Source organism: Solanum stenotomum, chromosome 6 (genome assembly GCF_019186545.1).
Source record: "Solanum stenotomum isolate F172 chromosome 6, ASM1918654v1, whole genome shotgun sequence".
Taxonomy (NCBI): domain Eukaryota; kingdom Viridiplantae; phylum Streptophyta; class Magnoliopsida; order Solanales; family Solanaceae; genus Solanum; species Solanum stenotomum.
Window position 1 is genome coordinate 54,469,663 of NC_064287.1, and position 70,302 is coordinate 54,539,964.

General features: G+C 34.0%; 9 protein-coding genes across 11 annotated transcripts; 4 read left to right on the forward strand and 5 right to left on the reverse strand.

The window, feature by feature from the left end:
• The first annotated feature begins 2,371 nt into the window (after window positions 1–2,371).
• LOC125868226 (uncharacterized) lies at window positions 2,372–5,100 on the forward strand. Of its 2 annotated transcripts, XM_049548859.1 has the most exons (5): window positions 2,372–2,482; window positions 2,876–2,951; window positions 3,698–3,749; window positions 3,922–3,991; window positions 4,296–4,382. In XM_049548859.1, exons 1-5 carry the CDS (start codon window positions 2,375–2,377, stop codon window positions 4,380–4,382), a joined length of 393 nt encoding a protein of 130 aa, XP_049404816.1. In that variant the 5' UTR covers window positions 2,372–2,374. The 2 variants fall into 2 exon arrangements, 1 of the variants encoding a protein (XP_049404816.1); XR_007446718.1 differs by lacking the exons at window positions 2,876–2,951; window positions 3,698–3,749; window positions 3,922–3,991; window positions 4,296–4,382 and adding an exon at window positions 5,024–5,100 and having other exon boundaries at window positions 2,382–2,482.
• A 3,587-nt stretch (window positions 5,101–8,687) lies between these two features.
• On the forward strand, window positions 8,688–10,644 carry LOC125868225 (uncharacterized). The gene is made up of 5 exons (XM_049548858.1): window positions 8,688–8,806; window positions 9,176–9,251; window positions 9,971–10,022; window positions 10,190–10,259; window positions 10,558–10,644. Exons 1-5 carry the CDS (start codon window positions 8,699–8,701, stop codon window positions 10,642–10,644), a joined length of 393 nt encoding a protein of 130 aa, XP_049404815.1. The 5' UTR covers window positions 8,688–8,698.
• Window positions 10,645–12,005: 1,361 nt separating this feature from the next.
• Window positions 12,006–15,800, reverse strand: LOC125868227 (14-3-3-like protein GF14 iota). Its single transcript, XM_049548860.1, is given in 9 exon segments — window positions 12,006–12,039; window positions 12,134–12,240; window positions 13,139–13,287; window positions 13,422–13,531; window positions 13,639–13,726; window positions 14,418–14,724; window positions 15,496–15,610; window positions 15,613–15,666; window positions 15,669–15,800. Coding segments are annotated over 9 exon segments (1,086 nt in total). The 3' UTR covers window positions 12,006–12,015.
• A 9,539-nt stretch (window positions 15,801–25,339) lies between these two features.
• LOC125869094 (cytochrome c oxidase assembly protein COX11, mitochondrial) lies at window positions 25,340–30,770 on the reverse strand. The gene is made up of 8 exons (XM_049549653.1): window positions 30,570–30,770; window positions 28,747–28,852; window positions 28,257–28,623; window positions 28,126–28,178; window positions 27,337–27,409; window positions 27,118–27,222; window positions 25,838–25,918; window positions 25,340–25,746 (listed from the first exon to the last, which is right to left on the reverse strand). Exons 2-8 carry the CDS (start codon window positions 28,827–28,829, stop codon window positions 25,645–25,647), a joined length of 864 nt encoding a protein of 287 aa, XP_049405610.1. The 5' UTR covers window positions 28,830–28,852; window positions 30,570–30,770; the 3' UTR covers window positions 25,340–25,644.
• A 1,100-nt stretch (window positions 30,771–31,870) lies between these two features.
• LOC125867378 (probable methyltransferase PMT5) lies at window positions 31,871–37,071 on the reverse strand. Of its 2 annotated transcripts, none has more exons than XM_049547859.1 (9): window positions 36,837–37,071; window positions 35,656–36,615; window positions 35,355–35,490; window positions 34,929–35,169; window positions 34,053–34,278; window positions 33,563–33,711; window positions 33,121–33,424; window positions 32,512–32,644; window positions 31,871–32,408 (listed from the first exon to the last, which is right to left on the reverse strand). In XM_049547859.1, the coding sequence occupies exons 2-9, from the start codon at window positions 36,165–36,167 to the stop codon at window positions 32,259–32,261; spliced, it is 1,851 nt and encodes a 616-aa protein (XP_049403816.1). In that variant the 5' UTR covers window positions 36,168–36,615; window positions 36,837–37,071; the 3' UTR covers window positions 31,871–32,258. The 2 variants fall into 2 exon arrangements, with proteins under 2 accessions (XP_049403816.1, XP_049403815.1); XM_049547858.1 differs by having other exon boundaries at window positions 33,563–33,714.
• A 3,514-nt stretch (window positions 37,072–40,585) lies between these two features.
• Window positions 40,586–44,240, reverse strand: LOC125869157 (uncharacterized). Its single transcript, XM_049549720.1, has 9 exons — window positions 44,074–44,240; window positions 43,756–43,973; window positions 43,059–43,173; window positions 42,643–42,732; window positions 42,281–42,454; window positions 42,071–42,190; window positions 41,626–41,736; window positions 40,787–40,868; window positions 40,586–40,716 (listed from the first exon to the last, which is right to left on the reverse strand). Exons 1-9 carry the CDS (start codon window positions 44,212–44,214, stop codon window positions 40,652–40,654), a joined length of 1,116 nt encoding a protein of 371 aa, XP_049405677.1. The 5' UTR covers window positions 44,215–44,240; the 3' UTR covers window positions 40,586–40,651.
• A 1,224-nt stretch (window positions 44,241–45,464) lies between these two features.
• On the forward strand, window positions 45,465–47,750 carry LOC125868927 (cytochrome P450 86A1-like). The gene is made up of 4 exons (XM_049549492.1): window positions 45,465–45,542; window positions 46,040–46,178; window positions 46,389–47,083; window positions 47,193–47,750. The coding sequence occupies exons 1-4, from the start codon at window positions 45,465–45,467 to the stop codon at window positions 47,748–47,750; spliced, it is 1,470 nt and encodes a 489-aa protein (XP_049405449.1).
• Window positions 47,751–51,760: 4,010 nt separating this feature from the next.
• Window positions 51,761–57,577, reverse strand: LOC125866995 (probable mitochondrial-processing peptidase subunit beta, mitochondrial). The gene is made up of 9 exons (XM_049547399.1): window positions 56,850–57,577; window positions 54,861–55,025; window positions 54,321–54,458; window positions 54,078–54,229; window positions 53,696–53,804; window positions 53,240–53,338; window positions 53,027–53,092; window positions 52,284–52,391; window positions 51,761–52,105 (listed from the first exon to the last, which is right to left on the reverse strand). The coding sequence occupies exons 1-9, from the start codon at window positions 57,525–57,527 to the stop codon at window positions 52,019–52,021; spliced, it is 1,602 nt and encodes a 533-aa protein (XP_049403356.1). The 5' UTR covers window positions 57,528–57,577; the 3' UTR covers window positions 51,761–52,018.
• Window positions 57,578–66,420: 8,843 nt separating this feature from the next.
• Window positions 66,421–68,685, forward strand: LOC125867871 (uncharacterized). Its single transcript, XM_049548460.1, has one exon. The coding sequence runs from the start codon at window positions 66,751–66,753 to the stop codon at window positions 68,362–68,364; it is 1,614 nt and encodes a 537-aa protein (XP_049404417.1). The 5' UTR covers window positions 66,421–66,750; the 3' UTR covers window positions 68,365–68,685.
• The last annotated feature ends 1,617 nt before the right edge of the window (window positions 68,686–70,302 follow it).

Below are 70,302 nucleotides of genomic sequence, written 5' to 3' on the forward strand. Positions count from 1 at the left end.
CAAAATTCATAGACTATATCAAACGTAAAATAGTAAATTTGGTCATTTCTGCTCTGGACATCGTTCGAACTTAAAAATACGGACGTTTGCCCCTTAGAACAAACTCACGCCGTTAGTAACGTCTTACCAGCTAAAAACCCGATGGGATCACGTGTCACCCAAAATCCATGAATTATAGGACATGTAAAACGGTAAATTTGGTCATTCCCACTCTGGGCCTCTTCGAGATCACGTATCATCTAAAATCTATGAAGTATAACACACGTAAAATTGTAAATTTGGTCATTTATGCTCTAGGCCTTGTTTGAACTTGAAAATGCGAACGTTTCTCCTCGGGACCAACATACGCCATTAATAAGGTCTTAACGGATGTCCACAAAAAAATTTGGCCAAAACCCGTCGAGATCACGTATCACTTAAAATTCATAGATAGCACACGTAAAACAGTAAATTTGATCATTCCTGCTTTGGGCCTTGGTTAAACTTGAAATGCAGATGTTTTGCTCCTCGGGACCAACTAATGCCACCAATAAAATGTTTTAGTGGCAACAAAAGTCGCCAATAATAATATGTTTTATTGGCAACAATAGTCGCCGCCAATACCTAAAATAGTTGCCACTAATAATATGTTTTAGTGGCAACAATGCCGTCAATAATTAAAATAGTCACCACTAATAATAGGTTTTAGTCGCAACAATAGTCACCACTAAAACCTATAAAAGTCGCCACTAATAATATGTTTTAGTGGCAACAATAGTCGCCGCTAATGCCAATAAAAGTCGCTACTAATAAATATGTTTTAGTGGTAACAATAGTTGCTGGCAATACTTAAAATAGTTGCCATTAATAATAGGTTTTAGTGGCACTAATAGTCGCCGCTAAAACCTATTAAAGTCGCCACTAATAATATCTTTTAGTGGCAAAAGTAGTCGTCGCCAATACTTAAAGTAATCGCCACTAATAATACGTTTTAGTCGCAACAATAGTCGCCACTAAAACCTAAAAAAGTTGCCACTAATAATATGTTTTAGTGGCAGCAATAGTCCCTGCTAATGCCTATAAAAGTCGCTACTAATAATATGTTTTAGTGGCAACAATAGTCGCCGCCAATACTAAAATAGTCGCCACTAATTATAGGTTTTAGTGGCAATAATAGTTGCCGCCAATATTTAAAATAGTCGCCACTAATAATAGGTTTTTGTGGCAATAATAGTCGCCGCTAAAACCTATTAAAGTCGCCACTAAAAATAGGTTTTAGTGGCAACAATAGTAGCCGCTAATGCTTATAAAAGTCGCCGCTATAATATGTTTTAGTGGCAACAATAGTCGCCGCCAATACTTAAAATAGTCGCCATTTATTATAGGTTTTCGTGGCAATAATAGTCGGCGCTAAAACTTATTAAAGTCGCCACTAATAATATGTTTTGGCAACAATAGTCGCTGTCAATACTTAAAATAGTCGCCACTAAAAACCCATAAAAGTCGCCACTAATAACATGTTTTAGTGGCAACAATAGTTGCTGCCAATACATATAATAGTCGCCACTAATAATTTTAGTGGCAACAATAGTTGCTGCCAATGCATATAATAGTCGCCACTAATAAGTTTAGTGGCAACAATAGTCGCCGCCAAAATCCATAAAAGTCGCCACTAATAATATGTTTTAGTGGCTATAATATTTTTTAGTGGCAACATTAGTTGCCGCCAAAACTTATAAAAGTTGCCACTAATAATATGTTTTAGTGGCAACAATAATCGCCGCCAAAACCTATAAAAATCACCACTAATAATATGCTTTTGTGGTAACAATAGTCGCCGCCAAAACCGATAAAAGTATTCGCCGCCAATTCCAACAAAAGTCTAATGTTAGAAGAGTCATAAGTTGTATATTAAGTTATGCAACTCACTACAGGTTCAATAGATTTTGGTTCATTAGCCTTCACATTCTCTTCAATATTATTCCACAATTTTTGCATATCCTTGTGATTGTATCCGTAGATACAGACGGTAGAGTGATACAACGAAATTGATCGAACACATACAAATCTATCTTTACTAAATGCAACGCAACTATATGCAACATACATCGAATTTGAGCTAACAATAGTTATGAAGTGTGATTAGAAAACTATAAAGGCATATAAATGAAAATTATACTCATATTTATGAAATTCCCATTTATATCCTCTTACACATTATCAAAATATGTTTAACTTAAAAATATTTGATATTAAATTTTAAAGCCCAAAAATAATCCAATTCAAAAACCCCTAAAAACCAGCCCACTAGAATCTTGATTTTTACATCAAACAAAAAACCTAATTTTTATCAATAAATTGAATCAAAGCCACCTTTCAAGAACCAAAAAAGCAAATGGGGAAGAACACTAGTGCAAAAGGCAAAGAAAAGAAGGAAGCAGAACATAATGAACAAGATGGATTTTCTGTTCTATCTCCTTGTAAACCTGCCTCTTCTCATAAGGTACCATTTTTTTTCTTAATTAAGAAAAAATTAGGTTACCCTTTTCTATCATTGATTCATATATATGTGTTTCCATCATATCAAAACAAATCTCGTTCGTCGAAAAATTGTACTATCAGAATTAAATTTTTAGGTATATATATATAGTAGATGTTCCCTGAGTTACCTATTGGTACCTGTTGCTGGTGGGAGGTGGTAGATATCCTCTTGAATTAGTCAAGATGCATGAAAGTTGATAAGGACACCGTGTTTATGAAAAAAAATGTAGAATCCCTTTGATTTCTGTATATTTTGAATCCCTCGATAAAAATTGTGGCTTTGCTATTGATTATATGCTTGTTGATGTGTTTGATTATAGAATTTATTGATACTTCTGTTTCATTTCTTCTATAGGAGGAACAATCGCAGGTCGAATTGGAGATAAGATTGTTGGAGGCACTTGAAATCTACCCCCTTGCCAAATTGAGAGGTAAAAATTGTATAAGTTTTATGTGTCATTACTCTTTTTGTATGTTTCCTCTTTAAGTTTTGTTGTGTTTTTTGTTATATAAGCTGGAAAGGTGGTAGCTTATCATAGTTTGTCTAGTTCATAAGTAGAAATTCACAGTAAAATGTGGCGGATAGAAACTCGTGGTGTAATCTGGAACTTGTTGGTAAATTGAAGTGCTTTGATTACTAGGGTTTGAAGAATTTAATGCAGTGCACACCTTAGTATACACATTACCTTTCTAATTAGATGGACGGCGTGTAACTGTAAGGAGTTGTTTGGTTCATGTACTAGTTATGCATGAATTATAGTGGGGGGATTGTTTATGCAATAAATAATAATGTAAGGTTTGCGAGCTATTGCACAGACACATGGTTTTCCCTGTGCTACACTCAAAGTGTAGCGGGTTGCGTGTTCCCTTGTCATAAAACATTACTGCCTTATACCTAGGATGTAATAGAATTAGTCGTTTTCATGCTATTTAGCGTAGAGGGGTACCTTGCATAGCTAAGTAGGAAAGTTGTAGAATCTACGTTTTGATCGAGGAAAAAACAATAAAGTAGCTATGATCTTGAGAATATTTTTGGAATTTTATTAACTCTTGATGAGTAATCTTTTTTTTTTCTGAAGGCAAAAGAATAAAAAGGGGAGATTAGTTTGCATTAACTTTTGCTTTCTGCTGTGGGAGTGAGATGCGTTTAACATGTTCATCGTGATTCTTATTGCAGGCATCCATCGTCATTTTGTCCTTTTCGGCTTAACAGAGAATCTGCGTAGAAGGTTACTAGACTACTTTTGTCCTTTTCGTTTATTAACGCTTCATTTTGTGAATGAGCTTAGCTCATACCACCACACTCTCAGAGAAGAAATAAGAAATCCGAGGCATTTGGTTAGAACTTAATGTGATTTTATCGTTTATGTTTCACTCACCACTGATAATTTATTGTCACAGCTTGAGTAGGCAATTTACTCCTGATGATGTTTTGAAGCTGCTGGATCGCTTTTACGACTTAAATATGGTGGTATGTCTTGTTGGTTTACTTTTTATTTAACTTCAATCTTCACAACTTTTCTGTTATTCGGTATTTGACTTTGAAAGGCTACTTGTTTGAGCAGAGGAATTTACTTATGTAAAGCCATTCTTCCTGTTCCATGCTTATCAGAATCACTATATTCGGCATTTTATTTTTCATAGAATCTTCAACTTATACGCTTTTAGCTGTTCTGTTTCATATACACTAGAATCTTGGTTTTACGGGGAATTTTTTTTTTTGGAGTTACGTGGGATGAGTGTTCTTACTTTGGTGTTCTTTTAACTAATTTCAGAAACCAGATGATGCGGATGCTAAAATCTTTAATAAGGAAGAAGTGTTTTGCCTACCACACAGTTATTTCTTGATGGAGGAGCCTTGAGCTAGTTTGGAATCGATATGGATATTGAACTTTCACAGAGAATCCTCCTCCCCACCTCCCTCTTTCTGTATTTGGAGCCATTGTGAAGTATCAACACCCCTTGTGCTTAGAGATGTTGTCTGCATCACGCTCATTGGGTATAGTCCTTTCCCAGACTTTGTGTGAACGCAAGATGTTTTGTGCATCGGGCTGCTCTTTTTAATTTAGTCACTTTGTTGTTTTGTTGTATAATGCAAAATGTACAATGGCTAGAGTTTATTTGTACTAAATGCTGTGGTTGTTCAGCCATTATCCTTTTATCTAACATGGTTAATTAAATAGCTTCATGGCATATTTCTTTCATGTGACACAAATTTACAAATGCCCCAAAGGGATGACTTAGCGGTCAATGAGCATAGAGAGTTACAAGAAACCAAAAGATATCTCAGTTCACTGTAGCAGGAACTTTACTAACCTTCTCGGTCAATTAGTCTAACCATGGGAGGTGATAGGTATCATGTTGAATTTGTCAAGGTGCACGAAAGCTGATTAGGACACTATGGTTTTGGGGAAAAAAAAGATGTTGAATCCCCTCCATAAAAGTTGTGGCTTTGGTATTGATTATAGAATTTATTGATTCTTTTGTTTCTTTTCTTCTATAGGAGGAACAATCGCAGGTCGAATTGGAGATAAGATTGTTGGAGGCTCTTGAAATCTACCCCCTTGCCAAATTGAGAGGTAGAATTTGTACAAGTTTTGTGTGTCATTATTCATTTTATATGTTTCCTCTTTAAGTTTTGTTGTGGTTTTTGTTATTAAAGCTGAAAAGGTGGTAACTTTATCATAGTTTGTCTAGTTCATAAGTAGAAATTCACAGTAAAATGTGGCGGATAGAAACTAGTGGTGTAATCTGGAACTTGTTAAAATTTTGTGGTAAATACAAGTGCTTTGATTACTAGGGTTTGAAGAATTTAATACAGTGCACACCTTAGCGCACACGTTACCTTTCTATTTAATGGACGGCGTGCAACTGTAAGGAGTCAGCTCATAGTTATGCATGAATGATAATGTAGGGATTGTTTATGCAATAAATAATGATGTAAGGTTTGCGAGCTATTGCACAAGGCACATGGTTTATTCTGTGTGTACTCAAAGTGTAGTAGTTGCCCTTGTCATAAAGCATTACTGCCTTATACCTAGGCGGTAATAGAATTAGTCGCTTTCACGCTATTTAGCGTAGAGGGGTACCTTGTATAGCTAAGTAGAAGAGTTGTAGAATGTACGTTGTGATCGAGGAAAAAACAATAACTCTTGATGAGTAATTTTTTTTTCTGTAGGCAAAAGAAATGAAAACCACAGATTAGCTTGCATTAACTTTTGCTTTCTGCTGTGGGAGTGAGACGCGTTTAACATGTTCATCGTGATTATTATTGCAGGCATCCATCGTCATTTGGTCCTATACGGCTTAACAGAGAATCTGTGTAGGAGGTTACTAGACTACTTTTGTCCTTTTCGTTTATTTAGCTCTTCATTTTCTGGCTTCATGAATGAGCTTAGCTCTTACCGTACTCTCAGTGAAGAAATAAGAAATCCGAGGCATTTGGTTATAACTTAATGTGATCTTCAACTTATGCTTTTAGCTGTTCTGTTTCATACACTAGAATCTTTGTTTTACGGGCCAATTTTTTTATTTTTTTTTGAGTTACGTGGGACGAGTGTTCTTATTGTGGTGTTCTTGTAACTAATTTCAGAAATCAGAGGACGAGGATGCTGAAATCTTTAATCGAGAGGAAGTGTTTTGCCTACCGTACAGTTATTTCTCAATGGAGGAACCTTGAGCTAGTTTGGACGAGTGTTTTTTGTGAAACCCTCCATCCCCACCCCCGCTTTCTGTATTTGGCTATATTATGAAGCATCGACATTACCTGTGCTAAGAGATGTTATCTACATCACGCTCCTTGGGTGTAGTCCTTCCCCATACATTGTGTGAATGTTGGATGTTTTGTGCATCGGACTACTCTTTTTAATTTGGCCTCTTAGTTGTTGTATTGTATGACTAGAGTTTATTTCTACTAAACACTGGTAGTTCAGCCATTATCCTTTTTTTCGAACATGGCTAAATAGCTTCATGGTAAATTTCTTTCATGTGGCACAAATTTACAAGTGTCCCAAAGGGATGACTTAGTGGTCAATGAGGATAGAGTTAAAAGAAACCAAAAGATCTTTCACTTCACCATAGTAGAAATTTCGCTAAACTTCTCGACAAGTTAGTCTAACCAGGGGATTCCTTCTTGCTTATNTTCTGAAATCTTTAATCGAGAGGAAGTGTTTTGCCTACAGTACAGTTATTTCTCAATGGAGGAACCTTGAGCTAGTTTGGACAGTGTTTTTTGTGAAACCCTCCATTCCCACCCCCGCTTTCTGTATTTGGCTGTATTATGAAGCATCAACATTACCTGTGCTAAGAGATGTTAGCTACATCACGCTCCTTGGGTGTAGTCTTTCCCCAGACATTGTGTGAATGTTGGATGTTTTGTGCACGGACTACTCTTTTTAATTTGGTCTCATAGTTGTTGTATTGTATGACTAGAGTTTATTTCTACTAAACGCTGTGGTAGTTCAGCCATTATCCTTTTTTTCGAACATGGCTAAATAGCTTCATGGTAAATTTCTTTCATGTGGCACAAATTTACAAGTGTCCCAAAGGGATGACTTAGTGGTCAATGAGGATAGAGTTAAAAGAAACCAAAAGATCTTTCACTTCACCATAGTAGAAATTTCGCTAAACTTCTCGACAAGTTAGTCTAACCAGGGGATTCCTTCTTGCTTATCTACCCATTGTAAATGATTACTAATAAACTTAGAATACAAATGAGATTTAAAAGACCATCATTGGGGAAAATGATGCAATAGCTTTGGTTAGAGCAAATCTCAAAACGACATAACCAAATAATTATTTTTCCAATGATGGATTTCGCGCTACAGAATGAATCAAAGGAACTAAGGACATTTCCAATACCGAGATGAAAACTAGGTGCATTTTCCTCTTTTGTCCAAGCTGCTTTGGTTGTTGGAGTTATATGGTGCATATTTCTCATTTGTTTAAGCTTTAGTTGATACAAATGGTTGATCTCGAATATCTGTTTGGCCATGAAAAATATGTGTTTTTAAAAAAATAATTTTTTACCTTATTTGAAAACCAATGTTTGATCATAAAAATTCCAAATCCAACTTGAACAAGTTGTTTTCCAACTCACTTTTCGCTTTTGAAGTTGTATTTGAGTATATTCAAATATGGACATTATTCCATTTTTTACAAAAAAATTATTAATCAAACACAATTTCATCTTCAACTCCAATTCCATAAATTTTTAAAAAAGTGATAAATATTTGGAAGAATGTAACAACAGCTAATAACAAAAACAACATATAGTAACAAAACAATACAATAGTCGAGGTACAAGGAATCAACAGATAGTAACATAAATCGAAGAACAAGAAACTACAAGAGCAATACTACGACTACTAATATGAACTAATGGCAAGGCAATGCATAACTATAAATGATTGAACATAAAAAAAGGAAAGAAGATGCTATTAAGTAATACAAAATGAGCCTGTTGTTTAGATGATAACTCTTCCACAATTAACAACATGAGTAACTCAAAAACAAAAATTCAATGAACAAGTCTCAAACTAGTAAAAAAAAATCAGATAATGAATTGTATGTTCTTCTGACGAGGCCATTGCAAAAGCAGTTTTGTCTAGTAAACCTGAGATTATTTCTTTTTCCTGAATTAATTTGTTGCGCGTATCGACTATTGTTTTGATTTTGATACCAAGAAAATAACTCATTTCAGGTTCAACAGATTTTGCCTCAGCAAATTTTGGTTCATCAGCCTTCACATTCTTCAGTATTATTCCGCAATTTTTGGATATCCTCATGATTTGTATCCGTAGATACAGACTGTTGAGTGATACAACGAAATTGATCGAACACATACAAATCTATCTTTACTATATGCAGCGCGACTATATGCATTGATACATCGAATTTGAACTAACAATAGGTATGAAGTGTAATTAGAAAAACTATAAAAGGCATTTAAATGAAAATTATACTCATATTTATGAAATATCCATTTATATCCTCTTATACTTTATCAAATATGATTAACTTAAAAATATTTGATATTAAATTTTAAAACCCAAAAATAATCCAATTTAAAAACCCCTAGAAACCAGCCCACAAGAAACTTGATTTTTAGATCAAACAAAAAAACCTAGTTTTTATCAATAAATTGAATCAAAGCCACCTTTCAAGAACCAAAAAGCAAATGGGGAAGAACACTAGTGCAAAAGGCAAAGAAAAGAAGGAAGCAGAACATGATGAACAAGATGGATTTTCTGTTCATTCTCCTTGTAATCCTGCCTCTTCTCATAAGGTACCATTTTTTTTTTCTTAATTAAGAAAAAATTTAGGTTACCCTTTTCTATCATTGATTCATATATATGTGTTTTCATCATAGCAGAACAAATCTCCTTTGTCAAAAAATTATACTATCAGAATTAAATATTTAGGTATATATATATAGTAGATGTTCCCTTTTATATAAATAGTGAATTGAGTTACTTGGTGGTATATGTTGCTGGTGGGAGGTGGTAGGTATCATGTTGAATTAGTCAAGGTGCACGAAAGTAGATCAGGACACCATGGTTATGAAAAAAAAAGATGTTGAATCCCTTCCATAAAAGTTGTGGCTTTGCTACTGATTATAGAATTTATTGATTCTTTTGTTGCTTTTCTTCTATAGGAGGAACAATCGCAGGTCGAATTGGAGATAAGATTGTTGGAGGCTCTTGAAATCTACCCCCTTGCCAAATTGAGAGGTAGAATTTGTATAAGTTTTGTGTGTCATTATTCATTTTATATGTTTCCTCTTTAAGTTTTGTTGTGGTTTTTGTTATTAAAGCTGAAAAGGTGGTAACTTTATCATAGTTTGTCTAGTTCATAAGTAGAAATTCACAGTAAAATGTGCTGGATAGAAACTCGTGGTGTAATCTGGAACTTGTTGAGATTTTGTGGTAAATACAAGTGCTTTGATTAGTAGGGTTTGAAGAATTTAATACAGTGCACACCTTAGCGCACACGTTACCTTTCTATTTAATGGATGGCGTGCAACTGTAAGGAGTTGGCTCATTCATGTATTAGTTATGCATGAATTATAATGTTGGGATTGTTTATGCAATAAATAATGATGTAAGGTTTGCGAGATATTGCACAAAGCACGTGGTTTATTCTATGCGCACTCAAAGTATAGCAGTTGCATCTTCCCTTGTCATAAAGCATTACTGCCTTATACCTAGGCTGTAATAGAATTAGTCGCTTTCATGCTATTTAGAGTAGAGGGGTACCTTGCATAGCTAAGTAGAAGAGTTGTAGAATGTACGTTGTGATCGAGGAAAAAACAAATACTCTTGATGAGTAATTTTTTTTTTCTGAAGGCAAAAGAAATGAAAAGCGCAGATTAGCTTGCATTAACTTTAATTTTGCTTTCTGCTGTGGGAGTGAGATGCGTTTAACATGTTCATCGTGATTCTTATTGCAGGCATCCATCGTCATTTTGTCCTTTTCGGCTTAACAGAGTATCTGCGTAGAAGGTTATTAGACTACTTGTCCTTTTCGTTTATTAACTCTTCATTTTGTGAATGAGCTTAGCTCCTACCACACTCTCAGAGAAGAAATAAGAAATCCGAGGCATTTGGTTAGAACTTGATGTGATTTTATCGTTTATGTTTCACTCACCACTGATAATTTATTGTCACAGCTTGAGAAGGCAATTTACTCCTGATGATGTTTTGAAGCTGCTGGATCGCTTCTACGACATAAATATGGTGGTATGTCTTATTGGTTTACCTTTTATTTAACTTCAATCTTCACAACTTTTCCGTTATTCGGTATTTGACTTTGAAAGGCTGCTTGTTTGAGCAGAGGAATTTACATATCTAAAGCCATTCTTCCTGTTCCATGCTTATCAGAATCACTATATTTGGCATTTTATTTTTCATAGAATCTTCAACTTATGCTTTTAGCTGTTCTGTTTCATAAACTAGAATTTTGGATTTACGGGGATTTTTTTTTTGGAGTTACATGGGATGAGTGTTCTTACTGTGGTGTTCTTTTAACTAATTTCAGAAACCAGATGACGGGGATGCTAAAATCTTTAATAAGGAAGAAGTGTTTTGCCTACCGCACAGTTATTTCTTGATGGAGGAGCCTTGAGCTAGTTTGGAATCGATATGGATATTGAACTTTCATAGAGAATCCTCCTCCCCACCCCACTCCCCCACCTCTTTATGTATTTGGATCCATTGTGAAGTATCAACATCCCTTGTGCTTAGAGATGTTGTTTACATCACGCTCTTTGGGTATAGTCCTTTCCCATACTTTGTGTGAACGCAAGATGTTTTGTGCATTGGACTGCTCTTTTTAATTTCGTCACTTTGTTGTATAATGCAAAATGTACAATGGCAAGAGTTTATTTGTACTAAATGCTGTGGTTGTTCAAGCCATTATCCTTTTATCTAACATGGTTAATTAAATAGCTTCATGGTATATTTCTTTCATGTGACACAAATTTACAAATGCCCCAAAGGGATGACTTAGCGGTCAATGAGCATAGAGTTACAAGAAACCAAAAGATCTTTCACTTCACTATAGCAGCTAACCTTCTTTGTCAGTTAGTCTAACCATAGGGGATTCCTTCTTGCTTATCCACCCATCGAAAATGATTACGATGGATTTCGTGCTACGGAATGAATCAAGGAACTAAAGATGTTTCCAATACTGAGGTTTGAATTCCAGATGACAACTAGGTGCATTTTCCTCTTTTGTCCAAGCCTCTTTGGTTGATGGAGGTATATGCATGCATGTTTCTCATTTGTTTAAGCTTTAGTTCATACAAATGGTTGATCTCGAATATCTGTTTGGCTATGAAAAGTATGTCTTTTTAAGAAAATCATCTTTTACCTTATTTGAAAATCAATGTTTGATCATGAAAATTCCAAATTCAACTTGAATAAGTTGTTTTCCAACTCACTTTTCGCTTTTGAAGTTGTATTTGAGTATATTCAAATATGGACATTATTCCATTTTTTGCAAAAAAATTAATCAAACACAATTTCATCTTCAACTCAAATTCCATAAATTTAAAAAAAAGTGAAAAATATTTGGAAGAAGGTAACAACATATAATAACAAAAACAACATATAGTAGCAAAACTATAACAAAACTATACAATAGTCGAAGTACAAGGAATCGACAGCTAGCAACATAAATCAAAGAACAAGAAAACTACAAGAGTAATACTACTACGACTAATATGAACGAACAACAAGACAATGCATGACTATAAATGATTGAACATAAGAAAAGAAAGAAGATACTATTAAGTAATACAAAATGTGCCTGTTGTTTAGATGATAACTCTTCCACAATAAACAACATGAGTAAATTAAAAACAAAAAAATCAATGAATAAGTCTCAAACTAGTAAACTATCAGATGATCATTCAATAAATTGCATCTGCAGTTGTGTCTTGTAAAACTGAGAAAACAAAATATAAATCCTCTAGTAATTTGTTGCGCGTATCGACTATTGTTTATCTTTTGATGCCTCCTATGATGATGCCAATAAAATAAAAATTTGATATTAGAAGAGTCATAAGCTGTAAACTTCAAAAAATGTATGTATGTTAAGTTATGCAACTTACTTCAGGTTCAACAGATTTTGCCTCCGTAGATTTTGCTTCAGCAGATTTTGCATCAGCAGATTTTGGTTCAACAGCTTTTGGTTCATCAGTCTTCACATTCTCTTCACCTGTACAAAAACTTTATCTTCAGTACTATTGCTTCGAAAAGATTTCTTTCTTGCATGAGTTTAAGTTCTATGCACTGACGAGTTACTTTTTTTGGACCCAATCAAGTCATTTATAAGGTGGTTGCGACTAAATCTTTCGATAAGCATTAATTTGTAACTTGATGACTATGGTATATATGGTACCTGACCTATTATATGAGAAGTTTGGTTCAGAGGGAGAAGAAAAGTCAAAAATTGGAAAAGGAAAATTATTTGATACGTCGATCCTCCAAAAAAGAAATAAGCAAAGTTCAGTCGTTGAGTGACAAAAAATTATGGAAAGTTACAATCCCCTTAATGGAATAGAGCACCTACATGCCTTCATCGACGTTGTTTTTTGACTGGAGGTCTGAGAGCTAACTATCGAGATTTTGGACTATTAGGACCCATACTTTGTGAAATGGTTCATGCATGTTTGTTGCCAGGAGAAACAAGGTCAAGTTGGTAAGGTAACAACACTTCATTTCTATTTTCTCTATGGTTGATGATATCGTAGAAGCCTCTTTACAATTTTCTATAAATAAGCAATTCTATTTGTACAAATAGGGATGAGGGGTGTGTTTACACTGTCTGTGCATATAACTTTCAAATCTTTACCGCATTTTTATACTTCAGTGGTTAAAGTAGCAAAAGTAGAAATAGTATGTGTATATCATTGCTAAGATAGAAACATTTCTACTATGCGCGTAGTCTGAGGAGGGGTCAGACCACAAGGGTTTATTATATGAAGCCTTACCCTACATTTGAGAGGCTGTTTCCACAGATGATCCCGTGACCTTTAGGTCACATGGTAACAATTTTACTAGTTACATCATGGATAGCCTTCATCCATTTTATATTAGTTGTTTAGGATAATTACCTCCATCTTCAGGCAAATCAGAAGTCCATAGAGTGAGGTTGTCTCTCAAGAGCTGCATAATTAAGGTACTGTCCTTGTATGATTCCTCACTTAAAGTGTCTAACTCTGCAATTGCCTCATCAAAAGCTTGTTTAGCCAAGTAACATGCCCTGCAAATTGAGTCATTAATATTTAATAATCTTATCTTATCAAATATTTACAAGATTAATCAACATTGGTTCACTTGCAGGATTACACTCGGTACGTTGCTGTTGTATTAATCAAGATTGGTTAAAAATGTTACCTTTCAGGAGAGTTCTTGATCTCATAGTAGAAAACAGAGAAGTTCAAAGCAAGACCAAGCCGAATCGGATGAGTTGAAGAGAGATCAGTGTTTGCAGTGGCAGTAGCAACCTAAAAGGAGCAAAAAGATGCAAAATCAAGTGGCATCCCAAGTAATGTGCATTGATTAATCGACTGATCGTGCATTTTTAGTTAAGATGGAAGAAGAAGTAACTTGCCTCATAGCCCTTCCATGATTGTTCAGAAGCCTCTTTCCTTTCTAAATCAGTCTTGAACTCAGCGAGGTAACGAAAATAGTCACCTTTCCTGAACCAGAATGACAAAGATAAGAAGGTAAATCTATTAGAAATAAATCAAAAACTGAAAGAGTTTGATTTTGGAACATCTGATTCACTGGCACTACTAAAAAGTCTCATGCTTGTGTTAGTGTTGATGATGGTTTCATTATCTTAGACCACAAGGATCACGGTCATGCTTATCGTTTTCATTTCAATCATCATATTAATGACAAAACTCCTTGCGCTCTCCCTCGGTATAGGAGATTGGGAGATTATAGGTGAGCCAGATCTTCACGAACCATATTCAACTTCTTTTTCATTTCTTTTTTTTCAAATTGTAGTGCCCTAGACAACTTGTGTCCACATCGACTAATTCCATGAGGTATTTGCTACCTCGCACGAGCATATGTACCATTTAACTCTATCCACCAAGACTTGGACAAATGACAGGAAATCACACCTAGTGTCTTTTGCCTCCGATTTGAACTTGAGAGACCTCACTATTCTCCCCCTTTTCATTGATGACTAGGCTACACTCTAGGCCGCAAACCATATTCAACTTTAAGACATTTCATTGTACTTTTAACACCCTCATGAAGAGTTACACTTCAATATCATTTCCTCGCCCATTGATCATAACAGAGCAAATGTTGGTATAACAGTGAACATAGGGATGATACTAGGAAGCACAGTTTAAAAAGAAAACTCGATGGACTTACATTTTGTAATAGAAGACAGTAGCTTCACCAGTGCCAGCAGATGGAATGAGATGTTTATCAATAATTTCAAGAATATCAGAGCAAATCTTGGAGAGCTCTTCCTCGACCTTTTGACGATAGCCTTTTATCAGCCTGACATTTTGCTCATTCCCTTTCGACTCTTCTTTCTGTTCAATGGAAGACATAATACGCCATGAAGCTCTTCGAGCTCCAATGACGTTCTTGTAGCCAACAGAAAGCAAGTTCCTTTCCTCCACTGTCAATTCCACATCAAGTTTTGCAACATTCTTCATACTCTCAACCATCTCTGTAAAATTAAGATTTATACATTCCATTTAAGAAGTATACAATATTCATAAACCAAGATTCAACTTTTAACTATTTAGTTATCAATCAACAAAAAATTATCTTCGAGTCAATTTTTCAAATGGTCGCTCAACTAATAGTTATTATATCTTCGAGTTGATTTTTCTTCTTTTTGTCCGAGTCATCACTTGATCATTCAAATCGAAGCAATTGCATGTCCAAATTTGGCCTATATGCCATGACTAGTAATCAATAGATCAACCTTCGTCATATATTCCATACATCACACTAGATCATAAATATCACCCGGGAAAAAACTTTATGTAAAAGACACATGTCATGCATTTATTACTTTAATTTGATGCATATCGCGAGTAATTAACTATTTTTTCATTATTGCACATTCACATTGTACTCATATGCTCCATTTCTCAAATCTTTTACATAGAAATTACTAATACAAAGATGCAAACGAATCTATCATACATAAACAATCTTGGACTACATAAATGTAATAAAAGAAGCTTTTTAAAAAATCTTTAAAATGTAAAAAATTAATACGAATACCTACTACCTCCATATCAAGAATCCGTCTAAGGTACTGTCATACCTCTCTATAATAACATTTCACTATAACGATCAAATTTTCATTTGGAACCAATTTTTCATATTATATAATATGCTCTCTATAACATCATTTCGTTATATGACAAACGACATTGTTATAAAGAGGTTTGACTGTACAAAAGAAGGGAAAATAAATGAAACTAACCATCGTAACGCTCAGCTTGCTCAGCAAGCTTGGCCATGTAAACATGGGTTTCTCTTTCCTTTTGAGAAGCCATCTTCAATGCAAAATGTAGTAAACAAACAAGATAAAATAGGTGAGATGTTCAAATGTCAAAATTAAAATATAGTTTTCTTGTTTACAAATGAGATAGATAGATAGATAGATGTTTTGAAGGAGTTAAAGAAGGAAAGGAAAAGCGTTAGAAAAGGGAAAGTGGATGAATGAGAGAATTGTGGGAGGATTTGACTAAATCTCCATCTTTGGATAATTTTTAGTACATATACCATTCATGTTAATATTTGTATAATAGCATGAAAATAGGTAACAAACTTATTATTAGCTGATTGTAAATAACTGATAAGCTATATGTGCTGAAATTAATTTTATAAATGAGTAGTTATACATATTTAGATAAAATTGCTTAAAGTGCTAATAAGCATTGATGATGTGTTTCATTTTAAAAAAAGAGGCATCATATATAAACAATATATACTTAAACTTAACCTCAATTGGCAAGTTAACACGTTTCCATTGTGTCAGTTGAACACTCCAACTTACAAAATGATCATATAAACACCACCAAAATTTATTTGTGACGTCCCCGTCTCCACTATGTCAGTTGATCAAACACTCCAACATACAAAATGATCATATAAACACCACCAAAATTATCAAAAGTGAGTGTTTTTTAATATCCATCAGACGTTAACAAAATTTTGGTAGCTAGATGTAACGTTGTTAACTTGTATGCCTAATTATTATTTCACTCTTTTTCTTGTTGTATTATTAGGCTTGTATTTAGTTGTTCTATAAAGAAAAAACACTAAAAAAACGATGAAGATTAATTATTGAGATTTGAGAGGACTAAGTAGGTATTTAAAAAAGTCAATCAAAATATGAGGGCGATAATATTTATTGTTTAAAGTTAGAACAAAGTTTGATATCTTTAAAGTTTTTTATATCTGAATTCACAGTCAAAATTTAGAAGTTTGAATCTCGAAATTCCAACATCACAAATGATTATCCTATAAGTATTTGTGTAATAAATCAAAAGCTAGGTACAAGAATGATGTGAAATTAACCCGTAAGGGAGGCTAAATCGGTAGAGTAGGTGGTGGAATGCCAATAATCGATTTTCCTTGCCATCGCCTTTTCAGCCGTTTCCAAAAAAAAATATTTATTATGTGAAGTTTATAAATGATGAAGATATTGAATATTGAATAATGGCAGTAGCTCTTAAATACAAAACGTGATTCAATTTCAAAATTGGAACATATGAGATGACAAGTTCTTTCTATGCTGTAACTACTTCTTTTGCTACATCAAAGTACACCAGATGGAAAATCAAGAAAAAAAAACAACTTTTGCAGCAAAGTTCTTTCTTTATTCTTGAGCTTCCAAAACGTATAGTTTGTTTGCCCCAGCTGACATGCTCATGGAACGATATGAACATCAATATTCTTGTTCTGATTAGTATGCACATCAACGCTTTCCTGGAGAGTATAGTTTGTGGTTGCACTTCAATACCGCCACCCCAGTTGCTACCTTGATATGCTTTTAGAAGACCTTCCACAGAGGAAGCATACCTTTTTCTAATCCCACCAATCAAATCCACAATCCTACTTGCCATAGATCTCAACCAGAGCTTGACAAGTAGGACAATGAACATAAATAATAGGATTAGGAAAAAGTAAGCTCCTCTGTGATAGGTCTTCCGAAGGTATATCTAGGTAACAATTATGCACCTCAACACTTTTTTGGAGTAGTTTGTGGTTGAAAATCAATGCCACCACACTTTATACACCAAGTGCTACCTTGATATGCTTTTAGAAGACCAGCCATAGAGGAAACATACCTTTTTCTAATCCCACCAATAAAATCCAGTCCTACTTGTCATAAATCTCAATCAAAGCTTGACAAGTAGGACAATGAACTTAAATAATAGGATTAGGAAAAAGTAAGCTCCTCTATGACAGATCTTCTGAAGGTATGTCTAGGTAACAATTATGCACCTTAACACTTTTCTGGAGTAGGTTGTGGTTGAAAATTAATGCCACCACACTTTTGCTACCATGATATGCTTTTAGAAGACCAGCCATAGAGGAAACATACATTTTTCTAATCCCACCAATAAAATCCAGTCCTACTTGTCATAAATCTCAATCAAAGCTTGACAAGTAGGACAATGAACTTAAATAATAGGATTAGAAAAAAGTAAGCTCCTCTATGACAAATCTTCTGAAGGTATGTCTAGGTAACAATTATGCACCTTAACACTTTTCTGGAGTAGTTTGTGGTTGAAAATCAACGCCACCACACTTTATACACCAGTTGCTACCATGATATGCTTTTAGAAGACCAGCCATAGAGGAAACATACCTTTTTCTAATCCCACCAATAAAATCCACAGTCCTACTTGTCATAAATCTCAACCAAAGCTTGACAAGTGGGACAATGAACTTAAATAATAGGATTAGGAAAAAGTAAGCTCCTCTATGACAGGTCTTCTGAAGGTATAGCTAGGTAACAATTATGCACCTTAACACTTTTCTAGAGTAGGTTGTGGTTGAAAATTAATGCCACCACACTTTTGCTACCATGATATGCTTTTAGAAGACCAACCATAGAGGAAACATACCTTTTTCTAATCCCACAAATCAAATCAACCGTCCTACTTGCCATAAATCTCAACTAGAGCTTGACAAATAGGACAATGAACTTAAATAATAGGATTAGGAAAAAGTAAGCTCCTATATGACAGGTCTTCCGAAGGTATATCTAGGTAACAATTATGCACCTCAACACTTTTCTAGAGTAATTTGTGGTTGAAAATCAATGCCACCACACTTTATACACCAATTGCTACCATGATATGCTTTTAGAAGACTAACCATAGAGGAAACATGCCTTTTTCTAATCCCACCAATCAAATCAACAGTCCTACTTGCCATAAATCTCAACCAAAGCTTGAAAAGTAGGACAATGAACTTAAGTAATAGGATTAGGAAAAAGTAAGCTCCTCTCTGACAGGTCTTCCGAAGGTATATCTAGGTAACAATTATGCACCTAGTTGTGGCCTTGATATGCGTTTAGAAGACCTAGCATAGAGGTAACCTACCTTTTCTTAATCCACCAATCAAATTCACAGTCATACTTGCCATAAATCTCAATCAGAGCTTGAACAATAGGACAATGAACATAGATTGTAGGATTAAGATCATGTAGGCTCCTCTATGACATGTCTTCTAAAAGTATATCCAGCTAACAACTGGTATAGCGAACTAATAACTACTACTCTTCAAAAAAAGTTTTGATCTGCACAACAACTAGAACAGGAATATTGATATAGTACAACACATTATTTCATAGGCCAATTGACACGAGCCCACGACAACAATAGCGACGAGCAATCACTTCTTAAGTTCGAACTAAAATGATTGCCGAAGAGAACTCTTGATCTTTAGCAGCTGTAAAATGGATGTCAAGTACAAATACCCGGATGAAAGAGACCTTGAAATTGACAATACACAAAGTAAATCAATCTCATGCATGTAAAATTCTGAAAATCTAAGATAAAGAGAGTATAAATCTTATATACATAAACATAGATTTAGTACAAATACATATGCATGTCTGAAAAGATCATTTTCTTTTATTAATTTTGTAAAAGGGAAAGTGATCTTAATTCCTCAAAACTTCTACTAGTATTTCAATTTTTTTCCATCTCATGCATCCACCAAACAAATAGAAACACTTATCTCCCGTGTAACTAACTTGATCCTTACCACAAATCTTAAAATTTAGATTTTTTTTTTTAATTTAACCCTAATCTATATCTATGTCGGATATCCACATCTAAGTCCGACCAACTTAGATTAGGATTTACTCCGACCAATACTTTGACCTTTTAGTATTTCTAAAAAAAAATCATCTCATACCTACACCTAACAAGTGAGAAATTGAATCTATGCAAGTTATAAATTGAATAGAAAAAAATGATTTTTTCAGATCTTGTCGTATGTGTAAAAATGAAGATCTTTTAATGCATAAAACTAAAAAAAATGTAAGTGACTTACAAAATCAATTCTCACTAAACAAATAGAAACACATAACACATTCAACCCAATAAAAGTAGTCATGTTTTCTAAATCTTGAAATAAAACCCTAAATCATGATATCTATCATGTATAGAAAAATTCTTACCTTTTGAGGTTGGCTAACTTCTCCAAAGAGCCCAAATCACCAAATTAAAACTTTGTTTTGGCTAATATAGCCTACACATCTAAGGAGAAACAAAAATCTTTTGAAAATGATGGGGGTTACTCTTTCAAAAATTGAGAGAGAAGGGAGTAGATAGAGTTAGAAGAGCCCTAGTTTCTTCTTGATATTAGGGTTTTCTTTTCCTTTTATCGTGATAGTTTTAATATTAGAGCTGTCAATATGGGCTGATTCAGTTCATAAGAGCTTTAAAATTTTATGGATCGGGCTAGGTTGGGCCTTAAAACAACAAACACAAACTCAACCTATTACTATGTGGACTGCGGATTGCGTTGAGTCTCACTTTTTTTAAAGAGTAACTTTCACATATAGCAAACAAAAAAATCATATTTGTATGCTATAGCAAAGTTTGCATAATTGCGCTCCATAGCAAACATATATATATGTATAATTCGCTATACATATACAATTAAAAGCTGTCTATTTCGCTATACATATATACAAAAAGAGCAATTGTATAATTCGTTGGCTCCTCTTCAGAATTGTATAATTTCATTATACAAACATAAAACTGGGCAGGAGAATATTTTTATTGTATAATTATATGTGTACAGGACGAATATATATGTATTTGCATGTGTATATACAATTTTCTCTCGCTTTATACAAACAGAAACGCAATTTATACACTTCTGTGTATAAAGCGAGAGAGGAGAACACAGAGGGAGTGAGAGAGAGAGGAGAGTGGCGAGCGAGAGTTTGAGGGAGAGAGACGCTGGCAAACAGTTTGCTACAGGACACAATTAAATCAAAGTGTGGTTATACCATTTAATTTGAATTATTAGTTTGCCATTATATACAATTTTCCCTTTTTTAAAAGATATAATTTTATAGTAATCTTTAAAATTTTAATTTTATTTTAAAATACTAATGTACATACATATTTGCAAAATAATGTTACATGTGTTACTACTTTCTGATCAAGTCACAATCTCACAAATAAAATACTCATATTATAAAATATAGTACTTATTAAATTTGATTTTGAGTAATGATGTAGTTGTATTGATAATAACACACAAGTTGTTCATCGATCGATAGAGAAGAATTTGTTATCATATGTCAGTTCTTCCCATTGTTTAATATCTCGTTTGGCAAATACAAAATATATTTGGAGCTTCAACTAAATTCGTACCGTGCACTACAGGGCCCAATCTGGAGTGACGCTTCCAACATAATTTTCTCCATACTCAGACTCGAACCCTATAGTATGATCTTCATCAATCATCATCATTGTGTTAGGGTTTTAGGAATATATACAACTACATTTTATTTTGCCTACATTGCTTCAATATCTAGTAGCTCCATTATCTCTTTAATTTCTTTTCATATTATATCTATATATCACTAAAACAAAGTTTTAAGATACGAAGTATAATTATCCAATTATCAACTATAAATGTTTAGTTTCTTTTCATATCATATCCATAGCTCCTTTGTCATTCTAAAAAGGAAATGTTTCAGTAAAATGAAACATTTATTTGATACAAGGATCAAGTAATATGAAACAAAAAAAGTATGTATTGAAGGATCGTGGTAGTGCTTTAGGATTTCAATATACTACGTATAATTAAGATCACATTACAACAAAAACAGCTTTTAACAGCAAAAATATGTTTTTAGCGACAGTTAAACTACTGTCGTTAATGAATCGTTGCTAAAGATCATTTTTTATGTAGTGTCAGAACGAGCTTGTCGGAGGAAAATAAGATCAAATAGATCTGTTAGCTGGAAGGATCAAATATGAGTTGTAGAAATTTATGAATGTAACCTTAGTGAAGAGTCAAAGTTTAAAGGATTGCATCAATTTTGTTTTATTAGAGGAATATAAGTAACATAATTAAAGTAAATAACTTCATGAGGAAGATTTTTTCCATTTAATTTGTGAAATGCAAACTTTGTTGTTCGTTTTCTTTTTTCCTTCGTAACTTTATAAAGGCTTTTACGGTAACAAAGAGGGAGTTGCTCAGATGGTAAGCATCCTCCACATTCGTTCTCGAGATCTCTGGTTCGAATCGTTAAGGGAGCAAAAAGGTGAAAGCTCTCCTTTTTTGCTCTGTTGGTGACTCGAGCCTATAATTTTGAGGTTGGAGTTGAAAGATTATTATCATCTGAGCAACCTCTTTTGTCAGCTCCGAAGAAACCTTTATGGAGTTGTGAAGGAAAAGAACAAAAAAATGGGCATTTTCCAAAAGGAAAAAATATTCTCCATGAAGTCTTTTCTGGTAATTAGTTCAAGTTTTATATTACACTTGAACCAAATTAAGTTTAATTTCCAATTCGATTAGACTAATTAATACAATTTTTCAAGTGCAATATATAATATATTATGCAAACATTCTGTTTTGCTTTTTTCTTTATACAATTATACAAGTGCAATAAAAAAATTTGAATAATCCGTAATAATCTAGTGAATCATAAACCAACGTCTCTAGAGGATTCACAACACTTTTGTTTTAGCATTTAGGATCACGAAACAGGAATTTAAGATTTTCTCTTTTTCTTTATGTGCTTTAGTCCATAAATTTTTCAAAATATTACTAACCGGCTCTGTATGACCCATTTTTTTTCCGGATCATTCGTAATGACCTAGTGAACAAGAACTTTTACATGATCCACGCCACCTTTTATAGCATTTAGGAGTCACAAAACAGAAATTTATGATTTTTTCAATTTTTTGTGTGTTAATTAATTAGTCAATGAACTTTCGAAAAATTATTGACCGGCTCTTTTTGGTGCAAATATTTTCAGAAACACCTGTAATAGCCAGGTGAACCATACTCATATCCTCTAGAGGATCCACACCACTTGTTTTAGCATTTAGGTGTCACGAAACAGGATTTCTAGATTTTTTCAATTTTTCATATGTATTAGTCCATGAATTTTTCAACATATTACTAGATGGCTTTGTTTGATCCATTTTTTTAGGATCATCCGTAATGACCTAGTGAACAAGAACTTCTACATGATCCACGCCACCTTTTATAGCATTTAGGAGTCCCAAAATAGAAATTTAGGATTATCTCAGTTTTTCGTGTGTTAATTAGTCCATGAACTTCTCGAAATATTATTGACCGGTTCTTTTTGGTGCAAATATTTTCAGAATCATCTGTAATAACCTGGTGAACCATATACTCATAGCCTCTAGAGGATTCACGCCACTTGTTTTAGCATTTAAGAGTCACAAAACATGAATTCTAGATTTTCTCAATTTTTCGTGTCCATGAATTTTTGAATATATTACTAGCTGGCTCAGTTTTATCCATTCTTTTTTAGGATCATTCGTAATGACCTGATGAAGCATACTCATAACCTCTACATAATATACACAACTTTTTATAGCATTTAGTGTCATAAAACATGAATCTACGCCACTTGATCAGTCAAGTTGCTTGAAGGAGAGATACCAAAACAACTCACTTCTCTTATAATTCTTGAAATGTTGAATCTCTCTTACAATCTTCTCACAGGATGTATATTTCAAGGACCTCGATTTCATACCTTTTTGAGAAAACTTCATTCGCATTCCAAGTTAATGATGGATTACGTGGATTCCCAGTTACTATGTATAATTAAGATCAGAACGAGCTCGTCGGAGGACACTAAGATCAAATAGATCTGTAAGCTGGAAGGATCAAATATGAGTTGTAGAAATTTATGAATGTAACCGTAGTAAAGAGTCAAAGTTTAAAGTTTTGCATAAATTTTGTTTTGTTAGAGGAATATAAGTAACATAATTAAAGTAAATAACTTCACGAGGAAGATTTTTTCCATTTGTGAAATGCAAACTTTGTTGCTCGTTTTCTCTGTTCCTTTATAACTTTATAAAGGCATTTACGATAACAAAGAGGGAGTTGCTCAGATGGTAAGCATTCTCCACATTCATTCTCGAGATCTCTTCGATTCGTCAAGGGAGCAAAAAAGTGAAAGCTCCCCCCTTTTTGCACTGTTAATGACTCGAGCCTATAATTTTGAGGCTGGAGGTGAAAGATTATTACCATTTGAGCAACCTCTTTAATCAGCTCCGAAAAAACTTTTATGGAGTTGTGAAGGAAAAGAGCAAAAAATGGGCATTTTCCAAAAGGAAAAAATATCCCCCGTGAAGTCTTTTCTGGTAATTAGTTCAAATTTTACACACTTGAACCAAATTAAGTTTAATTCCAAATTTGACTAGACTCGATACAATTATACAAGTGCAACAATTACTTGGGAATATTATGCAAACATGCTGTTTTGCTTTTTTTCTTTATACAATTATACAAATGCAATAAAAAAAATTTAGAATCATCCGTAATAATCTAGTGAATCACAACCCAAAGTCTCTAGAGAATTCACATCATTTTTTATTACCAAAATTTAGGAATCACAAAATAGGAATTCAAGAGTTCTCAATTTTTAGTTTGTGTTAGTTCATGAATTTTCGAAAATATAACTAATCGACTTTGTTTAACGCAAAGTTTTTTAGGATCATATGTAATGACCTGGTGAAACATGATTCATGCCACTTAGCATCTAGGAGTCACAAAATAAAAATTCAGGATTTTCTCAGTTTTTCATATGTATTAGTCCATGAATACTTTTGGAACTATTATTGACCCGCTCTTTTTGGTCCAAATATTTTCAGAATCATCTGTAATAACCTTTGAACCATACGCATAGCCTCTAGAGGATCCACACCACTTGTTTTAACATTTTGGGGTCACAGAACATGAATTCTAGATTTTTTCAATTTTTCACGTGTGTGTTAGTTCATGAATTTTTGAACATATGACTGGTTGACTCTATTTGATCCAATTTTTTTAGGATCATTCGTAATGACCTGATGAACCATACTCATAGCCTCTACATGATCCATACCACTTTTTATAGCATTTAGGGCTTAGGGGTCACAAAACAGGAATTCGGGATTTTCTCAATTTTTCGTTTGTATTAGTTCATGAATTTTTGAAAATATTACTAACCGGCTCATTTGGACTGAATTTTTTTTAAGGATCATCCGTAATGACCTAGTGAACCATATCCATCGTAGCTTCTACATGATTCACACCATTTCTTATAACATTTAGAGGTCCATAAAATATGAATTCTGATTATGTTTTTCAATTTTTCGTGTGTAAGCCATAAACTTTTGGGAATATTACCAGCTTCAATTGGTCAATATTTTTTTAGAATCCTCCGTAATGACCTAGTGAACCATATCCATCGCCTTTAGAGGATCCACATCACCCTTCTAAATATTGAAGGACTGAAATTAAAATTCAGAATTTTCTTAGTTTTCGTGTGTGTTACTAAGTCAACTTGAATTGAAGGTTTTATATGATAGTATGAATCTGTCCTACAATCTTCTCACGCTATGCATACCTGAAGGACCTTTCTAAGAAGTGTTTAAAATTAAGTTCTATGTTGATCTTTAGTTTATTGCAACTATTGAGGATTTATCAGAAACAATCGCTCTATCTCTATAAGAAGGAGTAGGTCGTACACTTTACCTTCTTCAAATCCCACTTATGAGATTACACTGAATATGTTGTTGTCGACATCTAAGATTTCATACAAGTATACAATACATAACAATGGAAGTGTTTAACATCTATCAACCAACACAACAGAAAGACAAAATATGGCTAAAGAAAAGGCTTCAATTGTTGTAGCCATTCATATTTTTATGTTCTCTTTTAAAATTATTGTAGTAGGATGATAAATGATTTTTTTGGTCCAGTAATAACACAAACTACAGGTGAAACAATGTTTTCACTGTTCATTCTCTTGTCAACCACATAAATCAAGTTATTGCTGCAGTAAATTACATATCTGGTGGTGACAACACCCAGGTGCGGGAGCAATGCAGCTTCTTTATTTGTCCGAGACCTTAAAGAATGTGTATGATAGGATCAAATTGTTTATGCCATCCATTTTGGGGTCGGTTTCAAACTCGGGATCAATGTAAAAGAAAACCTACAAATGCAAGTTGATTGATGTGTCATTGGAATGAAAGGAGGGATAGATGCAATAATCTTCAGGTAAAGAAAGTTGAGGAGCTACTTACAGGCATGTCAATCTGCTCCCCGGGAAGCAATCGCTGTTCCTCAAAGCAAAAACATTGTATTTTATTGAAATACACAGCAGCCTGATAAGACAAACATGAAGGATCAGCATTAAGCCCGAAGTTGTTTACCCTAATTATTAATGAGCTAACTAACACAATACAAAATAGAGGTCATATTGTGTTAATCGACCAAACAATGAGGATGTCAACCAAAAGATGGAACTGTGGAGAATCATTCAACTATGAAAGGGATTTAAGGAAAGCAAAAGACCAAATGCACTACGAGCTTAGTCAAAATAAGAAGAGTGAAATTGATGTGAGATTAGACGGGGTTGTGGTGCTTGAGTACTGTTTACAGATAGCTAGGTGAGATGCTCTTCGAAAATGGTATGGTTGAAATGGAAAAGGGTTATCAAGGTTTTATATGATAGTATGATTCCTACTAAACGAAAAGGTAAGTTTTATGGAACAACTACAAGCCTAGCAGTGTTATATGAGAGTGAACATTATGCCACTATTGTCCAACACAACCACTAAGTTAAATGGCGCAGAAATGCTTATGCCATGAATTAAGATGGATGTTCGATCAGAATATAAAAGATGAAAAATAACCAAATTCGCTAGAGGGTGCAAGTTGCACATAGTTATGACTGTTTTTGAAATGTGTGAATTTGACAACTAAGTGTGGGTCTACTAGGGTGACTATGCTATGAAATGGAAGGCATGTCACCATTATGGTAGTCAATTATACTAATCTGTTCAGAACAATATATTTTGAGAAAACAACTGGACTACAAAATATATAACCGTCAGTAGTAGATACATGATCTATGCACATTCTCAAAGAGCATAGTGACATGAGGTCTCATCCTTCACTTCCTTTTTTTTAGAGAGAACGGTTAAGTTATGTATCGCATAGTTGAAACCCTCATGTCGATGACGCTCTTGAACAGAGGGTGTGGCACCATATTGGTGCCAACATCAATGAAAGTTAACTTTATTTTTAAAAGAAAAGAATCCTTTATTTATGACCTATAATATGTTTGGAATAGACTCGGAAATAGAAGACTTGTCTAATAGAAATAACATCACAATTATGAGGAGTATCTACAGTTTTGAGATGTTCAGTAGAGGAAAACATTGAAATATGACAATAGGTGGAGGGACTAGGGAGTTCTGTCTTCAAGTCACATAAGCTGCCTAAAGGTTGTATGGGATGATCGAGAACAACAAGGGGAGGTGGACAAACTACACTTACACCTAATTTTATAAGCAAATACCTTCATGGGGGTCACATTGTATGTTGATACACCTGTAATAGGAGTCGAACTTCGATTTTCAGCAGTGTAAAACGCAAGAGCGCTCTCTCCTGGTTTTACTCTTACCTGAATCACGAGATAAGGAGAATACATCAAGTGGAACATAGGAAGCATGCTAAACCATTAGTACGTTGACTAACTATTAATGAACATAACACATGCCTATAACGGAAAAGGCACCTCACGCTGTGTTGGAGTAAACTTCCAAGGCATCCCGTCTGCTACATCAGCATTGAATTGTACTGCAATCTCCCTAATGCAATACAAGAGTTCCATAAATAAATTGTGAAAAAGGCTTCACTTAAAAACATACCATATTAGAAATTTCTTCCAGAAATAATGTTTTTCTTTTGATAATTGAGAAATCTCCAAGGGCCAGTGGAACGGTTAGAAATTAGGTGGATTTATACAAGTTATCTGTATTATTTGCTTCAAGAAACACCACTGTATTTCTTATTTACTATCTTTTAGGAAAGTAGACAGAAAGAACTAAAGAGAAACAGTGTTTCTTATAAGCGAAAAGCACAAAAAAAACGACAAGGTCCATGAAGCTTGAAATAAAAGTGAGAAGTAAAGCTCGTTCTTTTTTGACGTGAAGTGCACCATTCACAAGAAAAATCCCATTGCATTTAGTACTACATCAAACTGCAATAAAAATTGCTTATTTCAGCATCTAATAAGACATTATGCCAATATTAATGCAACTCCTTAACATTGAGATTTAAAGAATTGACCCGTTCTTCTTTGTATCAGTATGGCTTCATAGTTTGGAGAGCACACTTCTATAGAGCAAATGCCTCCACCCATGCAGAGATGTCCCCTAGTTTTGCATCACTTCATCTCTTTAAGTGACGAAGCAATGATTTTTAATAACATGAGTGAACAAAAAACTTTTAAATGTACCCATAAACAAAATATAGTTGCAAGTTACAATAAAAAAGATCTTCAAGCGAGTAACATATGAAGTACCTAGAAGTAACTCTTCCATCTTTCTCATGTCGGGCAATCTTTTCTTCAACACTCTGTAAGGTGGTAAATTTCATTAATTTCAGAGGACTCTGAAAGCCTATCTATAACCAGTTCAATGAAGAATAACTGACCTCCCGACGTTGAATTGTACCTCCATATCCCGTGGCTTGGCAGAATCTCCTGTACAGAGGAACTGCAGCATAGCTAGCCCCTACCATAGCAAAAACTAAACCCACCAAATAAAAGAGCATCTTCCTTGATTTATTCTCTGTTGCAGTAGCCTGAGTTGCATAATGATGACGAAGATTCAACACTGGCCAAGACCTAACTGTACTCTGCCCTCTCAAAAAGGAGGACCCTTTGCAGTTGTGAAGAGTAGATTTGTTAAGCTCACATCTTGATGTGAAACCTCGATATCCCAAACCAAAGATTTGTCCATATTTATTGTTGATTGCCCCAAGATTTATATCTTTTGACGCTACAATTTCAAGACATTCCCTGAATCAATGAAGAATAGGTTGAGCAATATGGGACACACTCAACTACCATTACCTCATGGCAATGCAGATATGCCAGAAGGGAAAAAGAACTAAGAGAAAAGCAAAATAGCTAATCAATCACCTGGATGTGGAAAGTGGATAATGATGAGTCCTGTTTAAAGAAAGTAAAGGATTGACTCTTCTAGAGAGCCTGAAAAGTGACATCTTCCACGAAACTGGAAGCAACCCTGTAATCAACACATCCAAGATTGTCATTTTTTTTGGAGATACACATCCTCTATTATCTTTAAGAAGAAGATATTTCACTCCAATTAATAGTCCAGCACTATTCTGTTGCTTTACTGCTGAAGACTTCTGATGAAATAAAGGTCTTTGAAAAGCCAAAGCATAGTATTGGAACACATATTACTCGTAAAATGATGTATGCGCCGGAAGCACCCGTGACATTGAAGGCTTTCAACTTGACATCGAGTTATAAGTGCTTTAAGAGGATGTGGAAACCAAAAAATCAAGTCAAGGAAACGGGAAAAATCTTTTTTATTTTGGATATTTTTGCAGTTTCGGCCTATTCAATTTTGAAGGCGTTAGCTGAGGGAAAATTTGGGTATTGAAACCTTAATTAGAACCTGAAAATAGTCTCTTCCTTTTCCCTTTTAGGGGGTTAGCTTTTGGATGATAAGAGGAGTATACTCCTTCTGGTGAGTATTTAGGGATTATCCCTAGTATCTCCCTATTGAACCTCTTTTGGTTTCTTCCTTGTATGAGTTCATTTCCTTCTTCCAAGGATAAAGTCTAATGAAATAATTGTTAGATTTATCCATTCTTTCTTCTAAGCTCTGTCCTCCCCAATCTAATTTCTACTTCTATCCATGTGTTCTATCTGTTTCTTATTTATTTGTTTGATTTCCTAGTTATTGCATTATAATCAACATCATTTGATATCAGATGTTAGCTTTTTTTCACACAGTTTCTAGTTTATAGCTCCTTTATGTTAAACAAATCATTAAAAAGATCAATCAAGGTTAGTTTTTATTACAAATTCACTTGCTTGAGATTTGGGTACTTTTTCAGCAGCTTTGGTGAGCCTTACCTATACTCAGTGATGGCTAGTTTACTCTCTTTCGTTCTTTTGCTCAGGGATATGTCCTGATGATACCTAGATTTTATTTTTATTTTTTTTTGAGAAAGTTAACTGGTAGATTTTATTTATTTTTGGTAATAAAGATGAGACCATGAAATGCATTATCCCAGTTCAGACCAAGCTACAGGAACAGGACTAAGGGAAACAACAACAACATACTGTCTGGACACGGTAGGATGTACGCAGTCCTTACCCCTACCTCTCTGGAGAGGCGGTTTCGATAGACCCTCAGCTCAAAAGAAGTGAAATCTAAGGAGGACTAAGGAAAACTGATATAAAAATACTACCAGTATAAAAGTGCACTGCAAGCTAATAAAATAATCAAACAAGCCTATGAACCAACTGTAATTTACGAAAGCCAGAAATAAACCTGAGAGCCAAAATCAATTGATAAGATAGACTCCATAGACTCAAATACCTCTCTCTCTCCCTCTCTCTAACAAATAGAGAATCAAAAAATTTGTGACAGCCTAAGATTGGGCACATATTAAAAAATTGAATCACAACACATTAATAGTCAAACACTTTGTTTGGATGGTTGTTACATATAGTTTCATAATGCATCATATCGTCACACATTAGCAATTTGAAAGACAAACCTTTGCGAAAAGATATGACAAATGATAAAATAGGTTATTAGATGATAAACAAAGACAAAATGAGAAGAAAAAACAAGGTAACTACGCTATCACACTGATTAATGATACGATACAATAAAATTAAATTAAAGTAATAATCATAACAAAAATATAGAAGCATCCAAACAAGCTGCAAGCAGTAAATGGAGTAGATTTGAGGTGTACCGAGATATCTCTCCAAAGCTTAAGCTCCAAACTATACAAATTTGTTCCCAAAATAGCAAAAATCAAGAGGCTCAGCTATGGAATCTAGTCGGAATTCGAACCTAACTGAAACAAAAATCGTAATTTTTACTCAGGTCTTCCCGGTGGAGGAAGGTGGCCGCCGGTGGAGTGGGAAAATGGTTCACGGCGAGGAAGATGAAAACTTGAGGAAAATACAATTGAGGCCCAATTAAAACAAATTTGATGAAATTGGGTCCATTAGAAACTAGAAGGCCCAAACATGGTTGTCTAATTACATTTGGATCCTAATTAGATGAAACATTTGCACTATATAAAGCGCAGAGGCAGATTCAAGATTTGATAGTGTCGGGCATCACTATCTTTAATGTATATTAGCGTTATTCAAAATTGAATCAAACTGAAAAAAAAAAATATGTTTGTTTATCGATGATGAGTTATTGGTTTAGAGATTTCGGTAACAGCTTAAATATTTTTACTATTATCAGGCTATTGGTTCTTAATGGTTTGAGGTATTTTCTTAATAGGTTAACCGATACCCGATAGAAAATTAAATAATTATATTAATACTATTTGATATATAAAGTCCTTAACATAGAGTTTAGTTTCATACTTTTATTTTTGACTATCTCAAACTCTCGATTGTTCTACAATGTGAGCATGTTTGCTTTTGAGCAAAATGCAGTCTGTCAACTCATGTGCATAGTTCATTTGGTTTGTCACATTTACAAAGTGATTTTCAATGATTTCTTTTTCAAATCTTCACGATTTAAACGATAACGATCATTAACCGATAAACCAATAACTAGTCCACAAAATATCCACCATGCACCCCACAATCCATATCATTGTTTGTTTGATAGAAATATTTGAGCTTTACTACAACATGACAATTAAAAAATGAGTTAGTGCACACTACGAACTATCTAAGATATTTGAATTATTTTTAAATGGCACCCAAATTTGTACTATACCTGAATTTGTACCGTTAAGTATATATATATATATATATATATATATATATTGTATCAGATAACATACTCGAGTACCACCTCTAAATCAACACTCGTATCGGATACCATACTCGAGTCCAAGCAACTAAGTATGACTCAACCCCACAAGACAAATGATGGAAGGCCAATTCTTGAAGAATTTGGTTAAGTGTTATCTTTATGCTTGATCCAATATAGAACTTTTGTTCTCAGTAAAGGCTAGTTCCTCAGTACAAAACATAATTCTATTACAAAATTCAGAATGAATTTCAAAATTGAAAAAAAATGAGATGAAAGAATTGTTACATAAATATTGAAAAAAAATTAAAATAGAAAAAGGCCAAAAATCTTCTTTTGTGTACTGTTAACTACTTAATGAAACAAAAGCACTCTCTATATTCATCAGCTTCCAAAAATTATAGTTTCAGCTTTGTGAGCACCATATTATGCAAGGACCAAGAGATTCAGACGTCAACGCGCAGCTTGTGGCCATGTAATATCAAATTGTAGTCCACTTCATGAAAGAAAATATATGACAGGAAGCGCGGATTTACAGATTTTCAATTGAACTTCTGCGTTTTCATACTTACTCCTCGTTTACGCGAGAAGTTAAGAACTTACCAGTGTTAAAAAGGACTGGACTATCATTGGATTGGTGAAGTTATGCATTTGCAGAATATCACTTCCTCACAAATGGTTTTTGGCATACAAGTAGTCGCTGGTCACTTCCATTCTGGAGGTCGATCACCCTGGCTTCCCAGCGGATTTGGGCAGCTAACGTACGTGCTTTCTCTATCGTACCCAATGTATCAGAAAGAATAATCCATCCCTGCAACAAGTATATTCTTACAATGAGGGAAACAAGCTAACCTTCGAAGAAAAAGTAAATTAAAAGATCATTAAAGAAATATAGAGAGCAAATGGAATATTACCTCAGGCCTTAAAATACAATCCATCTCTAGAAGTAGTTCAAACATGCTGCATTTTTGTGAAGCAATGTGGGAAAGGAGCCCATTTGCATGGAGCAAATCATATGTTCGGGGATATGTAGGGAAGGGTTCACACCTGGACCAATGTTAGAACAACACTCAGAATCAATAACCAGAATATTTCGAGCATCTAGCAATAAAAACAGTTCAACTCCAATTGCTTTATGAGAATTCAACTGAAAGGACAAAAATTTCAAGAATATGTCCAGGTGATGATATGGTCGAGCTTCTTATGATCTTAAATTCATTCTCACTGACTATATAATGACATGGCTAAGTGGAAGATATTAATTCTGGTGACGGAGAAGATTACAATCACAACCAAAACCTATTCAGGCTGACAGCCAACATTAAATTACGCATGGAAAACAACCGGATCATTCCAGAAAGATGTAATTGCTTCCGCTAACTAATAAGAGACGGAAAATATATAATAAAATTTTACTATCAAGAAACTTAAGAACATGAGAGCATTCTTTCCAACTTTAGCATGTTAACACATCCAAGCTCATGTCTTTGCAAGTCTTTAGAACATTTATAACAATGTCTCACCAGTTATGCAGAACACCGGCAAAACCTCGATCATGTATGAGAGGAAGTGTATTACGCGCCCCAAGAGGAACCACATTCATCACCCATACGGCTTTTCTTGCCTCCATCAATGCAGCACTAAGACCGCCATAATGAGCATTCATGTCCATGACATTACGCACCATATTATATGGAGGTAATGGATCATCATCACCTGGCCTTTTCGGATGGTCAGAGAAAATCAAGGGTGAGAGCAAAGACCAATAATTTCTCAGAGCTAATTTCCAGAAGTTTGAATCCTCGAAGAAATCATCAGGATGGAGCCCTGTCACAAAGCAAAAGATTGGTAAAAAAAATGACTGCTAAAATAGAGGGTCAAAATAACCGGAATTGGAGAACGAATATAAAACTGAAAACGTTGCAACAACCAATCTAGTTTTGGAAAAACAGAAAGAACACTTGCCGTGAATTTCAAGCTCAGTTGAGTTCAGATGATCAGATTTGCTATGGATTGGAACCCACCGGTGACTCGTTGTCCCAGATATACAGCGTGCAAGTGGTTGATAGTACATTTGCATATCATTTCCTTTACAAACTGGTATCTCATCCTGACTGCTACAATTAAACAAAAATTCTTATCATGGAAGTTAAGTGGAAAAGAAAGAAAACTAAAAAGGCAAAACTACAACTTGAAAAAAAAGGCAAAACTACAACTTGAAAACAGATCAAAACACACGAATATTAACACCAGAGCATAAACAGCAACTTTTCCAGTTTTGTAAATGATATAGGGTAATTGGGGGCATAGGCATAGATTAATTTATAAACAAGTGCACAAATGACAACAGTTTCAAACCTATCCATGATCCATTAAAAATGTTTGGATGTGTGTGTGTGCGTGTGCGGTTTGGGAGTAAATTAGCTACACGCATTGCCTTTCTTAGTAGCCTTACCTGGATGTATAACACTGAGAATCAGCTGTCTTCTGCCAAATAAACGTCTCTTCTTGCTGTGCCAAAAGAGACCAACAGAGCTTCTTAGTGAATCCTTCCAGTGAACTAGATGTGATTCCCTTCTTTGTACTGGTAGTACCATCCTGCTGCTGGGTTGTAGGTGAGGTTAAGACAAAGTAACCACCGGGCTTGAGTAAACGGTCAATTTCAATAAGAAATAGCCCATCTGTTTTGTCAAATCATTGCCAGTTCCATGCTATTAAATTTATTTTCAAATTTCAACAAGACTTGAATGGATATTTAAATGTTTAGAAAGCGATATGAGATCTGAAATTGTTTCATCATGATAGCTGACAGATGAAAAGAGCGTGCTTTTGATTTTCTCTACAGGAAATGTGAAAGAACAAAATCAACTATAGACTAGAATGCATCTGTAAATATGAATATGGTGCTGGTTTCTAAATTATAATTACTATTTAGCCCCAGCTAAAGATCAATCATCCGACACACAAGATGGTCTAAGCTTTCAGGCAACTTTCAGCAGCGGTCCAGCTCAGGTGAGACAGAGCAGGATTTTGAATTTAAAAAGAAAATTAATCAGCGGGACACTAGTAAAATCTAGCTAAATAGGCAATATCAAGCAACATTATTCTATTTGGAAACTATGTTAGCCAATGTAGGGGGTCAATCATATAACAGATGGAAAGGAATACGTGTAACGTTTAGGGGTGGATTCGACAATCGACATCATGAAATAAACATGCAAATGAAGTACTTATCATAGTTAATACATGGAAATTACAAATATAATAAGATTAGTCAATCATAAATGCCTGATGAAACCCGTACTTCCTCAGAGCACAACTGTAACAATACCTTTGCTATCCCAAATGATTCCACATTGAGCACAGTGAACCATGTCATAGGACAATGATGGAAATGGAAGCTGTTTTGAAATGAAATTGCCAATGACAGCTGGAAGTCCTCTCTCGAGTGCTAACTGAACTTGGCTACCAGATGGCTCATATGGTGCCACACAAAGAGCCATCAACCTCAGTGAAAGTAGATGGGCACCAAAGCTACCAAATCCACAACCAATATCCAGCACGGACCGCACCTGTTATTCAGAAGAGAAAGACAATATATCTAAGAGTGAAATCTGTTCTGCTTTTAGATGTAGGAATGAAGCCAGTACATCATTCACAGACCAAAATAATTGATTTTAAAAAAAAACACACAAACATACAAACAAGTGACAAATAAGGATATGTCTATTTAATGCAGAACAACCGTTGAACTTACACCGGCTTGAAGAAACTCTGTATCACTTCCCAGCCCAATCATATCCGCAATAAGGTGAGAGTAATCTTTGACACCATCAACAATCATTCCGTCCTCTGAATGGAAAGCAATTTGGTTCTCTTCCAATAACATTAGCCTGGAAAGAAAGTAAACCGATGACCAACTTTAAAGAAGGCATAAAAATGGCCCTTTAGAATATATTACTTAATACAAACCAATCCAGAGGAGGTAAAGACTTAAAACACATGCTCTATCATGTAAATGCACAATTTGAAGATGACCTGAATTTGACCAACTATACCTTTTTGTCATACTTCCAGAAGAAAGGAACTGATCTTTGGTTAGCTTCACATTTCCACTCCATATGACATCCCTACCTGTTGGCCAAGTCAGTGGAATCTTGTACTCCTTTGGAGGACGAACCAAACAATTTTGGTGTTCTTGCGATAACTCACAGTGCCTATCAAATTCTTCCCGATCTTTAAGCCCGGCTAACAGGTTTGCAGATACATTATAGCAAGGCACATAATTCTCTCTTTCCTTCCCACAAAGACCAACATCCTTTATCAGGTTAGCTCCCAGAGAAATGCTCTTTAGCTCTAAATAATCATTTCTTGCTTGCTCCTTTAGCTTTCTATAATTTGTATAGATATCAGGCTTTGCATAGGAAGTCACCGAGTCAAAGGTAGTAGAAGAAAATGGTGATAACAATACTATTAGCACACAGACACTGACCAGACACAAGAGTATACAGTTGAGTGGCGGTCTAGGGCCGAAAATTAATGATAGTTTATTGACCAAAGGGCCTCTCATGGTCAAGTTTCAAGAACCCCTTCGAAAATCGAGTTGAATTAGACCATGAGATGGTAGCTATTACTTCAACCTGAACCTCCAACAACTATGAAAAATGTAATATATCATCAGAGACCATCTCCCATATATATCACCCAAAATCCAAACAATTTCAACTGGCATCTGTTTAAACCACTACCTAAGCTCAACATAAAGAAATTCTCCAATCATACCAAACTAAACAAGATAACAAATCAGGCAAAATTCCAATACCACAAGTCTTCACAATCACCAAGAAAACAAGCAATGGCAGATCAGTGAAAAGCCCCTCCTAAAATTTTATGACACATCAACTATCAATGACTCACAATTCTCTCATACAGCACACAACCAATCCAACACAATGCCAATTCTGAAACAACTCTCCCTATTCCCTTATAAACCAAGCAATCCAAATCCTCAGATCACCCTGCAAAAAGACACCAAATGAAAATTACCAATCACAAATCAAGATTCAAAATTCTCAACCACTCCAATCATCAAACACAAAAAAAATCAAAAACCCAGATCAGATCCACATCCAAAATGCCATTTAAACCAAAAAATCACATCTTTAACCAAAAAGATTCAATCTTTACCACAAATTACAATCAATAATGCATAAAAGATTAGGCTTTTTGTTTATTGTACCTAAAGATTGAGTCTTGATAAATGGGGTGGACATAAAATGTAGGAATGTCTCTCTATTTTCTCAATATTATATATAATGTGACAGTTGCAGAAAGCAATGCAGAGTTGGGATTGGTATTGACATATAAAGAAAGAAACAGAAAATGGAAAAGAAAGAGTTTTTAGGAAAGAGAAGGCCTCAGCTTTCTTTTTTTTCTGTTGGAGAAAATGCAGAGAGTCCTATCAAAGCGTGAGTTTTCTGTATTCAAAATCTCCTTGTTTGCATTGAGAAATGAAAACTCACATAATCTAATAATTGCAGGAGAATAAATTGGTTGAATATCTTTTTCTTTTTTACTTTTTTTTTTGTTAAAGTTTTTAATTTATTTTTTTTTACTTTTTGCCCTTTGTGACTAGGATTATTAGTGGGGCCTACTTTGCTTTTCCTTTAATTTTATTTTTTTTAAAAATCAAAACATAAAGGAGGGTAAAATAGTAAAAAAAATCATAGATATTAGAGTATTTTTTTACAATGAGCAGATAAATACGGTAGATAATTTGAGATAGAAATAGAAGTTCTCTTGTGGAAGTAATTTTTTTTTACTATAGAATTGAATGGAGAACTTAATTACTAATTTGGCGATAAACAAAGCATGAGACGATGTGTTAAATGCTAATATCCTAATATTGATGGCAAGATTATAAAAAATAATTAACGATTTTTGGTTTAGATGGTTGTTACCTAGACGTTGGGGGGCAGACTTAGAATTAAACAGATAACTTAATGTGGCGATAAATAAAGTATGAGAAGATAGGTAATATACTAATATTGATGGTAAGAATATGAAAAATAATTAACGGTGTGTTGGTTTGGATGGTTGTTACCTAGAGGTTGTGGCCAGATTTAGCATCGAGGTATGTTTTAATATAAATGAAGTGATAATTTAGATAGGTACGGAGCCAATAGATAGTTGAGATATAAAACTAGTTTATATATGTTTTTTACTATTAACTTTAATAAATCTACATGATTAGTGGTAACCACCAGATATAAATAACAACTTACCTATAATTAGCTTCTAGAAATTGTACTTTAACTTTACCTTTTCCTTTCTTAATGTGTCTATGCTACATAAATCGTAACTATTTATTCATGTTCAGTATTTATATCAACCAACTTAATTAATCATAATTATATATATATATATAGTAATATATTAATCATTGCTATTTAATTGGTAAAATTTGACTAACAGACACAACGTCATGTTTTTTTGTTGGTTTTTTATTGCAAATATTGGGTAATAATTTCCATGATATAATAATTGATCACTTTATTTATCACTAACAAGTCTTACAAGACACTCCACTATAATATTTTAAAATGTATTTTTTTTTTAAATTACAACTATAATGATAATGTGCAATGAAAGCAAAATGACAATAATTGGGAATAATTCTTTTTCTTGCTGGTATTAGGTATAGCATATTAATTTCAGTATATTAGGACCAATAAATAATTAATAAGTGTTTTTTTATTATGACGTCATGAATTTAAGTTATATATATTAGTAACATAATTTTTTTTAATATTTCAAAGTAAATTAACTTATAAATGTTAATATTTTGTTAATTAATTATTTTAATTATGGCAATGTGAATCTTTTGATAAGAAAAATGTTTTTTGTATTTCCAAAATAACATTTTTATACTATTAAAAATAGGGCCATAAAAGAAAAAAGAAAAAGGCTCTTTTAAGGGGGAAAAAAAGAAAAAGAAAAAGAGAATCCTAGGTTAATTAAAGTTCGGAGTAATACTTATCCTTATCCCACTTTAAGTTTTAAATTCCAATGGTTAATGTAATTGATAAGAAATTGATAAACAGTATGTGTTGATAAGTATTTTTTAAGTGTTGAAATTAATTTTATAAATAAATATAATATGATATTTAATTGTAAGTTTGATTCCATAGCACATGCATCTATGAGTGGAAGAAATATTTAGGTGGAAATGGAATGACAGGAAAGGATTATATTTTATTTTATTAAAAATAAAAAAGTGTAACAAAAAAAAGAGAATCTACCTAATCATGATAGAGTCGTAATCAAATTCTTCTTAATCTATTTTAACTTGTTAATTATTCTTATCATACTCCAATTTTGGTTACACACTTCCTAATTGAATAATTAGGTGAAATGTTTGGTTACATAGACGGTTCACTATCCGCGACTTGAGAAGTCCATTAGGTTCAATTGAATCCAATAATTTTGATTTAAATTTAAGCTAACATTTAAATTCGTATGAAAACTCAACAAAAAAGAAAAGCAATTATAGGTTGCGTTAAGCTCACTTAAGAAAGTGATAGATAACCTATATAAAAAGAAAAACTTAATGATCAAAATATATGAATTATTTTTCAATTCTAACTTTTCACACATATGATACATTCAAGACCATACGATTAAAAATTAAAAGATATTTTGATATAATTAACATATTTTAAATTTATGAGCATATAATTAAAATAAAATCAAACAATCAAATTGAAACGGAAGCAAAATCTCCTACTATATATCCTTTATATGGCCCAACTCCTATTAGTGTAGTATTATGATATTAGCTCAGCGCGCTGTTGTGGACTGTCGGGAGAAATGGCCAACTCATTGATAAAGACAATTTACTATGACACCATAATAAACAACACCTACTCTACCCTTCTTTTTTTTTTTCATTGCTTTATATATTAAATGACATTTATTGTGAAACAAGGGTAAACTTGTGAGGCTTTTAAAGTGTACGGGTTTGATCAATTTGGGCCAAGTAGGTTTGACATGTATGTTTTTATCTGATAAGTTTCTGAAGATAAGATGCATATGATATTTTAGAAGAGTTTTAAATTAGAATGAAAGAGAAAAATCAAGTTATGATACTCTGAAAGAATCGTTTTTTTATGATATGTGTGTTTTTTAAAGTTTGCTAAAATAAATTTGTATAAACCTAAATTTGAGCAAGTATGGTTTTTTTTATGGGACACAATAGTCAATACACTTAGGTGGTACGTTGTTTTCTTGTGCCATACAAGTGTCTTTGGGTACAAGTTCTTAATTTGATATATATTTTAAAGTTTTGATTATGATAGGTAAATAAATATATATATCGTAAATACTATACCATATATAGTGTCAAGTGTACTTTAATTTTGTGCAACCAAAATTGCTCCAACATACACCAATTTTTTTTAAGTCTAACATTACTCTTTCACTTTTATTGAACATGCAATTCTCGACAAGACAATCTAACTTTAGGGTCCACATAAAGTTCTTGTTTTTTGTATTAAAGTATACTTTGAAACTTTCCTCAATGAGGTATGGTAAGACATAATAATCGAAATCAAGATTTAAAGTTTAGTTTAACGGTCATACAATTGCCACATTTCTTACCTCTTAGCTGGTTCAGCCAATGTAGCTTTCAATCAAGAGTCTCTCTTTGAATGACGTTCACGCATGACTTCTACAGGAGGTATAATCGGGATGTCATTCGAACTAGTTACTTGATGTTTTAGTTATCTTCACCCAAATTATATTAATTGACTTTCTCAAACAATTACATCTTTTATTGAAATATTATCAAAGAATATGTGGTCAAATTGACTCTTATAAAGCTCATACAATTGAAATTTTTGTCATGGACAAGGATGATGAAGATAGAGAATTTCTCGTAAACTAAGTTAATCATCGAGATGAAACAAATAGCGATTGATGATGAAGATAAGAGAATTCTTGGTTTAGTTTTCCATCTTAACGATAGAAAATAGGATCTAATCAAATTCTATCGAGTCAATTAGTTCCAACAATACAAGTATGTAATGACTGCAAAAGGATCTCTTCATTCAGAAAGCGACCTGAAAAAGAAAGGCAAGATTAAAGGAAGAATCAGCTGTAAATCAACATCATCGTTTGAAATGTGCTTACCTATAAATACTATTTTGTTCATCTGAATCTCTTCGTTTCTCCATTTACGACTTGGAACAATTTCATATATTTCTCTCACGCCCTGCAAGATGCAGTAGTAAACATGTTAAGACAACGAAAACACAAAGTATAGACACCCAGAGAGCATAGACACAATGACGTTGTGCTTCACTGAATAGGTTTTGGTGCTACTTCACATAACTGGTAAAGTTGCAATACTAAAGATATAGACACACATCTGCATAGCAGACACAGGGAACGGGGAAGACAAGTGGAATCAGGAATGCACTTTAGCAGAAACATTCTCGTATTTGTACATCCTGATTCCTGGCTATTAATAGAAACTGTAAGATTGCTGATTGTTGTGATGGTAGAAGCTGGAAATTTTCAGTTCAGGAGAACTTTTACGGTTGGGAAATTGAAAGAGTCAGATTACTATTATCAGTTGTAGAAGATATTATACTAGATAGCTTGCAGAAAGATTCGAGTTACTGGATGGGAAAGGACGATGTGATATTTTCTGTTAAATCGTGTTATAATCTGTTGATGAAGAAAATGAGCAGAGATGACAGTGACTGGCCATGGAAAATGATTTGGAAGTCCAAGACTCCAAGTAAAGTTGTTTGCTTTGGTATGAGGCTTGTTTTACCGTTTATGCAGGAAAATTTGCAAAGAGGTTTTTTTTTTTTTTTTTCATTTTTGCAGGTGGTGTTATTTCTGAAAGAATAACGAAGAGACAGTGAATCTTTACTACCGCACTGCAAATTTGTTAGGTGAAATATTATTATAAGATTACAGCTTGTGCAGATGAAAGTTATCTTTATCATAGGATTTCTTACCTGTAAAGTGTGGAGTTCATCTGAGTTTCTGACTCTTAAAATTCCCTTGCAACGGTAAACATCCATGCCATACTTCCTATCCCAAAGGAGCTCCTCAAGCCATATACGAACCTATTGCCAACAAGGGAAAATGAGGACTTTAGTGATCCAAGATAGTGAAGAGTCAACCATTGTGTATGAAATTATGGTAAAACCACAACTGGAGCATAAAAAGGATAATAGTTTGTATGGGATACAATAAATGGCTTTGAGGTGCATTGATATTCATAAAACTTTTAGCCTGTACAGGTCCCCCAAAGGACAAGTTTTTTAGAGAGGAAAAAGATATCAGACACCATTGGCAAGCCCCGGTTTGCTTTACAAGGAAAGAATCAAAAAACTCGGAAGTAGCTAGCAAAAATCATAGCCCTGTAAGTACATACCAGCACCCCTTTCAAAAAGTTACCTTATCAAGATCAATCTGCTGTGCGTCACAGATGCACAATGTTCTGACTTCACTGTCATGAAGGCCTTTAGTAGTTAGAGATTTGTTCTCCTTTAACAACGCTTCAAGATGAGCAGCATGCTTTAAAAAATCAGGAAAATGGAAGATTATTTAGCTTTCCGTCTGCTAAGTAACAATAGCTGAATTTCATGTATAAGGATCATTGCTTACAGTAGGATCATATGCCTGACAGTTTAATATCTTTGACAAATCAACGTGGCAACGCACAGAATGAATAATATTAGCAAGGGAATTAACATCACGTATTTCCTTCTCCAGTTCCTCTAATACCGCTCCCGAGTCATCTTGAGAAATTAGATCAACCTTGTTAAGAATGATAACATCCTACACACAACAGTTCACAAATTAAAGTTAGACATGATTTCATCCATAATCCAGACCTACTGTATGAAGTAAAGTCCTAGTTAGCACCTATAAGAATGGGAATACAACCACTAGAAAGATGAAAAAAAGATTGAAAGCCTAATTAGAAACCTGAGATGATTGAATAGAGAAACTAACATATCAATTACCGCAAAAGCTATTTGTAAATAAGCTTCAGGAAATGAAGAGGAGTCAGGATTTGGTTTTAGCTGATACCGAAGGTTCTTTGCATCAACAACCTGTCACAGAAGCAAAACTAATTAAAACTCAAAATTATGCAAAACTGGAAAATAAAATGGCAAGGATTTAAGAAGTGCAACAATGAGAACAACGTATTGCATATGAAGTTAATCATATAAGAGAACAGAATAAGTATGCAAATGAAGATAATAAGAAATTCCTAAGATACACATCTATCCAGCAAAATAACTTTTAATCGCAATATCTAAGAGTAAAACCATAGAACAACAAATTCTAGGCGGCTTCACTTCGCAGATAAAATTATTTTCTCCATGCACAGAATAGTAAAACAAAATAAGGAAAATTCTGAAAACACAAAACTCACAGTGATAATGGAGTCAAGCCTAACATCTGATTCCAGCTGATCATCCAACCAAAGCACAGATGCAAGAGGTGCAGGGTTTGCCAAACCAGTAGTCTCTAGCAATATATGATCAAGTCTGCAAACAAACAAAATAACTGCTCATCATTACATTTGAATAAGGTGAAATACTTAAGCAAATAATTACAGAATTTTGTTGCCTTACTCCAAACTTAACATGTAAGGAATGATTATTCAAAGAACACCCTTGTAAAAACAGACTTGCACTAAGATTATTAAATAATACGAAAGTGCAAGATGAAGGAAAAAAAGATAAGGTGATCAAACTAAATCGGTAGTTACACAAAATGACACTTTTCATCGTCACATACGACAGATTTAACAATACGATACATAAAGTTTAAATAATAATCAAGACAAACATTGTATTTAAAAGGACAATACAATATACCATAGGTTTTGACTTGACACAGAGTTTAAATCTTGTGGTCTTAAACTAAAAACTAAAAACTAAAAGATATGTCAAATATATCAAAATGTGGTCTTAATCATGTCATGCATAAAGTTGAAACTAAATACTTGTAAGAAAAGGAACGAAACATTCTTTTTTAAACGAAGTAAAAAAGCAAAGCAGAATAAACAAATTGAAACGGAGTGAGTAATAATTATCATAAAACATGGAGAAGCAAGATCCTCTAACCTCTCTTTTCTCTGAACAAGCTGCTCCAATGCTTGAACCAAACTATGCTTCACAGTACAGCAAATACATCCATTTGCAAGCTCTACCCATTCCTCCACAAGATTACCTTCTTCCCCTTCATTTATCATTGCTCTCTCAACTCCTAATTCCTCACCAAACTCATTCAGTATCACTGCTATTTTCTTCCCATGTTGCGCTTTCAATATATAATTGATCAACTAACAATAACAACAACAACAAAATCAAATACTACGTGTCAATCCCAAACAAGCTAACCTAACTTATTAACTGAATAAGGAGAGGAGAAATAGAAATTACGGTGGATTTTCCGGAACCGAGATAGCCGGTGATGACGGTGATGCCGACCGGAGGAAGCTCTGAGCTTTCCGTAAGTTGATTAGAGTTAGCGGCGTCGTTGATTTCGACGGCGAGCGGCGGTTCTTCGTCGGAATCCTCCATGCTCAGCCTCTTCAGTCAAAAAAATTTCCAATAGAAGTGTAAATGCATAAACGGGCTCTATATTATTGGGCCAAACGTGAAGGGCCATGATGGGCTTTTTTTAGCTTGAGAATGAAGTGGCCCATTATTTATAATAAGAAGCATTCAAGGCCGAGATCCAGTATCATAAGTAATATCGTTTTTATTTTGTTAACGTCAGTTTCTCAATTTGTACTAACCTTAACAACTTTTTAAAAGTTTTTGTTTTGAAGACAAAAATGGGTTGCACATATAGTAAGTGCTGACCTCCAACCTCAAATTTATGGGATCGAGTTCCCAAGGGAGCATACTTAGTCCAAACAAATTTAGGCCGAGATCCAGTATCATAAGTAATATCGTTTTTATTTTGTTAACGTTAGTTTCTCAATTTGTACTAACCTTAACAACTTTTTAAAGGTTTTTGTTTTGAAGACAAAAATGAGTTGCACATGTAGTAAGCGCTGACCTCCAACCTCAAATTTATGAGATCGAGTTCCCAAGGGAGTATACTTAGTCCAAACAAATTTATGGGATCGAGTTCTCAAGGGAGCATACTTAGTCCAAATAAACCTTAAAGGGCTTTAAGAATGAGAGCTACTAATGATTATGTTGTTGTATATATATACTATATATCGGAAAGGAGCTAAGAATGATTGGCCCCTTTTTTTCACAACTCCATAATCATTCACAACTGTCACCCTTAGAGCCCTCTAGGGTATACTCAGACTAATCCCACCTAGGAGCGCTCCCACCTTTTTTGCTCCTTTGATGACTCGAACCCGCAACTTTGAAGTTGAAGATGAACTATGCTTACCATCTGGGCAATCCCTTCTTGTTGTCGAGTTATGAAAGAAAACGGGAAAAACCAAAAAAGTCTACATTTCCCACAAGGAAAAACATCTTCCTCATGACTTTAATTTATTTATGTTTAATTATATTCCTCTGATATAATAAAACTAAATTGATGCAAGCTTTCAAACTTCCTAATTAATAGAAAAATTTCACATGATCATGAACTAATCAAACTTTAAAACTACCTAATTAGTAGGAAGATAAACCTGTAAAGCAGTCATTATTCCCCTATAATAAAATGCGAATGAGTGAAATAATTTTGAAAGGTGATTTTTATGCCTTTTAAAATATCATGTAAATAAATCCTTATTTTTAGGAAAAATAGTCAAACATATCTCGTAATTTTGTGATTTAGAGTTAATATATTCTTCGTTAAAAAAATGGCACATATATATATCCTTGTTGTTGATGGGGTGGAGGTAGGGATGTGGGGTACTGATGGGGACTACGGGGGTGAGGTGGGGGTAGATGTAATGTGTTAGAGGATGGGAGGATACAATCAATATGCAATACAATTTGTGCATCTTAATTATTTTCCTTATTCCACAAATCAAACGACTCTTATGGTATCTCAAAAGACATTAAATAACTATAATTGAAGTACTCTATTAAAATTTTGGTGTTTATGGTTTGGCACACCTTAGCTATGGTTGGGCACATCTTAGACCTTAATGACATGACTAATTAAGTTGCCAAACTCCATGTATACATTGTATGTATATAAACTCACTCTTTCTTTACAAAATCATTAGAGAAACCATATATATATATATATAATGGAATTAGTTTCAATCATCTTATTGATGACTATAGTAGGTGTTTATTTAGTTTGGTTTTGGTTACTAGTAGGAAAATTGAAAGGTCCAAAAACATGGCCATTAGTGGGTAGTATTCCACAAATGTTGTAAAATATTAGAAGAATTCATGAATGGACTACAGATCAACTTCTTGCTAGTCCAACATTAGGAGTAGAAGCTTTTGCACTGTTACATGTCATCCAAAAAATTTAGAACATATTCTTCATACTAAGTTTCATAATTATCCTAAAGGTCCAACTTGGCAAAACACCTTTGGCGACGTTCTAGGGAATCAAGGTAATAACATCTGATTTTGACTTGACACGCAATTTAAAAAAGTAAAGAAGGTTTTTGAATGTTATGGACATAAGGTGGGGAAATCGACTGGTAGCCAGTCAACCAAATGAATTACTAAGATTATCCCTATTTTTATTTCCTTTTAGCTTTTACATATTTCTACGTGATTCTTATCAAGTGATATCAGAGCGCTAACTTTTGTGTTAACAGGTATATCTTGTGCTAAGGGTGAAGAGTGGATATCGCTAAGGAAAATCGTGGTTCCAGAATTAACAAAATCGAAGCTTGGTCCATCATTACACCGTTGGGTGAACCCATCAATCAAAAATGATTTACTGCCAATTTTAGACAAGGCTTCAAAACACAACATTTCAATTGACTTACAAAAATTGATGATTTGTTTTGGTACTGATAATATTTTTGGAATTGCTCTAGGCAAAAAATTGAAAACTTTATTAAATCCTGAGGATCCAATTGCACTAGCAATGGATACAATTTTTAAATTTGCTTTTAGAAGATTTTTCTATCCCAATTTCTTATGGAAATTTATGAAATTTTTCTCTATTGGATCTGAAGGAAACCTAAAGAAGAGTATTCAAATTTTGAATAATACGATAACTGAGGCACAAGAAGAACGTAACAATAGACATAAAGATGAAACTTTTGATGATGATTTATTGTGGACATTCATGAAGAAAGTGCAAGTTAATGAACACATTTTGCCTAGCTCTGCTATTATGGGCACAATTCTTGATATTCTATTAGCAGGTCGCGACTCTGTTGCTACATCTGCTAGCTGGTTTTTTTGGCTCGTTATGAATAACCCTCGTGTTGAAGAAAAGATCGTCCATGAAATCATAACGGTTTTAAAAAAGACTCGAGGAGAAGACATGGGTGGCTCAAAGGTAAAACCATTTCTTTAGTCTGAGATGAATAAGTAAGAATATTGTTTTGAACCAATGTATTTGGTTCTGTTTTTTTTTAATATATCATGACTTTATAATTTGGTTTTAGGTCACACATTCTATTGAGTCGCCCTGTGGAGAAGAGACACAAGAATGGATGAAAGATCCATTGACATATGAAGAAGTCAATAGTTTGGTCTATCTTCATGCAACGTTGCTAGAAACACTACGTTTATATCCTGCAGTTCCAAAAATTGTGAGGTATGCGATATGTGATGATATCCTTCCGGATGGAACTTATGTACCAGCTGGTTCGGACATCATTTTATTGTTATACTCAGTGGGAAGGATGAAGTCCGTGTGGGGAGAAGATTATTTAAAATTTAAACCGGAAAGATGGCTATCTGCTGATGAAAAAAGAATTGAAAGGCATGAAGATGGATATAAATTTGCAGCATTTAATGGTGGATCAAGAATATGCATAGCTAAATACTTAACTTATCTTGAAATGAAGTCTGTAGCTTCAGCTATATTACTTCGTTATGAGTTATCTCATGCTTTTGATCATCAAGTTACGTCAAAACTCTCTTTCACTATAGCCATGAAGAACGGCCTTAAGGTCAACCTCAAACGTCGTGATCTTAGTGATTTTGATGTAATAAACTGAAAGTTTAAAATCTATATAGTTAAAAGGTATAAATGTCTTTTTTGGAAAAAGAATGGATTACGTTCATCTCTAAGCTCAAGATTGCAGGTTCGAGTCAACAACTGAGTAGAGAAGTGGGAGCACTCTAGAACCTTTTTTTTAAAACTCATTTCCTAGGTACTCACTCCCACTTCCCTACAGAGTTGATGACTCGAACCCGCAATCTTGAGCTTAGAGATAAAGGGTGTTTATCATCTAAACAACCCCTTCATGTGTTCGAAACTCCCTCATCTTAATATAAACCCTCTATGGAATTGTGAAGGGAAAAAGCATAAATAAAAAAAAAAAAAACAGTATTTCTCAAAGGGAAAAATCTTCGCCATAAAGTTATTTTCTTTATGGCATTTGTTTATATTCCTCTGATGCAGTTGTAGTGTAGGGATTTTAAAAGTAACTTTTATGGCCTTTCAGATATCATGCAAATAAATCCTTTTTTTAAAGGAAAAAGTGCAAATATACTTTTCGCGAATTAGAATTGATATACTTTTATATATATATATATATATCATTGTCTAATAAAAAAAGCACATTTATTCTTTTCAATAACATATTCATCTGTACTGAAAGATTTTCTTAATTTCACAAATATCACGTGACTTTAAAATATTACCTTGTCCATTTTTTACTCCTCCAAACCTTAATCATTCTCCTAAGATGAGAAGAAAGTTGAAACTTGAAATAATTATTAATGAAAAAAACTTCACGGGGAAGATTTTTCCTTTTGGTAAATGCACACATCTTTGCTCTTTTCCTTCACTACTCCATAAAGGTATTTTCGGACACGAAGATTTGGTTGCTCAGATGATAAACATCGTCCATCTCTAAGGTCAAGGTTGCACTCTCGAGTCACCAACTTAGTGTAGAAGTGGGAGCTCTTTAGAAACCATTTTTTAACTCATTCCCTAGGGGCTTCCACTTCCTTACCGAGTTGGCGATTCGAACCCACAACTTTGAGGTTAGAGATGAAGGTGTTTTTCATCTGAACAACTGCCTCTTGTGTTCGAAACTCCTCCATCTTAATAGAAAAATTATTTATGAAATTGTGAAGGATAAAAGGAAAAGAGCATAAATATCTACATTTCTCAAAAGGAAAAAATCTTCAACATAAAGTTATTTAATTTTCTTTATGTTAGTTATTTATATTCCTCAAATGTGAATTTTCAAAATGTTGTTCAATTTTGTATTTAGAGTTGATATCTTATTGTCAAAAAAGTCACACATATTTACCTTCATTGTCTAACAAAAACAGTATATTTACTCTTTTCATTAACAAATTCATGTTTATTGAATTAAAAAAATCTTAAAATTATAATCCTTCCTTTTTTTCTCTCTTTAAATCCCTTGTAATTAAATCAGTTACCTTAATTACTACGAAATGACAAGAATAAAGTTGAAACTTGAGCTATATATCAGGAAAAAACTTAATGAGAAGGTATTTTTTTTCTTTTGAAAAATGCAGATTTTTTGCTCTTTTCCTTCACAACTCGGTAAAGGTTTCTCCGGAAATAAGAGGAGGTTGCGCAGATAGTAAGCACCCTCAAGATTACGGGTTCAAGTCATCAAATGAGAAAATACGGTGGAAGCTTTTAGGAAGGGTCGGGGTTAAAAAAGATTTCTTTGGACCAACTCCACTACTACTTAAAAACGTTAGAGGGCTCTAAGGATGAGAGCTCTTAGAGCACCAACCTCAAGTTTGCAAGTTTGAGTGACCAAGGAGACAAATAGATGAAAGCTCTTATAATGGAGTTAGTTCAAAGAAACCATAGAGGGCTCTAAGGATGAGAGCGATAAACGATTATGGAGTTATTTGCTCTTTTTCTTCACAACTTCATAATCGTTCACAACCATCATCGTTAGAGCACTACTCTAGGGTCTATTCGGACTAAACTCCTATCAAGGAACTTTCATCTTTTTGCTCCCTTGATGACTCGAACCCGCAACTTTAAGGTTGGAAATGAAGAGTGCTTACCATCTAAGCAATCCGCTCTTGTTGTCAAGTTGTGAATGAAAAAAGGAAAAGAGCAAAAAAGTTTGCATTTCCAACAAGGAAAAACATTTTCCCCATGACATTAATCTCTTCTTTTTTCTTTTTTTTTAACTATAAACATAAAGTTTTATATCCTCAAAACTACAGATCCTTTATTGCACTTGTATAATTGTAGTGAGACAAATTTAATTTGGAATTAAACTTAATTTGGTTAAAGTATAATAATATATAAAAGATGAAAAGGATAAGTTACTTTAATTACAATTAGAAGACAAGAATAAAATTGAATATTGAACTAATTATATCAGGAAAAAACTTCAGGGGTAGATTGTTTCCTTTTGGAGAATGTACACTTTTTTGCTCTTTCCCATCACAACTCCATAAAGGTATTTTCGGAGACGAGATTTGATTGCTCAGATGGTAAACATCCTTCACTTTCAACCTCAATGTTGTGTGTTTGAGACACCAACTTGGAAGGGAAGCAACCTCAACGTTGTGTGTTCGAGACACCAACTTGGAAGGGAAGTGGGAGTCATAGAGAGCTCCGAAGAAACCATTTTTTCTTTTTAACTTTTTCCCTAGGAGCTCCCACTTTCTTACCAAGTTGGTGAATCAAACTAACAACATTGAGGTAAGAAGTGAAGAGTGTTTACCACGCAAACAACTTTCTCTTGTGTTCGAAACTCCCTCTTGTCTTAAAAATAAAGGTTTATGGAATTGTAAAGAAAAAAAAAAAAAGGAAAAGACCAAAAAAGTCTAGCATTTCTCAAAAGGAAAAAATCTTCACCATAAATTTATTTGAAGCTAACACATATTTTTTATTGTCTAACAAAAATAAATATTTCCTCTTTTCGTTAACATATTCATATTTCCTGAATTAAGAAAAATCCTAAAATTAATGTTTTAATTTCAAAAAAATTGCCTTACTTTAAAGAATTACCCCACCCAGTTTTTACTCTTTTACCCCACCCATTTTTGGAAGTCGATGATAATTTCATTTTAAATATTATCTCAGATATTATCATTTTTGTGTTGTTAACTTTCTCAAATAATAAATTATAATAAATTTTTCTATATTATACTGTTTTGTTTAAATTTATTTGCAGAATTATTGAAAATTTTACTTTTTCTTATTTTCTTGGTAATAAAATGAGAAAAAATTATAATTGACATATTGTTATTTTTCTTACTTTTTCTTATTATAAAATTGAAGATTCATAAGACTTACGCACACCTCGTAGATCCATGAAACTTACCTCTCGTGCTAGGTATAACACCTCACCTTGCATCCCCGCCTCTTAAAACATTGTTCTCAACAGATTTATATGTTCCCTCGGATGATTATTGATAGATACATCACACCCCTTGGAATGTGGCTCTTCCTTGGACCTTTTTAAAGGAAGATGCTTTGTATACCGAACTGTCCTTGATATCAATAGATACATCAACAAGGGTCAGTTGGGATATGGCTAGATTCCTTTTGGTATAAATCAGCAACTAACCTCAAAGATATCAAAGTAATTCACAGAAAATGGTCAGTTGTCCATGATATGTATCATGTAAGATGCTTATTTCAGAAAAAAAAAAAAACAATCATGAATTACATCACAGTAAATGCTTGTCCCAAGTCCCAACTAATGCTAAGTGATTTCTTCGCATCTGCCTAAGCAGAGTTCTTCACATCTGTCAAAGTAGAGTTAACTGCAGGTTTGACTGGTGATAGGTAGCTAATGGAATAGTCGATGATGATGTAAGTTAATCGGAACAAGCTGGTTGAAGACAGCAAACCAGTGAAACTTGAATAACAGAACTAGAGTTCGATAAGTTCTACTTACCATTTTCTATCAAATCAAGCAATTTAACCAACGCAGTTCAAAAATTAAGGTGGAGGGAGAGATAGAGATGTACAAGTATATGTATAAATAACAAGCAAGTACCACAAATGGCATATTTTACCCAAAGAATTCTAATACAGGGAAAATAGTTGATGCAATTTTCAAAATATATTGCACAATAAAGAGAAGCCACTGTATGCTGACTGAATCGACAGCCAAAGGCAGAAGCAAGTAATGTTTTCTCCTTGACATGAACACCATGTACAAAAACAAAAGTGATCAACAAAATTTGTCACTCATTTTATTGACAAAAGTGTTTTGTAGACCATGTGTGGTATAATGCTCAATGTCACGCTTACGACTGGGAAAAGAAGATGAATTTAAGTCATCAGGAAAGAATTAGCAATCTAGTACCGCAGCCAGTATGTCCTGCGTCTGAACCAGTTGTAATCAGGCAAATCTTGAATTGGTCCCCTTGCTGATATTGCAACATCCTACAAAGGGAAAATCATATAAAAAAGATGGTTTAACCCTCTTGCATTTGTAGTGGTTCAGGAAATATAAGATGCAATTCATATAGTTAATATCGCGTGTTAATAAAAATACCAACTTATAGCCTATATAAATAGTTATTGACTGAAACTAGATGTACAGGAGGCCTCAGGGACTTACCCTGTCGAAAATAAAACGATTTGCAACTCGCTTGATTGTTCCAGCATCGACACTGTCAATTCTGGAAAATAACTCAGCATATGGAATTCTGCGGCCATATGTGATTAACTGCAACAAAAAAGAAACTTACAGCTGTAAGTAAATTTAGTGATTTTAAAGGGAGGTGTTAAGTGACTAGAATGCAATCACGGCAATCCATTTGACTGCAAAGCATCCAGCAAACAGAACACGATCTGCTTTACTGAAGAGAGGAAATGTATTAACTATATGCAATGCTCCTACCACTTAGTCATCTAGGTTCCATTTTTATTTTTATTTTTGGTTTCCCATACGGTGTCCGGAGCTCCATTTGGATCTAGGTTCCATTTATTTAAAGGAAAAGTGACAAGGACAAACTTGTGCACCTCGACTATTCCACCAAATACATATTACCTCCTGCTAGGACAGTTACCGGATAACTCTTCCTACCAAAGTTTAGGTAGATGAAAAGAAATTACCTAGCTTCTTTTGCCTCCGCTAAGATTCTTCTTCTTTACTATTGGTTGGCATTGGAGGGACGTATGTTCCCTCTTTTTCCTTCTATAGCAGAGCCTTTATTTGATCTTACTTTATTTTTTTATGATGATAGCAGAGCCTTGTTTGATAAAGTTAGGAACAAGGAGACTAAAATGTCCCAGATCTAAGGAGCCAAAACTTGCTCCTGTAATTGTTTTTGGTTATAAATATATTCTACGTAATTTTACCTGCCGTCCAATGTCTTCAGCAGTAGGGCCTGATCCATCAATGTGGAGCATCAAAGAAGATTTCAGCTGCAGAAGATTAAGTACAGGAAATATAAGTTCTTGATACAGCTAAAAGGACATGCAGTCAACAGTAAAAATCCCTAGAATTAAATGGAGGCAAATAACACTCAGCTATTCCATTTGAAAAAGTAAAGCTGGGTAGTGAACAAATACCTGATTACGTGCGCGAACCACATCAGCATCAGACACTTTGTAACTTAACTTGCATATACCATTCATGATGACATAAGCTAAGTCACTCAAGCAATCAGGCTGTAACAAGTAGAAAACAAGGATGAGTAAAGCCACAGTCCTAATGCAGAGATTGCTTACATTGATTACAGAAATGCATAAATCACTTACCGTATATGATTTCAATCACTAGTTTTTACATTTCAAATTGTTATTTTTCTTTAATACGGCAAAAGTTGGAATTACATTTCAATTTGCCTTCGTATATTTCAGGAATGTCCACTTAGTTGTCAATTCACAAGAGAACAAATGAACCATTATAACAAAAGTTAAGTGACCACAAGACCTTATACAGCAAATCACATCACAATACTAAGTTAATGAAACAGAAATGGTTGAAATTTGGTTAAACAAAGGTAGTGGAAATTTCCTTCTAACCTTAGCTTCAGCATAGACACCAAACAGCCCTGTATCTTTATAGTTGGTGTTAAAAGCCATCACACTTTCAGCTAGCTCATTAATGGCCACCCTCTGGACAAGCTCTGAACTGTTCAAAGATCATATACCCATGAAAGATAGCAAATTCAGTAACTTCCTATTTTGTGGAGAAAAGAACAACTCAACTAAAATCTCCAAACAATACCCAGAAATGCCTTAACATGGAACTAATAGACGAAGTATTAAGAATCAACAAATAATACTCCTATTGTCTTTTTTCTGTAAGGGACACTCTTTGGCTACTGGGTAGTACTCAAAACTTCTCTTGATTCATAAAAAAAAATTAACTTTTGTTTAATTAAAGCAAATGAGAAGGACCAACCCCATGTGCTTTCCTCCTCCTGAACTTTTGTTCCATGATCCTAGCATTTGTTGCATGACCATCAAAGCTATGGAGTCAGGGTCTGTCCATGACGCTCCACTAAATGCAACAGCAAATTGAGCGAGAGGCAGATCATCATCAATGATACGTATCTATTTATGTAGAAGAAGAACAAAATCAGTAAAAAGGTTCATATAAAATACATAAACTAGAAGAGTTAATAACTAAGTAGTTTATCCACACCTCTGAACCTGTAAATATTGCTGGCTCTTCTGAGACCAATTGGGAAGTGGTAATAGGATTAGATGATAGTTTTGTAAAATGTTTCTTCACTAGCTCAACGACTTCTTCATGCTTCACAGCTCCAGCAGCAGAAATTACCTACAGCAAAGACTTAAATGACGCTTTTAGTCTGGTAAAAGTTTGATCAAAAACAAAAACTAACAAAACATTAGTTTCCCTTTTTTCGTGCACACGGGATTTTTTTTATGCGTTTGAGATATACATGACTAGGCTTGGAATGGAAGGTCATATGATACCACACTGGAAAACGGTTGATTGTCATTCATTTGGATCAAGGAAGAGTAAAAGCGGGATCACTTTAATGTTTGCTCTCATAGAGAAGGTAAAAAGTAGAAATCATTTTGACATGACCCCAGATGGAATCAATAAAATTCAATTCGAAATAGAGGGTGAATCCCAGTAGTTTCATTTTTAACAGAAGAAGCTAGTAAGCAAGGAAGTCGCCAACAGATAATGCATCAGCTATGACAGGTTCCGTACCATTCTATGAGCACCATAGTGGGTTGAAATGTAATCTTGAATATGAGCTCTTGTCATTTTCTCAATGTTCTGAGCAGGTCCAAGAATAGTTCTACCCAATGGAGTGTATTGGAATGCAGTAGTATGTAACTGGTCAAAGATGACTTCCTCGGGTTGTTTTTCCACCTACAAGAAGATTGTCCAACATGAAGACTCACAACTATTGAGTTTCAATGAAAAATTTGCAAGTACAGATACAAACTCCTCAACAAAAATACAATTCTACAACAGATGAATTAACAGTGTAACATAACGAAAACCTACCTGACTCCACATGAACAAATACACCTGTTGAACAGATCTACAAGGAAATCCATGAAAGATTACATGGCCAACTAGGGTCACCCATCATTGGAGAAGCTAAAGAGGTTATTGTTTAGTCTGCCTAGAGACAAACTAGGCATACCATTTGAAATCATTGCAGTTACTGACCATTGTCCTCATATAGAGCCAGAATGATTTGCAAGCAAGATAGCCTCTGAGCGGACAGCCCAGGACCACTTTAACACTGGGTACAGGAATGAAGATAGCAATAATATCAAATCCAAGAAAGAAAAAATATTGACCAAGTTACTGGCACTAAAATAGATGAAGACATCTACACTGTCAAAAATTCCCTTTCTTTTTAATCAATTTAACCATTTCATTAGCTAAGAATTTATTAGTGTCAATTTTCTATCCATTTATTTATTCTTTTGATTAATTGTAAATTTGCAAATTCCTCTACCAGATGGTTGTTCGCTACAGCCTTTCAGTCTCACCTAGTCTCTCCAGTGTGCAAAATCAGATATCTCAATATTAGTAAACATACTAGGCAATCAATTACAGACAGCAGAGAAATGAACGGAGGTATTATGAAAAGCATCAAATATAGCCTATTTCTGCACAGGCAAAAGTTAAAGATGAAATACCATCACTCCAACCAGTCAAGAATCGAATAAAGGAACAATTAGTAATATATCATGCCAAATAAATTAGAAACTATGCACCTGCTGCTTAATCTAGCTCTACACCATAAAATTTGTTGTAATCATCATAGCACATTTTTATCTCACCGTAAATCGTCTCAAAATACATTTCAAGGATTCTTTAGATAAAAGTGACAGCTTTCTCTGAGGTTGAAGACATTCACTTTGACAAAATCATTGTAAATGTCATCTTTAAACTACTGGCTCTGAAAGCTAAAAAGAGAGAATCGTCAATTAAAAGGAGACATTTTCTCAATTTTTGTTATACTATTGCAGCCGCTGAAGCAATTTAGATATTTGTACCCTGTCGAAGTAAGGAACCATGGATTATATGTTTGGAATAGATTTTTGCGCAGGCATAAAGATGTCTCCTTGTTTTATATGTCACTCGATGACTTGAGTATGAGCTTTTCCTTTCTTCAAGCTACCAACAAATGAACTATATACCATTTGATCCCTCTATCAGCTGCACTTACGAGCATAAAGTAGGCTCACTATATTCTAAACCACATTGGTGGAACAGGACACAAACTTCTGGTTACGTATCCTACTTAAGTAACGAGCTTCTTAACTAAATAAAAAATTACTCTAGATCATTAACTTCAAATGGATAACCAATTCATAGAGCTCCTACAAGTAGCAACTTCCTTCTTCCATCTGAATCACCTAAGCCTCTTAAGAACAGTTGCATTTTAATCATTTCAATCATACTTTCTTAAAGACAAGAATACCTTTTTGGTATATCTTAAGAATAATTGATACTCCCTCTGTTCCATTTTCCATACATTGTTAATATTAGGGGATTCAACCAGTTTTTCCGTTAACTACATTTTTCTCACACACTTCCTAAATACCTTAATTCTAAAAGATTGTGATTTGTAGTACTAGTTTCTAATCAAGTAATGCCCAAATTGAAACCAAAATTAGATACTTCTACTATACATTATGAATCAATAAAAATCATTTCTTTCTTTCCTCATACCTCTTCCATTTCGCGAAGAATCACACTACGCTCTCGAATAATCTTATCTTCCTCCAATAGAGAATTCTGCAAAATATCCCCAAGAATATCAACTGCCTTAGGTACATCACATCCCAAAACTTTCGCGAAATATGTAGTTTGCTCCCTAGAAGTATATGCATTCAAATGCCCTCCCATATTCTCAATTTCCTCTTCCAATGCCCTAATCGGCCTCTTTTCAGTTCCTTTAAAAATCATATGCTCAAGGAAATGAGCAACCCCATTATTCTCCTCAGTTTCGAATCGCGATCCAGCATCGATCCAAACTCCAACAGTAGCTGTCTGTGAAGACAGATTCGATTCCGTAGCAATACGAAGACCATTAGGAAGAGTAGTGACTTTCGTCTCCGGTGCTGATAGGATTGAGGTGTGATCTGCTACAGTAGGATCGGGGGAATTGTACCTGAGGAATCTCTGGTTCGGGTCTTCGAGGCGTTTGATCTTCGATTTGACTTGTTCAGCTAAGCGATCGTAGATCATGGCGTCTGGGGGAGGTGGGGAGGGTAGGGAGGATGATTGGGAGGGGTTGGTTATGGAGGTGGAGGATCGGGAAGAGAAGGTAATACATGGTGGGAGAACGGTGAAGGGAGTGATTCGAGAGCGGCGGCGCGTGAGGTTGAGAAGGTGGCGCGTGGCCATGGTGCGTGATTGAAAGAGCCAATTGGAGTATAGAAAAGTTTTGTAGTGACAGTGGAGAAGATAGGAGGCTTTTAGGAAGGGTGGCAATAAGTATAAAGACGATTTTACCCTTTTACTAATTCTTAATTAACAAATTAGTACTCTAGAATTTATATGAAATAAACCCAACTTCTTTTGACTTATGGCATAGAGGCCCCTCCTTTCACTATTTCTCACCGGACTCAGTATTCAAGAAGATTCGAACTCAATACTATGATTAAGAATGACATATTCAAAAGTTGAGAACAATTTGCAACTCAAAAATTGGAGTATATTATACAACTCAACTAAAAAATATCGTAAGAGCGAGTTTTGTTGAAACTTTTTATTTGAAAATCTCACACATGACAACATTTTGTAAAATGCCTATCTAGCCTTGGCATTCATTTTGCAAAGGGCTAACCATCGGTGGCCCCCTAAACTTGGCACGATCTTTCACTTAGACACCTCAACTGAAGGATTTTCATTTTAAACACCTAACGTAGGGTTCCCATGTGTTACTTTAACACTTTTTGCACAGGTGGAGTGTCGCGTGATTTTCACTCATTCAAGGCGCGTAAACATCAAAATTTCGTCTGATGTGGCGTCCCCAACGGTAATATTACTCCATATCATCTATTTGTATTATTTTTTCTCCAATTGTACCATAACTAAGTCCACAATTTGTCTCTTCTTTTCCAATTTCTCTCTTCTTCAGCCTTTCTTTAAATCTTGGCCCTTAATACTTTCATGTCGAGCTTCTCCAATTCTTCCATGGCATCTGTGGATGAAGGTCGATATTGTAGGTGTGGTAATGAAGCACTATTAAAGACTTCATGGACCCAATTAAATCCAGGGCGTAGATTTTTTACTTGTAGAATTTCAAAGGTAAAATTCTTTGTTCCCTTATTTTTTTCAAGTCAATTAGATGATTAATTGTTAGCGTCTAATTCTTTTTGATTGGTTTTATAGAAAATGGGTGGTTGTGACTATTTTCTTTGGTATGAAGATCGACACCCTCCACAAGCAAACAGGGTAATGTGGGGATTGTTGAAGAAAGTCAATACTTTTGATGAAAAATTAAAGCGAGCAAGAAATATATTTATTGTTGGTGTCATTGCTACTGGGTTGCTGATGTTTGGAATATGGAAATTGAAGCCTAATTGTTAGTGTTCTTGAGGTGTTCGGTCTAGTAGTATTTTGATGTTGTATTTGGTGTTCGATCTAGTAGTATTTTGATGTTGTTGTTGCTGTAAATTTCCGATGTAAATGTGCATTTTGGATTCAATGAAATTCTATGTTGTTGTTGCAGTAAAATTGGTTTTTTGGCTACATACAAATCTCAAATTCGTTCTCACTAACACCAAAATCAAATAGCCAAATTACACATACAATTGGCCATATTCGTCACAATGTAACACCCAAATTACATAAAACATAAACAGTTATATTGCATGCTCCATAATGAGCTCAAAGTTAGCATTATGCTACATACCATTCAAGGCTACAACCTTCACAAAAAGTGTACCAAAATAAGGTCCCCAAAATAAAGTTAGCATAATCAAAAGCTACATACAACCTTCACAAAAGTGTTTAGTAGTACCAAAATAAGGGCCCAAAATCAACCTAATCTAAGTTGGTGCTACTTCTTCTTTTTGTTTGCCATTTGCTGCAATTGGGAAGTGGTGACAGCATCCTTGTTTTTTCATCTCAAGCCTCTAGGCTTAAAACCAAGGTCTATACCCGTTAAACTTGCATCCTTATAACTTAAACCTTAAACTTGCATCCTTATAACTTAAACCTGTTGGTAGAATCCTTTGACTTGAAGTCCCAGGCTGTTTTTTGAAGAAAAAATCAAAATTAATATATAAACTTGCATTCATTTCAGAGACAGTTTGTGACAAACTTACGTTTAGTATTTGGGTTCCACTTGCACTTGTGTAGATGCCAAATCCAACATTACTTGATCCACCATTAGTTGGCCCCCCTCTTGCAGAATCTTCACCAGTTGCAACTCTTCCTCTTTTTTGTCCAGCAGTTTGTCTTGTCTTTGTAGGTAGTTGACTGGTTATTTCGCTTGTAACAGGAATACTTGTATCCACAAATGGTGGTGGTTGGCTTGTTTTTGCAGTTTTCCTTGCCCTCTTAACCCTACTGGTATCACCACAAACTGTTGTTGAAGAAGCATGACTGTTTGATGTTGTTGAAGCAGGTTGGTTGAATCTTGTTGGTCCAGGTTGGAAGGAGCTTGTTGGTTCAGGATGGCAACTTCCTTGTGAACTTTGACCAGCAGTAAATTGTGAATTGTGGCTAGCTAGTTGTGAAGTATGGACACCAACCTAAATATCAAACATAAAGTTTGTTAATTACATTCAACAAGAATTTTAAAAAGGCACAAACAAATAATAAGTTATTTTACCTTGCAATATTTCTTATTGTGGCCTTGTTGTTTACACTTGGAACAAGTAATTTTCAACCCTTGTTTGGACATCTTTCCATACTTCTTTCTTGATTCATCTTTACTCTTTCTTCTATTTCTTGGAGGTCTACCAGGCATTTGCTTAGGTTCAGGAGGCTCAATCCTTGGATTGTTAGTTTCAGGCCACATCTTCATATTTGAAATTGGTTGAATAAAATGACTATAAGCCTTTAAGAATGTATCCTTCCTATACCAATGCTCCACAAGTGGTTCAGGCTCCTGTTCTATGTGATACAAAGCAGAAATAGCATGTTGGCATGGAATACCTCTTAATTGCCAAGTTCTACAGCTACAAACTCTATTAGTCAAGTTGACTGTATGCCTATACTGCCCTTCTCCAATCTCAAATCCAACATCAGCATTCCACAGCACCTTGCATGCCCTAGACTTTTCCTTATTCTCCTCCAACATAAGTCTAGCCATAGGTGCAATATCACATATCCATGTGTCAGCAAACTTAACCATATCCACAGTTCTAGTCATTAATTTTCTCCTAATTTCCTCCAACATGGTTATTATAGATTTGTGTCTACATAATAAGATCCATGAGTTAAAGGTTTCACACATGTTATTTTCAACTGCATCACATTTAGAATGCTCTTGAAAGAATGCTCTAACCCATGACACTTGTGGATAATGCAATAAATCATCATTAATTTCATTACCAAGTCTGCTCATTTTGTAAAGTTCTTCATTGTACTTCACTTCAAAAGTTGCCTTCGAACATCTCCAGAATTGTTTTCTCCTTTCCTCTCCCTTCCATCTTTTACTCCAATTAGACCAGATGTGTCTAGCACACATTCTAACTTCAGCATTTGGCAGCAGTTCACCAACAGCTGCTTGAAGACCCTACAATAAAATAGAATTCAATACAATTCAAGAAAGAAAATACATTTCTATATATCTACAATTATCAAAGTAATAGACAATTACCTTCTGCATAACTGACATTACAGTAAGACCCTGTCCAGTACCCAACTGCATGTCCTCTTTCAAGTAGTTGATAAAGAAACTCCAGCTATGTTTAGTCTCCTTGTCCACAACTGCCCAGGCTATAGGAAACATTTGATTGTTTCCATTTCTTCCAATTGCTACAAGAAGTTCACCCTTACAATCACCCTTTAAGAAACATCCATCAAATCCTATTATTCTTCTACATCCTTCCTTCCACCCTTTCTTCAATGCATCCAAGCATACATAGAAATACACAAACAAATTTTTTCCTGGTACAGTTTCTCTATCCATCCTTACCCAAACAGAACTACCAGGATTGGTTTGTTTTATGACTTCAGCATAATCACATAACCTTGCAAATTCCATATTCCAGTTACCCATGTTTTCTCTTAGAATCATCATCTTTGCTTTGTAACAAATTGTTCTACCCACTTTTAGTCCTAACTTCTCCCTGCACAATTCTTGTATTTCCCAAATCCTCAAAGATGGTTGTTTAGTTATTTCATCTTTGAATCTACTTCCTAGGAACTTAGTTGTACACATTTTGTTCTTATTTGATGGTAAACACTTGTGTATAGGATAATAATTCTTAATCATAAAGTTACCAGAATCCCTATCAATAGCACCATAGCACAACCATTTGCATTTTTCTTTGAATTTACATTTAGCTCTCACTCTTTGAGCTTCATTAGGCCTTAACTTAATCTGATAATTTTTTTCAACAGCATATTTTTCCAAAGCCTTTCTAAATTCCTTAGCATTCTCAAAAATCATTCCAAGTTCAAAAATAGCAACAGTACATTGATCATCATACCTGACCTTTTTTCTCTTTCTTCTGCCTGGTAGATCAACACCTCCAACAGCTTCTGCATCTAGTATATCAGTGCTATCATCACTATCACATTCTGAGCTATCAATATACTTCTCATCCCCTGCATCTAGTATATCAGTGCTATCATCACTATCACATTCTGAGCTATCAATATACTTCTCATCCCCTCCCAATCTGCCAACATATCTATCCTTCTTATTTATTCCAATATCTTCAAAACCTCTATCCACACCAGCCTCACCTATTGGTACCTCTTTAGTTATTGTTTTCTTCTCCCTATCTCTTTTCTTCCTAAGATTAGGATTTCTTTTGTTTCTCCTTTCAGCCCTAAGGGATCTCAATTCTTCATCAACATCTGAATCATCTTCATCTGGAATAACATCTACATCTGTGCCACTACTAGGCAGATCTGATTCAGCTTCATTTTGATTTGTATCACCTCTAGGCAGTTCTGTATCAACTCCATTCAAATCAAAATCATTCTCCACAGTTCCCTCAGTATTTATACCCATAGATTCATCAACAGTATCATACCATGGTAAAAGACTAGTTGGAGCAGGCAATTCTTCCAATTCATCAACTTCATGGACCACATACACATGAAACTCATCACCATCTACCAAGTCTTTCACAAATTTTAACAATTGAGTATCAGAAGTAACCTGAACTAATTCATTGTTATCTTCACAGTAAAATCCCTTCACATTGGTATACCCAAGGTCTTTAGTGTAGGAAAGAAACTCGACAAGACTAAAATGGTCTTTATCTATGCCAACACCTTCTCGTTGGTAAGTAGGGTTAGGGTTTCCAATAACACACCCCCCATGATGAAAACAAGTTAAAATATACTTGTCCATATCTCGAAAAGAAGACCCCAATAAAAGGAAATACCCAAAAAGCCCCTTACTTTACCAGCCAAAACCTATATTAAAACTGAAAATAAAAAAAGTGGAATCAACAACAATATACACCTTCAACAACAATATACAGCTTCTTGAAGAAAACAAAAACAAAGGTAGAAAACAAAATACACCATTACCTTTAATTTCTTCAATTTCTCCAATGTCGCACAGCCCGATACCTCGTCAATACAACCTTAAACCTGAAAAATGGCGACATAAAATACAACAATGGTTATTACTAACAACAAATTGAAGAAAAAACAAAGAAATACATGTGAAGAGAAGGGAGATTTACCTAGGATTTTCATCGGAGAAGAGAGAATCGTAAGAAGGAAGTTGAAAAATCACAAAAATGGTTCCATTTTTCTTTTAGTTTGAAAAAAAACGACGTGTAAAGAGGTTTAAGAGTTGGCATCATATAATTGGTCAGTTAATCCACGTAGAACGGTTGTCTTGCACGCGCTTATGGTCAACAAATGTCTGTGCAAAAAGTGTTAAAGTAACACATGGGAACCCTACGTTAGGTGTTTAAAATGAAAATCCTTCAGTTAAGGTGTCTAAGTGAAAGATCGTGCCAAGTTTAGGGGGCCACCGATGGGTTAGGCCTTTTGCAAAAGGAATGATCATGGTGGTCATGCATGCATCAATTGATAGGATCTACCTCCGGGTTGGTAATTCAAATCCACAATCAAGTTATGCATTCTTGATTATAGGAACTATCATGATTTCGATTCTAATCAGAGTGGTCATGTATGCATTATAATTACTTGATAGGATCATCTCCGAGTTCGTCTTATTTGATCAATCAATCATAAGCCAGTAGAAACTATTTGATTATGGATTTCGATTCTAATCATGGTGGTCATGTATGCATTATAATTACTTGATAGGATCTATCTTCGAGTTCGTCTCATTCGATCAATCGATCATAAGGATTACTCATGTAACGAGCTTAGACATGTAATTGACTGACCTACATAGCTACTCATTCAATGTATTTCGACCCCTTTAATTCAACACATAAAATAAAAAAAAATTAATATATAGTTCAAATCACCTTGTCAAAAATAGTTCAAGGTGGCTTTGTCACGTCAATAATAACAAAACAAAAAAAGGGTGCACAATTACCATGGTACATTCTTAGTCAATCATTAATAAAATTTCCCTTTCTATCTATAAAGATAACCTTATTTTTGTTGCATATCAGTATTTGTGAACTCAATTATTTTGGGTCTTGAATAAGAAGGGAAAAAGAACCTACTTATTGTCTTATATATTGTCGTTGGCTCAAATTAATTGTTATGTTTTTGTTTTTCAAAAGTTAATTTGATTAATAAGAAGGGAAAAAGAACTTACTTATAATTGTCTCATGACAATTTAATTAAATACTTTTAAATGTTGGTCAAAGTTCACATAATTGACTCTCCAGAATAAAACATGACAACTCAAATATTAGAGACATTAATATTATGCAAAAGAGACTCTTCGGGGTGGTCCAGTGGTTTGGGCTTGGGATTTCCATGTTGGAGGTCTCAAGTTCGAAATTTCTTGTCAACGAAAATAAGGGATTTGCCTTCTGGGTTAAGCTCGTCGCATTAGGCTTGTCTAGTGCGAGTTACCTCTCCAATGTGGTTTGCGAGCTATTGCATAGGAGCAGAGTTTAACCCTATGTGCACCCAAAAAGGATAGTGATTATGGGTTTTTCTTGTCATAAAAAAAATATAATGCAAAAGAGAGAAGTACTGCATCTGGCTATTTTTACGTGTTCATATTTGACTTGACATATTCCTTAACTATATTACCCCTATAATTATAAGTAATCTAAATATTAGAAAATGAAAAATATTTAATAATAAACATAAAGTGGAAACAAAATGATAAACTATCTTTTGATTTTCTAAATCGAATAAGTAAAATTAAATGATTTTTTTAATACACTAATAAATAAAAATCAACAAAAGGAATAATAATAATAAAAATAATTCAACCAAATTACTCTCTGGGTGTGCATTGGTTTGGTTCGGTTAGGTTTTATGTATTATCGATTCGGTTTATCGGTTTTTGAATACGCCAAATCAATAACCAAATCAATAAGATATATTTTTATCGATTTTGGTCCTTAATGGTTCAATTTTAGTTTAACCAATAAGAAAATGCTTATCAAACAAATATATGACTTTTCTAATAAATTTGACGCGACAAAATAATAATGTAACTTTACAAATGCTCATAAAGTAAAACAATAATAACAAACATGAAAAGAACTATACAAATGTAACACAAAGAGAAATTAAGAGGAATACAGTTTTTACTTTATGTTTTAACGGTTTGAATAATGTGAAGTTGTGAACTCAAAGTCACAGTGAAGTATGAATTGAAGGCTAATGACAAAGTCAGAACTAGTGAGATATTGAGATTAATATTTAATATTTATGTATAAGTAAAAAATAGTAAATTACTATAATCTTAATGGGTTATCACTTTACCCAATAAATCAATATTAAAAATCAATACCGAATCAATACTCCAATAATTTTTTAAAATATAAAATCATTAACTCAATAATCCAATAACAATAAATCAATAATATTTTTTCGATTCAATTTATCGGTTGGTTCGATTTTTATACACTCCTATTTTTAGTTATTACGTATTTTTTAAGAAACTTATAAAATAAAACTTGACAAGAATTTAAAAGCGGAAGAATTGGTGGGCAGTGACAGAATCAAATTGCGTGCTTGTTGGGGGCTAGTGGGGCTAAAAAATCTCCAAGTTAACATAGGACACTTCAAATCCCAATATGAAAAAAAAATAAGTTATTAAATGCAGATTTTTGGAAAATAAATAAAAGATATTCTATATACAACCATTTATCAAAATGAATAATAGCATTAAACAAAGAGTTGACTAAGTAATAAAACATATTCTAATTCTGTTTTATACTACTTAATTCATGTTGACTTGATATATCTCTTAAAAAAAAAAAATCTAAATAGTGATATATTTTATTAAATTAACTTTACTAATAATTTGATTATTATTATTTTATATAGTTTAATACTAAAAAGTAGTATAAGAAAAAAAAATAAACAAACTCACTTAATTTGCAAAAATGTACAAATAATTTTATAGAGTTTGGATAAATAAATAAAAAACTTTTAAACACTTATTTTTAAGTTAAAATAACAAAATTAGTCAAAAATCATAAATTAAAATTTTCAATTTATAATTTTTGAGTTATTACTCTTATAAGTTAGTATAATAAGTTCATCCAAATACACTCAGTTAAAACTAAAACATTTATATTATGATGTCATTAACTCATTTATATTATGATGTCATTAACTCATTTATATAAGTTTCTAATAGGAAGAATTAAATTCTAAAATAGTTTTTTTTTAAAAGTCTTTCTTTATTAAATATCAATAAATCAAATGGATCTTGACCGTTTAATTTTGTTAAAGAACGAATAATCCTCTAAAGATTACACGTTTACCCTTTTTTGTGTTTTTTTTGGCTTATTTCTCACAATTTTTGCTTTTATGCATGGAATTCTCCTTCAACTATATAATAGCACACAAAAAAAGTGAAAGAAAAAGAGAAAAAGAAAGAGTCTTTGGCTTGTTCTATGGCTATTTCAGTTCAAAGATTTGATTTTTTTGATCTTTTTTTGGTTTTTTCATATGGGATTCTTGAAAAAATGAACATTTGAGCAAAAGGGTGTTCTTCTTTTGATGTGTTTTGAGTGTTTTTGTGTGTGACAGACTGAGATTACATAGATATGGTATTCAAAGATTCATTCTTTTTGCTGTGGGTCTGTTTTTTTACTTCCCAAAAAAAGTGCCCACATCTGACTAGTTTTAATAATTGCTAATCTGTGTCCCAACCCTAGTAAGGCCAAGTTTTGAGCTTTTTCCAAGTTTTGTTTTTTATTTGATCTGGGGTTTTGGATTTTTGGGTGTTTGTTGAAACGTGTCATTGTGGGTATATATGATTTGAGCTATCAGGATTGTTTACTTTGCTGAAATTTTAACTGAAATGGAAGACGATCAAGATTTGAAGTTTGTATGTAAGTTGTGTGACAAAAAATTCCTTTGTGGGAAGTCATTAGGGGGTCATATGAGATCTCATGTAGTTGAGGAAAATGGTGAAGGAAATGCTGAAAAGTTTGAATCTTGGGGTAGTAGAGAAAATCCCCATCAATCAAAATTTGATGTTGGTGGTCATTCTGGTTATGGACTTAGAGAAAATCCCAAGAAAACTTGGAGAGCTGTTGATTCAACTTTTTCACCTTTGCCTCCTCAAGAAAGAGTTTGTCAGCAATGTGGTAAAGTGTTTCAGTCAATGAAAGCTTTGTGTGGTCATATGGCTTGTCATTCAGAGAAGTTAGTGATGGATAGTCATTCAGATACTGAAACTGATGATGATGACGATGAGGAGGAGGAGGAGGAGGAGGAGACAAAGATGAAGACCAGATCATTAAAGACTAAGAGGTACAAGAGACTTGTAGTTAAGCCTTCTAATTACTGTTTAGTGAATAATAATAATAGTGTTGTTAATTATGGTTCATCATCTGTTTCTGAGATTGATGAACTAGATCAAGAGGAAGTTGTAGCAAAGTGTTTGATGATGTTGTCTAGGGATTCAGGGAATTGGAATGGTGTTAATTCAGTTGTTGAGTCTTCTGATAACAATTCTGTTGTTTTGGAGACAAAATCATCCTCTACTGACATGAAATTTGGTAGAAAGGATAGGCTGAAATGTGTTTATAATCAAAACGAAACACCGGGAACTAAGAAACTTAGTGGTTTAGATGTTGATCAAGCTGCATCTGAGAGTTCTGATTCTGGATACTTTTTAGATGACAATACTATAGTTGAATCGGATATATCTGTCGATGGATTCCATAGAAATGGGAATAGTAAATGGAGCACTTCTCAAATGAGCCATGCTGTTTGGTGTGATGAGTCTGGGGTTGATAAGGGGAAGGGGTTAAACAGAGCCAAGAAATATCCAACAGAGTCAAAGAAGGATTTAACCGCGGAATGTGAATATGATGATTACGCGATAGCTTCATATATGGAAAAATGTGAACCAAGAAAGAGAATGAAGGATAGTTCTTATCATCCAGAATTAGGGAATAAGTCCGTTAAGAAGATAAAGATCGGTCCTAAAAGTTCCGAAGGATGCAATCCTATTCAAAAGAAGAAGTATGAGTGTTTGAACTGCAAGAAGAGTTTTAACTCTTATCAGGCTCTTGGTGGACATAGACCATGTCATAAAAAGGCCAACGCCTATCTCGAGTCAATAAATGGAACTGGTGAAAGTAGTGTCGATGCTAATTGTGATGACAAGAATAGAGAGACATTTAGCAGTAGAAGCTGGTTTTCTACTGCTAAAGACCAGTCTTACAATCCTGAGAAAACGATTAAGCCTAAGAAATCCCAAAGGCATGAATGCCCATTTTGTGACCGTGTTTTCAAGTCTGGTCAAGCTTTAGGTGGCCACAAAAGATCTCATTTTATTGTTGGAACTGAACAGAACATGAATCGATCTTCAGCAGTCAAGAAAGTCGATGATTTACTTGATCTTAATCTCCCTGCTCCTCTTGATGATGACGATGATGAGCATGCACACCTTGTGTCTTGGTAGTTGCTGATAAACAAGGTTACAAGATGCTCGAGTATTTGGCAACGAGCTCGTTTCCAGATTGGCAGAGACAATGCTAGAATGTATAGGCAACTTGGCAGGCAGAGTTGCTTCATTGTTTTGATACCATAGAGATAGTAGTTTTCATTCTTGCTGATCAGTTGAAAGAACCTCACATTTCAGTCTGATTTTTGGCATATCCAAAGCATATGCTTAAATTTTAGCTGGTTAAAAATATTCATTTCTTTAGCTTTGAGACATTCAAATTATATCTGTCTTTTCTTGTTAATTAGCTTATTCGAAAAGCCTAGTGATATCTTTGGTTTTGCCCTTTGAAGAAGCTTATCTATATTGTGTACTTCTTGAATAAATTGTCATTCCCAAAGTTACAAAGTTCACCAAATTGAAGGAAATCACTATCTTCACTTAAGATGCTATATATCAACGTTAATACACCAGATATCCCATCAGAACTCCGAAGTTAAGCAAGCTTAGAGCTTAGATAAGAGTAGTACTAGGATGCACGACCCCTAGAAAGTTATCGTGTTTCATCCCTCCTTCAACACTTGTGGGATTATACTGGTTACGTTGTTGTTGCTGTTACACCGACTTCACTTATAGCAGGTGCAAGTAGCAATGTTCAACCACACTAACACAAGATTTATGATTGTTTTTAGTTTGAAGTGGAAACAAGTAAAAATAATAGTCAACTACTATAACATAAGACTTGGTAAATTTCTACTACTTTTGTTGTTTAACATCTTAATTTTTGGAACACCCCCTTTACTATTAGAGAGTTTTACATAACTTAGACTAAGTAACAAATCCATTTTTAACTCGTCAAATTTCTGACATCAGATTATGACAATGTAACTCATCAGTGTACATATTCTCTTTCTAGTAAAAAAAAAATTATTGGTTGAGAAAGATTTAAGGAGCACAAAAGTAGGAAATGGAGGTAAATGCATACTTTGTGATTGTCCACTAATTTTTACTGGAATTTTAGTAGATCTCATCAAAAGTTAAGAAGAGCTTCAAATATTAGCCTAAAAATAAGCTAATTATTTTTATTTATATGTAGTCGCGCAAAGTTAGGAGTTTTGCGTGACTGCATTAAGTTTGGTAATTATTTAGATGCTTTGTGTAAAATTCAACTCACCAAGAATGGTGTTTGATTATAGTTTTACAATCCTATATAAATAGAATACACAGAAGTTATGAGTTAATTTATATATTATTTTATATAAAATAAAAAATAAAACAATTAATCTCTATGTAACTAGTACCCACATAATTCTAACCAGCAACCAAACTATTTCTTAGTTCCTTTGTTCTACAAAATCAGTTGGGCCTTTTGTACCAAAAGGGAAAAAAGGGCCCACTAAGTTCTTTGTTGTTTGTCTGATGGATCAACCAATGGCCCAATGAAGAAGTCACAAGTTTGAGTCTCATGAGGTTGTTTGATTGGAAAACAAGTTATCTTAAAATTGTAGTAACGAAATTATTGTACTAGGATTATATAATAATGAAGTTAATTAGTGATATATTGTTATTGAGAGATGTTTGGTTCATTGCTTCTCTGATTCGTATGAAATTTAATACGATTTGAAAAAAAACCTATTTCCTTTATTAATAGAGATAGATGAGCTCCTTGATGAGTGGATGCACATACTTGAAGGAGAAAAACAAAACAAAACATTAGATGCATAATTTAGTAGAAAATATGACAAGACAAATAATTTTTCATTTTGGCACAACTTTAAGAGTTATATATTTTTTATATGATGATAAAAGCAAGTAAGAGATTATTTCCCTACTTTCGATGGTGAACTAATTATATTATCCTCAATTATGCTTATGTCAATCAAAGACATTATAACTTTATTAGGTAGCTAATTTTGTGGTCTTGTATTTAGAAGCTTCCTTTTTAGGTTAATTATT

Bases quoted from the DNA above. Each gene is read 5' to 3' on its own strand.
- LOC125868226 (XM_049548859.1), top strand. From the start codon at position 2,375: ATGGGGAAGAACACTAGTGCAAAAGGCAAAGAAAAGAAGGAAGCAGAA. The intron at 2,952-3,697 runs GTAAAAATTGTA...TTCTTATTGCAG, and splicing joins CCCCCTTGCCAAATTGAGAG to GCATCCATCGTCATTTTGTC. The intron at 3,750-3,921 runs GTTACTAGACTA...TTATTGTCACAG, and splicing joins ACAGAGAATCTGCGTAGAAG to CTTGAGTAGGCAATTTACTC.
- LOC125868225 (XM_049548858.1), top strand. From the start codon at position 8,699: ATGGGGAAGAACACTAGTGCAAAAGGCAAAGAAAAGAAGGAAGCAGAA. The intron at 8,807-9,175 runs GTACCATTTTTT...TTTCTTCTATAG, and splicing joins ATCCTGCCTCTTCTCATAAG to GAGGAACAATCGCAGGTCGA. The intron at 9,252-9,970 runs GTAGAATTTGTA...TTCTTATTGCAG, and splicing joins CCCCCTTGCCAAATTGAGAG to GCATCCATCGTCATTTTGTC.
- LOC125869094 (XM_049549653.1), bottom strand. From the start codon at position 28,829: ATGTCACTTTTCAGGCTCTCTAGAAGAGTCAATCCTTTACTTTCTTTA. The intron at 28,624-28,746 runs GTGATTGATTAG...TCATTGATTCAG, and splicing joins TATCCACTTTCCACATCCAG to GGAATGTCTTGAAATTGTAG. The intron at 28,179-28,256 runs GTCAGTTATTCT...ACCACCTTACAG, and splicing joins GTACAATTCAACGTCGGGAG to AGTGTTGAAGAAAAGATTGC.
- LOC125867378 (XM_049547858.1), bottom strand. From the start codon at position 36,167: ATGAGAGGCCCTTTGGTCAATAAACTATCATTAATTTTCGGCCCTAGA. The intron at 34,279-34,928 runs GTATTGTTACAG...TTGACAAAACAG, and splicing joins AATCATTTGGGATAGCAAAG to ATGGGCTATTTCTTATTGAA. The intron at 32,645-33,120 runs GTGAGACATTGT...ACATTGGTCCAG, and splicing joins GCCGGTGTTCTGCATAACTG to GTGTGAACCCTTCCCTACAT.
- LOC125869157 (XM_049549720.1), bottom strand. From the start codon at position 44,214: ATGGAGGATTCCGACGAAGAACCGCCGCTCGCCGTCGAAATCAACGAC. The intron at 42,733-43,058 runs GTGAGTTTTGTG...CTTCTGTGACAG, and splicing joins GGCTTGACTCCATTATCACT to GTTGTTGATGCAAAGAACCT. The intron at 42,191-42,280 runs GTAAGCAATGAT...GATTTTTTAAAG, and splicing joins GTCAGGCATATGATCCTACT to CATGCTGCTCATCTTGAAGC.
- LOC125868927 (XM_049549492.1), top strand. From the start codon at position 45,465: ATGGCACATATATATATCCTTGTTGTTGATGGGGTGGAGGTAGGGATG. The intron at 45,543-46,039 runs GTGGGGGTAGAT...ACTTCTTGCTAG, and splicing joins ATGGGGACTACGGGGGTGAG to TCCAACATTAGGAGTAGAAG. The intron at 46,179-46,388 runs GTAATAACATCT...TTGTGTTAACAG, and splicing joins CGACGTTCTAGGGAATCAAG to GTATATCTTGTGCTAAGGGT.
- LOC125866995 (XM_049547399.1), bottom strand. From the start codon at position 57,527: ATGGCCACGCGCCACCTTCTCAACCTCACGCGCCGCCGCTCTCGAATC. The intron at 54,230-54,320 runs GTGTGGATAAAC...CTACATAAATAG, and splicing joins CAATATTTACAGGTTCAGAG to ATACGTATCATTGATGATGA. The intron at 52,392-53,026 runs GTAAAATTACGT...TTTTTGTTGCAG, and splicing joins CTGAAGACATTGGACGGCAG to TTAATCACATATGGCCGCAG.
- LOC125867871 (XM_049548460.1), top strand. From the start codon at position 66,751: ATGGAAGACGATCAAGATTTGAAGTTTGTATGTAAGTTGTGTGACAAA.